Source organism: Aythya marila (assembly GCF_965140915.1).
Source record: "Aythya marila genome assembly, chromosome: 10".
NCBI classification, from domain to species: domain Eukaryota; kingdom Metazoa; phylum Chordata; class Aves; order Anseriformes; family Anatidae; genus Aythya; species Aythya marila.
In genome coordinates this window covers 10,540,830-10,601,777 of record NC_139051.1, presented here as the reverse complement: position 1 = coordinate 10,601,777, position 60,948 = coordinate 10,540,830, and the positions used below count along the sequence as shown (strand labels likewise).

Genomic DNA, 60,948 nt, shown 5'->3' with positions numbered 1-60,948 from the left:
GTGGGGCAAGTTGGGATTTACTGAAGGTCTTAAAATCAAGGATCCGGCACGTGTTTAAACCCCACATCACTAACGGGTGGGAAATGCTGTTACCTTTGCAGCCCTGGGTGCACAAGTGTGATCAAAGCACTCAAGGCTTCCTGCACCTCATTGCCCATCCCAGGGAAGGCTGGCGGTGCTGTCTGGGAGGAGCAGGCCCAGATGTAGTTTCGGGAACGCTGATCCAAGACTTGCTCCAGGGTTACATGTAGCCTTTGTTAGCAAGGGCCCTTTCTCATTTGCGCAGGGAAAGAAAGAAAAGGAGGAAGGAAAAAGAGTAAACAGGCTGAATAGCCAAAGAGCTAGCCTTTCGCTGCCCTTGAATTTAAAAAAAAAAAAAAAAAAATCCCTTTATTGAAACCATTTCCTTTGGTTATATCATTTCTCTTGAGCCTGGAAGCAATTTTCAGTCTTAAGCACTCCGCGCACTAAGTGCACAGGCAGGAGGCTGATGCTTGGCTGCCCACCAAGTGGCCCCCCGAGGACACCGAGTCTCACGGGGACCCTCGTGACACCCAGACATCACTTGCAGCCCCAGCACCTCCTGTAATGGGGGGCTCAAGCCCAGCCCAGGCAAGGTGCAGTGCAGGTCACTCCGTCCCAGCTGGGCAGCACAAGTAGGACACAGATGGCCTCTATTACGTGTTCCCATTCGTGTCCTCTGTCAACAGTTACAACCACAACAAGCCGAGCTCTGCCCAGAAATCCCCCGAAGAAGGGACGCACCCGTGCCAGGGCTTTGTTGGAGCTGTATGGCAGTGGAGCAGCTGAGTGCTGGGCTCTGGGAATTGATGCTGGAGGAGGTGACTGGGCCACCTCGCAGGAAAGCAGCTCTCTGAGGTAGCAGGGACATGCAGCAAGGTGGGGAAGAGAAAGGCTGGTGCTGGGGCAGGAGGAGTTATTTGCCAGGACTGCTCAAGCCAGTGCCAAATTGGCACTAATAAAAGTGCATGAAATAAAACGCTAAGCTGAAGTTATTAAAATATGTATGTATCTTTTAGTGCAGCTCCCTCAAACTGGGACTGGCAATCAGACACTTGCTTTGTTTTCCATGCAAGCCCCCACAGCCACCGCTGCTGCTGCAGTTATCGCAGGTGCTCAGGGCTGACCGTGCCTGGGCTGCAGCAGGAGATAAAACAGCAAGGCCCAAGGTGGTGGAGAGGGTGCCCCAAATGCTGTCACGTCCCCACCATGTCCCCACACATGCTCCCCAGCTCAGTTGGTGCGGGGTTATTTACCCTTCAAATCTAAAAAAGGAAGAGGAGGCTGGGAAAGGAGGGGAACAACAGCTTGGTTTTGTCCAGGGAGCGCTCTTCCCCACTCCTGGTCTCCCAGCAATGAAAAGCTTTTGCCATTAGGGACCCTCAGCCACCGTCAACCCTGTGCAGAACCCCAGCCCCACTGCAGTATCAGGAGCAAAGAAAAAGCCCAAGGCCAGCAGTCACTCAACACAGCTCAAATCCAGGTGTTGAAGGGCTAGTGGGTCCTCAAACAAGGCGACTGTCTCCTAGCAGGAAGAGCCATGGCAAGAAAAACATCCTCAAATCCACAGCATTCCATTTTTTTAAACCACTTTATTTGTGTGTGTTTCTATAAACGTTTTAACTACTGGACATTTCATAAACCGTAAAAACAAAACCAGCCCTCCTACCCCCAAAATGCACTCAAATCAGCTTGTTGGTCAGACAACAGCAACGCTGCTGGCTTAGGTAGGTGGTATCCCTAGATAACCTCGTGCTGGGCGCAAGCCAGTGAGACACTCACTGCGTCAGACCCTAAGCATCTGAGCGACAGAGAGGAGATGAGTTTAAAGACCTGGATGCTCTCCCTCCTCCAGGGAAAGGGGGCGAATACAATATTTTCCTGGATGGCAAGTCAGAGCTGGACAGAGATGTTGTGACACCTGCAGGATCAGATGCAGCAATCTCAGCAGGCTTTGGAGCAGCCTTGCAGGCTGTGTTGGTTTTAGGGACTGCAGCCGACCGAAATGTTCGTTCAGTACAATATAGCCCAGAAGCTCCTTAGGGCCACGTTGGCCGGGCGTGGGTGTGAGCAGCAGGTGCTGCCTAAACCCGGCTTACTCACGTGCGACGGCGCAAGTCTGTGGGTGCTGATTCCTCCGGGTGGGCGAGCCCAGCTGTAAGGCACGACGGGGAGGAGAGGCAGGGCAGTGGGGCAGCAGGGGAGGCCCAACCCAGCCGGGTGACCCAGCGCTCATCGCCAAGCACCCCACTGTCACGGAGGAAAGCACCGTGTTGAACGAGTGATGTGGAGCAGCGCACGTTGCCTCAGTTCCCCAGGGTCATGTCTGTGCCGTGGACTAGCCAAGCCAGGCGGAAACAGGCGGCGAGGAATCCAGTGCCCAGGAGATCCCCCAGGGCAGTGAGGTAGGGGATAGAGAAATTATCTGGATCCAGCGCCTTCCTCCACATCAGGCGCACAATTAGGTCGGCCACGTAGAGCAGGATTCCCACCTGGAGAGGCAAGACAGGCTCTGCTGTGATGCAGCAAGAAGGCAACACACAACCTCCCTCAGCTCCCATTCACTTCAGCAGAAACAGGGTTGCTGCGGATACGCAGGCAGCCCCAAAGCGTAAGTTTGCAACCCGATTTTTTTCTCCTCATCCTTCTTCTTTCCATTAGAAATTCAAATCTCGTCTACTTTGTTTTTCCTAAAAGTCTCAGTGGGCAACTAGAGTTTGAGGCAGTTTTTACATCAAAGTTATCCCAAGCAGCACTGACACATTAAAAAAATATAAAATAATTTTTTTCATCTCAACAATTTTAAAATCTTTGTTGTGATTTCTTTTAATTCCTATTTTGCTCCCGCTTCTGATAAACAGATGGAGGAGAAAATATTTCTCTTAAAGATTAAAGACCGTCTAGTTAATTGAATTAAGAAGGGAGAGTTTGCACTCCACATCTGCAGTCCCCCCATAGGGGACCACAGCACAACAGGAACCAAAGAGAGAGGCAGCATTTCTAAAGGTGCAAACAGCAAGCTGGGTGCAGGGAGAGGGAGATGGAGGGAGCAAATTAACAGCAGAATCACAGAAACTAAATCTGAATAGAAACTCAAGAGTTTTATGAAGTCCGTCCCTCTGCCTCAATGCAGGGTGAAACATGTCCCCATCTTTCCTGACAGTGTTTAAATGTATGCTAAACCACCCCCAAAGATGGAGATTACACACTGTAAGCAATCAGCCCCGCGGCTTAATTTTTTGACTTTTCTTCTTTTCTCCAAGGTCTAACATAAATCTGTCTTTTTCCATTTGAAACCCCTGATTTCTTGATTCATTCCTAGTGACCACAGAGAAAGCGTTATTCTGTCCCTCCCCACAGAAACTCGGTAGTTTAAAGGCTATTACCAGATTTTTCTCAAGCCTCTCTTCTTTAGACTAGCTAACCCCAGTCCATTCAATTGTTCCTCTGAGGTCATGTTTTCTAGGCCCCTAATCTTTCTCTTTGGGCTTCCTCCAGCTGAACCGAACTTCCCCCTCTCATTCTTTCTGGTTTTCTTTATAAATTGTAATAGATGGGAAGAAAGAACCAGGCTGAGCACATTCTCCTCTGCTGGGCTCCATGGGAGTCTTTTGGGGTCAGTGGCGTTGCTGGGATTCTGCTCTTTACACTGTCATTTATTCAGTGTATTTTCATGCTTGGCTCTGGTTGAGGAGTTACCTCGATGCATAAAGAGAAGAATAAATATTTTCCTTTACAACTATGGCTGTGGTGCGGGGCTTCGGGTTGTGCAAAGGTCAAGAAAAACTGATTGTTTACACACGCAAGGAATTCACCCGTGGACACAAGGCTGCTTGTAAGGCAAAGTGAGAAGCCAGCTGCCTCGCCCTACAACCTAATGAATTACTGATTTAAAAGGGCAAGTGAAGTCAGAGCCTCTGTGAGTTTGTGACAGATGCATGCATTTCTGAGTGAGACGACAAAGTTTACAGGGCAGTGAAAACACTGAAAGGGAACAGGCAGAACAAATTGGTTGAACTGCCCGTTGCTGACCCCAAACCTTTACTTTCCGTGACGAGCTTCCCAGGCCTGGGTTTTCCCTTCGCTCTTGACTCATACGGCCCCGTCCAAAGGGATCATGATATATGAAATTGGTTTCCAAAATGAGTGGGGAAACCTGCTGGCTGGGTTTCATAGTCTTTCATTTGCTCCTTACTAGGATGACCAGTAGGAATAACTGAGGCTTAACAACTCAAGGAGCAAATGTGGTAAAAAGGTACCACCTTACAGCAAGAGGTACCTAAGCTATGTGTGTCTGCCTACTGCAGCTCTGTGGATAACAGTAATTTCTTCCTCATCTCATTCTAATCCCTCCCTCGTCCTTAGTGGCAGTTGTGCTTCTGTGGGAAACTGCACAGTGGCAATTAGGGTGAAATATTACTGGACAAGTAGAAAATAGAGGTTGCTTGGTAGAAAGGACACCTGAAATGAATGGAAATGGGGGACACTGCTTGGAGCTTTAGCATGACTCCTGTCTAGCCTGGCCACTGTGTTGGTTTTGTGGTATCTATTTTGTAGTATTCCTTTTGGAAGAAAAGCTGGGGTTTACCTGCAGCAAAGCAGCAGTCAGATAAAACATCACAAAGGTGAAGGACAGAGAAGTGTGGCCTCCTTGCAGCAGGTGGATGGTGTAGAGGAACACGAGGTGCCCTGGGATAACCAGGAGGAACAGGACTCGGGCTGACTTGGAATTCACCTCTGCAGAGGACAGAGAAAAAGAGTGATCACAACGGCTGCAGACAGTGGGGAGAGAACAGAAGATGGTTGTGTATTTTAATGCTGGTACGTAGAGTTGGGTCTGTCCCCTCCCACCAAACACATTGGTAATGCCTTTTCTAGATCATGCAGCAATCTGGAGCATCTGTAGTATCAGCCCAGCAGCTTTGTCTGGCACTGAAAACTGTGCCAAAGACATGCTCCATGCTGATCCTCTCACTCTACATCTTCGAAACACTCCTTCTCAGCAGCTATCTCCCTCCCACTGCTTCTGCTCTGTCTTGCTGCAACCCACTTTCCCAGCTTTTAGTCTGCTCCAGCAGTAACTCCCAATCTAGCAGGGAAAATCTAGTGAGCCTGCAGTCTAAAAAGACAACAGACCCAAACTGAGTTTTAATGATGTTTAGGTTTGTCCACGGCTGAAGGTGGAGGAGTTACTGATTTTCAGTAAGGAGTTACTGATTTTCAGCTCTATTCAGCCCCCTGCCAACAGGTGATGGCTCTAGGCTGGCCACGCTTAAAATCACCTTCTATCAGATAAAATCTCAGATTCCTTTTCAATTACTTTCTTTAGCATTTCCTGAAGACCAGTTTCTTTACATGTTAGTGAGCAAAAACATACAAGCTTTTTTTCAAGCTGCCTGCTGCAGAGATGTTGCTTGCCTGTCTGAGGATCTTCCCCATTAGGGAGAAAGGGAGTTCTGCCTTTGAAACCCACCTAGTCCTTCGCGCCAACCAGGCTTGATAAAGGAGCTATCTGTGATGACGGGCCTTGAGACATGGACACCTAGAGTTCAAGGTCTACCTGATGAGAAGAATGTGGTGCATGGGTTGGGCCAATTCTGCCTCATCTTGTATGGCAAAACTCCAGGCATGCTCCAGAAATGCAGGAATGTGGAAATACGGCTGGCCTGGATGGCGACCAGATTCCCTCCAACACCTATGAGGACAAAACACAGTAAACCTGTACACCACCTTCACTGCAGCAGGAAATACCAGCCTCAAACCTAGCCCAAGACAGGTCAATCTGCATTCACTTACAAGCTCTCGAGGAGCAGCGGTGAGAAAATCTGATCCCACATGTCATGGTGAAGCTGTGCTATTCACCTGGTAGGAACAACTCTTAAAAATCTGGATGGCTCCAGTGATGGTTTCCTTCTGACTGCTTTTTTGGAAATGTTCTCCCTGCCTTGCCAGCACCAGCAGTAAATGCAACGTGCCTCGGAAGATGATGTAATTGAACCTGGTTTGGTGCAGTCTGTGAGCAATACCTGGGGAAAGCAGTGCAGGCAATGGCAGCTGCTGCTCTTGGCCACTTCTTGGATTTACTCAGTCAGAGAACAAGACAACAAACATCATGGAGACTGATTACGTCTGTCTGAAAGCATCTGACACACTTGTTAAAGAAGGAATCATATGAGAATGAATCAGAGCCCAAATATGTTAGGCAATTAAAAGGAAATTAATTCCTTCCAGACTGATTAATTCTAGTAAATATGAAAAAGCTGCTATATTTTCCAGTAGAAAATAGAGGGCTGATGATCTGTGGAGCAAACTTCCACCATCCTGAGTGTGTGCAGGGTAGAAATGACACAGAAAAGGTAATGTTGAGCTGGATTGCACAGGCTTCTCATGTTTTCATTGCCTTAAAGAAGGAAATTCTTTAAATGATTCTTCACATCGTTAAATGTGAGATTTGCCAGAGTGGAACCAAAATGAAAATACCCTGACAGAGCAGCATATCCAACATGGAAGTTTTCTGAAACACACACTGCTATTCTTTGCAGGATTCTCGTGCATATACAATATAGTTACCTGTGCAAAGTCACAGAGCACTGCCAAACAGTCACCCACCCCCAGAGACTGATGTCTGGGTCAGCCATTGTTCACCTAAATGGCTGTTGACACATGTACTTTCCTAATCGGGCTCTTTGGCTAACCATGCTGGAAAGAGTTTGTCACCAAGGCGGCTGTCTTTATGCAGATCCAGCAAGGTGACAGCTGGATGACACCCTCTGACATTTCAAGATGACACCACGCTTTGACAGTGGCATGAGGCCAAGCCTTCCCTAGGAACATGGGTTTCCCTTGGAATGGGCCTGGTCCGCAAGAAACATTAGAATGGCAGAAAAACAACCCAGTGGATTCTCAGTGATCCCCAGCAGTTTATACCGATACATTTATGTGTCTATAACAGAATATTGTGAGGCTTCTTACAAAAATAAATATACACACAAAAGATGTTTTTATGTATATATACAATCTATACACATAATCTTGTATACATATATATGTATACATAATATATTAGTCTTTATCATCAATCTGTTTAGGGGATGATTGCACAGCTCAAATTAGTGAGCGAAGAGAGATGGAAAATGGATTTATTGTGACATCCTTAGTAGGTCTGATGTTATGAAAGTGAAGGTATCAGCATAGCTATCAGAGATAATCATCAGACGTTGTTAACCTTTCCAACAGCTCTGTCAGTATGTTTCAGCCCTGCTTGCTATTTTGCACCAGAGATGCTTCAAAATACCAGTAAGCAGGGATGTAATGGGGACCAGTGACTTCACTTCCACTGCTGATGGGAGCAGGGACTTGAAAAGAGACTCCTATATAGGGACAACAGTGGATAGCGTAAGCCTTGAGAAGACAGAGGAGGAATAAATAAAAGCATGCATATAATCCCCCTGGCCAACCTACCATTAATCACAGGTGTGAAAACGGCCATGCCTTCAAACTTTGGGTCAGTTACAGTTTTGTCCAAGATGAGCCCACCGATGCTGTAAAAAAAAGGACAGGCAAAGAGGGTGGATCAATCTCTCTTACCCAGAACAACTCCTGTGCTGTGAAAACAGCACACAGAGATAAGTTATTATCTTCTTTCTTATAATAACTTATAAGTTATTATCTTGTTCCTCATTGAAAGTGCTGGACTGTTCCCTATAGCAGACGTTTACTCCTTTTACATCTGTTTTCACTGACAGCCTTGCATTTTTTGTTAATGGAATAAGGAGATCAGCAAGGACCCCCTCTGAGCAAAACAAATACTAGTCAGGAAAGCTTTACTATCCTTGCCAAAAGTTTTGCTAAACCTCTATTTTGGTTTTAGCAGTTTTCAAAACTCTGTCTCAGCTGGGTCTGAATGATGGAGCACAGAGGGGAACGAACTACCTGGCCCTACATTCACCAGAGTCGTTTACAGCCGAATAAAAATGAGGCTGAAGTCTGACTATTTGCGATGGTTATCATCTCCCTTTTTGGTTTCCTGGCTTGCACCCATGTGGTACGTGAATGTATGAGTGGGACTTAAAACAATGACTTGCTTTTTCCAGTCATTTGTGAGCTCCCTATCTGCTTTCTCACAGCCTGTTGAGATACCCTTCTGCTTTCCCTTCCAGTTTCCCTTTCTATGGCTTTCTAAATGAGCACAGGGTCTCCTTGTAACACGCAAACGTGTGTGGGCTAGCGGGAGTTGTTCCTTGGTTTACCTGCTGATGCTCATTGCAACAATAACCGGCTGCCATCCAGACTTCAGAACTTCAGCAAGGGAAGGACTTTGCTTGGCGATGGCAACCCAGAGTGGGATCATGACAATGAAGACAGCACAGATCAGAGGAGAAAGATATTTCACATCTGGCAAGGAAAAGAAATCTTGAATTAAATGCCCCTGGCTTCCCAGACTGCCAAAATTATATTGCATAAAGTCTGGAAGAAAGGCAGCAGGGATCTGGCTCAGACTGATATACGTTAACAGAAAAATCATATGAACCAAGATACTCCCCACATGACCACCTCACTCCACCACAGAAATTCATAATTAACCTCTGAAACTCACTGCTAGAGGATGCTATTTGAAAATCAGCAGGACTCAAAGCAAGTTATATCTGAAGATGTGCAAGTCTCCAACTTTGTCTCCAGCTAAGCAAGACAAAAAGTTACAAACTTTCCAGCTTCAGGGTACAAATAAAACAGCAGGGCAAGAGGGGGAACTCTCCTGTGTGCAAGCTGCATCAGTTTAAGACAGACACCTCATGCCTTCATCTAAAACAAGACGTAATAGGTACTTTTTGTGATAAGCTAGCAGGCTCAGTGAGCAGCTGGCCTGCTCTACAGGGACAAATGCTCTCTTGCATGTATTAGCCAGTTAAGATCCAGGGTTTCTTTCAAGCTAGCTAACATGTGTTTCCATTAGGTGCTTTTTCCGTTCAGTAGGGGCATAACCTTGAATTGACCTTTAGAAGCAAAGGTTTTAAAAAATAAGCGTATGTGCAAAACCAAAAGAAAATAAACATGACTCAGAACCATGAGAAACACCTTCAAGCGATGGGGATGATGCCAACCCTTCTGATATAAAAACACTTCTTCGACAAAGCTCTCCATCTGGTCGCTGTGCTGGGGCCATTGCCAGTGGTTTGTAACACAGGCTTTGCAGGTAATCTGGGAGACTGCAGGCTCCAAGTGCACATTTTTCAAAATGACATTGTCAGGGCCTCAGGCTACCTGGGTGAGATAGCACTGATTTGATGATATCTTCACAGAATCAAGAGCTCTTACACAAAGGGATGCACTCTTTACATGTGGCTTTAGTCAGCACTGAAATGCAACCACTTCTGGGGTGTAAATAGTCACTGTTTTGTCAGGGCATTTTAGGACAGATGGGTTGTATGACAGACTTTGCTGCTGTACTGGATTTCCTACCCCCACCCTCGTTGTTTTGGGCCATTAATTCCTTCTTAAACGATGCATACACGCAGCACTGGTATCTATCAAAAATTACAAAGCCTACAGAAAGACTCCTGCTGGAATGAATGGACTTAGGTCTCTGCATACCAACTCTGCCACACCATGAACAGCCCCTAAGCACATTGCAACCCCTTGACGCAGTTCATATCTTCGTTATGGACTGGGAAGGTCCAAGGTTAATCTTTAAAAAACTGGAAATCTTCATTGGCAAAAGGGTGCATTCACTGTAAAGAGAAGGTACTGTACCAGAAGGCACATGGTCCCCCAAACTTACAGACTCACTGGTATTTTTGAAGGATATATTTTGGTAGGATCCAGAAGCCACATCACCATCTATCCCTTACTACACACTGGGGAGAGAAGTAGATTTATTTAACCACCATCAATGGTGCCTTCCTTTTACCTGACTCACTTTCTGCTCTCAACAACCAGGTGTCTGTGCGGTGAGTATTATCCATATCAAGAGGCTGAAACTATTTAAACTACTCTGAAAGCATCACAGATGCTTCTCTAGTCACAACCACAGAGGCTATCATGTTGTTCTGCCATGTGTTCCCTGGGAGATATTATCAGAGGCACAGCAACTGAAAGGCAAATGAACTCTACAGAGGCAGAGGCAGGTGTGATGGCATCATGGAAAAAGCCTAATAAAAAAATGCACCTCCGAAGTCCAAGGAGAACTGGATGGAAGCAATTCATGGGCCTCTCCCTGCAACATGTGCTCCCTCACTTTCTGGCACATGGAGTGAGTTACGCAAACTGGGAACAGCTGCTGTCACTGCTGCTCACAGTCTGAAGCAACAGTTTAGGTTTCAAATGGCACTGAGCTTGCTGGATTTCTTTATTTTCCTGTTCCTATTCTAGGTTACACTCATGGTAAATAGATGAGTACTTTACAAGCAACAGTCAAGCACATATCACCAAGTTGCAACATGTTTTGTGCTTTTCAACATCAACAGGTGCCCAAGTCTTTGCCAACCAGCAGCACAGCTAACCTCACAGCCACAACGCCTACTCAGAGCCCCGTGAGCATTAAACAATGCAGCACTATCTCCCTAACTCCAAGAATACAATATCATCTTGTTCATCCACGACTCTCCACATGAGAAGACATGAGAATACTTTACAAATGCCAAAACCCTGAAATAGCTTTGTGAGGAGGGGCCTGCTACAAACCATGCGCAGAAAGTAGTTATGCTGGACTAGTGACAGATGCAGGAACAGTGTCACGTATGTCAACCTTTTTATCCAAAGCTATGTGATAAACGTTGGTCATTTCTTTGAGAAATACTAGTTGCATTTCTTAAGCTCTGCCTTCCAGTTTGCTACTGAAAGAGAGCCTGGAAAAAGCATTTGTGGTCATTTTCCCACCTCAGTGGTATGACAGCCTCCACTCTGAAGCATCCCAGAAATGTGCAAGTGCCCTGCAACAATTTAACAAGGATTCATCTCTTGCTGAGCTGCAAATCCCTGCTAAACACCTTACCTATGTATTTGAAGAGGGTACTGCTGATTCCTGCCAGCAGGGAAAGGGTTATCAAGTCTCCAAGGCTCGCTGCTATGGGTGTGGCGATGTTGTCTGGATTGATCCCAACTTTCCTTGCTCCAATGATCACGCCAATCATCACCAGACCTAGAGAAGACACAAAGCAGGCATCAGAGGAAGCATCTTGCTGTGTTTCACCCTGGAGCTGCTATTCTGGTTCCCAGAGGGACACAGGGTCTGGGGAAAGCAAGCAGCACATCGCCCATAGCGGAATCACACAGCTGAATACTGGACATCCCCAGGAATTTGTCCTCTCGCTTTCACCAATCTGAAGGGCATGCCTCTGCCCTTGTGAACTTCACCAAAGGCCCAGAGGCACACAGGCAGATTCCAGGGATCAAAGGAGATACCAGCAGGCAGCCCAAATGTAGAAGCTCCCCTCCTGAGCAGCCTAATCTTTGCTGCCTTGAAGCAGAACCAGGCACGAAGCACACTCATAGATAAGCACACAGCAGGCATGCAGCAGCCTCCCAGTGCCATCTCCTACTCTGGATTCTGCAGCACAAAGATATTTTCCATATTAGACCATAATTTCTGAGGAGTTTGAACCACCAAGGAGCAGCAAGCTTACTCGCAGTAAGCAAAAGCCTAAACTAGCTTTTCAGCTCGGCCATCAGACAGACCCCTCGCAGCCCACAGTCTTTGGGCTGCTTTAATTTGCACATGGGGAGGGATGGTTCAGGGAGCAGATCCAGAGCCGTGGGGTTATTATGGAAGTGGCTCACCCTGCCCACCCCTCTACCCCCACGCTCTGAGCTGCACCTGGAAAATTCAGCAGCTTTTCAAGACTGTCAGAAAGGAGAGAAGTTTGTCTTGCCCAAGTACGTTAATGAGCACTGATCCCAAAGCTTGATGAACAGGTGAGAATCAGCCACCAGATCTCTCACAGGTCTGTGGAAGGGCCACCTGGCATACACTCTGCCTGGCCAACCTTCACTGCTGTGTGCCTGGCAAGGGCAGCCTTGGGACAAGACACGACATCTCTTCAAAATCCTCCTGTAGCTGACAGGATGCACCAAAGGAAGCCTGGGAAAGGATTTGCTCCTGCTCATAACTTCTGTGTCTGTTTGCACAGGCCCGCAAAAGTTGAGCAAGCACAGGAGTGTAAGCTCTCCCCTAAAAAATACCACTTTCCTCAATACAACGTGCCTTATACAAAAGCACATCCTCGCACTGTAGCATTCTCCACCAAAGCCCTCCCTGACATCCACACTCCCCTCCCCACAGAACAGCTCCCACTGCTTCCCTCCCCGGTCACAGAAATACCAGTTTCCCTTCATGCACACCCACACACAGGCTGGCTGTGGCCATGTCCAGGGAAGAAACTAATGCCAGCTGAAAGCCTGCAATGGCGCAGCAGCAAAGCCTCTCTGTATCACACTGAGCAGAGAGATTGAAGGGAAGAGTTTAATGAAAGCTGGGCTGCTATTTTTCTCTTTTAACAACTGCCTCATGTAATGTTCTTCATCAAAGGCATCTACGATCACCCTTTGACTCCAGCTTCAGGATATGCACTTGCTTCGACTTGTCCCTTTTGCTTAGAAAACTTGCTATATCCAACTCTGCCAGCTCCCTCTATTCAGGGTATCATGCTGCCCTCACATGGCAGACCTACAAAATATTCATCCTCAGTTGTCACAGAGCAGCTCCTGCCTGTCCACTCCATCGTGTTTGCCTTGCAAACACGAAGAGCCAGGGCTCAGAGCAGGTAATGCACAGGGACAGCCACAATCCTCTGCTGTCCACCTTGAGCATGGCTTGGAGCTGTCTGCTAACAAACAGACTCTCAATACCCTGCTTTGTGCTGAGGCATCAGCTAATCCTCCCCTACGAAAGGGACAGAGTGGATGGCTAATACGTCACCCAAGCTGAACGGAGAAAAAGTGTGCGCATGTGCGTTTACACCCACCCAGAGCACGGGGCATTTTTTGTGCAAGTCAGGTACCATGGGACATTTTGATTGCTGCTGTAGATGCCAAGAGCCCAGCAAACAGCATATCCTGGGAGAAGAGAAGCAAGGACAGGGAGCAGAAGGATGAAGCTGTGGACATGGGACTAATGTTCCCTCCACTCCATATCCCTGTGCGAAACGAAAAGGATTTCAGCAGGGCCTCCCTGGCAGAAGGGACAAGTTTTTCTGCACCTGAGTACTGCGCATTTAATCTGAGAAGGAACTAAAACGACTCACCAAGAGAAAGTGCAGCTATGAAGGCCGTGGTCACGCTGCTGGCACACAGCACAGCAGCCTGGCTCAGCTCCACAGAGCCCTTGGAGATGGCTCCCAGGATCACAGCAGCAACGGCAGCCAGAAGTCCCACCACGGTGGCCTGGACCTAGGGGCCAAAAGACAGCTGGTGAGCAATCAGCCACATCTGCTCCCAGGCAGGCCTGGCTCCACGTGACTGCAGCATTTCTGCACAGCTAGGAGGGCAAAAAGCAAACCCTTGCAGAGATGCTGATTGCTTGTGCATTTAAGCAGCATCCCTGTAAGGCTTCGCTACATTAAAAAAAAAATAATCCTGACAAAGTTTGGAGAAAAACTCTGGAGGCCTGCAAAGGGCAGATAACACTTCAGCAAAGGACACTGAGTCCATCAGTGAAGGAATAGTCCCGGTCAACACAAAAATGGGCTTCCCATCAACACAGCACTTCTACCAAGCTGAAAGCTGTGGAAGGAGATAAGGGAAAGCACACAGACACATGTTGCAAGCCCTTTAGCCTTGCCATGTGCAACCTCCTAGGCTAGTTGCTGGATTTTAACAAGCAGAAAGAGCTTGTTTCTCCCATCTCTCCCCTCCTGCCCCAGGCTGATTCCCAAACTTTGCCTGTAAATGACAGGCTTTATCTGGAGGCTGTTGTGAAACAGCGACTGTGCTGCAGCTCCCCCTGCAAAAGGAGTTTCTTTCATTATTTCAGTTTGTCCACAAAGGCAATGTATGTCTAGATCTGTTTTGCTGATGAACAACAAGCTCCAGAGCTACACAGAGCTTTATCGGAGGTCAAGGCTTTGCTTGGCTCTGTTGAGAATATCTGCCCCGAATCAATAGCTCTGGACCCAGAAGTGCTGGGAACAGATGCTGTCAGACTACAGAATAACAAGAGAAAAGGGCTTTTTGCCTCTCCCAGCTGGAGTGACTCACCTGGATAAGGGCTAAATTGCAGGTAGCCATTTTCCACTGCTTCTGAGCATCATCCATCTGTCCAGTGTTAGCCTAGGAATCAAAAGAGACACCCTGAAAACCTGTCCCCGTTGCAAATGTGGCTGCTGAAGGCAATTTCATCTGGCCCCTGTGGGAAAGAGGCCGCTAAAAGCCAGAGAAACAAGGACACGTCAGCATCTCCTAGCCTTCCCTGCACTCCCCTCTTGAGACATCCCTACTGTGCTCCCAACCAGCACCCCAGGGGCACCAGAAGCTCACAAGGAAGTGCAGAGGCATTGTAGGGCACCCACATTAAGACAGAGTGAGCATATCCACCAAATCTCACACAGACCATATGTTGGACAAACTAAACTGTTTTTCCTCTTTCTGGCCCCCTAAATTGCTCTGTTAAGCTCTAATTTCCCCCAGACAGCTGAAAGCAAACAAAACTGCTTAGGGAGATAGGAAACCTTGCTGAGAGATCACATCCAGAGCAACAAAAGCTAATGCTGGTCCCAAGAAGCCTCAGGCTATTCCCCCCCAAATAGAATTGCTGGGCAGCCCTGGTTCTCTCAAGGGTCAATAGCCACAGAAAAGCAATCCAGTCCCAAAGCTGATAGCTCTGGATCCCTGGCTCTGTCTCCTTCCTGTGTCACCAGGCCCTAAATAGGAGCAACTGGCCTCACAGGGATTAATTCACGTTCAAAGAGCAGACAGAAATTCTCTGTTCCATTTATAAAATGAGGGCAAACACATTATTTTAACACTCACACACAGCTAATTTCTACTTAGAAGAAACTGGCTTGTCTCAAACACAGAGTGGTTACATAAAAGCAGAATCTCTTGATGCCTCCTGCTAACTCCTTCCCTCCCACTACCACCGCCTTGTTAACACTCACAGCAGTAGAGAGCCTGGATGCCAGCGTCATCTCGAGATTACCCTTCAGGCCAACCAAGGCAGGAACCAGGATAAAAACTTCTGTAATCGTCTGAAACACAGCCCAGTGCTAGAAGGGAGAAAACAAAAGAAGAAAACAACTCAATTTGTGATGCTGACCACTGCACTGCTGTTGCTTCAGAGCAGAGCGGGTTCCCATCTCAGCCCCTCTTCTACAGGTATTTGCTAGGCACATGGGGGCAGATTCTGCCCGAGGCTGGTTGCACTTTGGGAGTGAAGTAAACAATTTTTAGCTTGCAGGATACTTCCTGATCTCATGTACAACGAAACACTATCCTAACAGTGTAGAAACCTTCCTGAGGGCAGCAGCAGGTTTTGGAAAGTTACAACTTAAAATGTACCTTTAGCATTAGCCAACAACATCAGAAATTATTAAGGTTCACAAGCCAAATGAAATACAGCACACCCTCCATCCTCTATACTGACACTAGACACAGGAACTCCCGTTGCTATCCAGACTCATAAGAACAAACACAAAGATCTGGAAATAATCTAACAACAAAAAGTCACGTCTGTCTTTCTTTACCAAATCTCAAACTAAGCATCTAAGACTGGTGGTGGGACTGAAAGACTTTTTTGTATCTCTTCTCCACTGGCAGTTCCTAAATCTTCCTGTTACCAAGCACACTCCCAGCACAGCTGGAAAAAGGATTTTGAATTAAGATATCCCATAAGCCTGAACTGCTGGGCCAGTATCTTCATTATCATTGCTCCTCTGAAGCTGAGCTATACAAAGTTCTTGAATTAGCTGCAACACTGGAGATGATCTGAAACCTTAAACTCTGTTGATTAACACACATCTTCTCTAGTGTATCTACCATGCAGTGCCTTTCAATATAATTCATTTACCCCCTGTGCGTACAAGGATGTTGCAAAGTCACGCAGTAGCCAGAGAGGCTCGCATCAGAATGAAACTGCAGAACAGAGCAGCTCACTGTGAAGTAAAATCAACCAACCTAACATCTAAAAGCAGAATACAAGAAAAAACAGCAGCTGCAGTGACTGAAGGTCCATCTAATCTATTCTTACCTCTATCACTGGTGAAATTCAGATGTATAAAATGAGCACCTATAAACACGACAAGCATATAGGATAATTCTCCAGTGTATTTTCCAGCCTACAATTATCTGCCACAGGGTCCTGAGCTGGAGGAGCTGCTGTGCACTTAGCACTGCTGGAAGGATTTCTCTTTCAGGTACTCGTGCAATCTACCCCCTCCAGCCCATGTGCCATCCTGGGGCAAAAAATTCCACAGCTTAGCTACACATCACGAGAACTTTCATTAATTCTGAACGTGTCACTGCTGAGTTTCATATGATGGTCCTGAATTCTTGTGCTAGAGGACAAACATGAGCAACAGAGCTCTGCCTACCTTCTCCATATCCCTTGGGATTTTGTAAACCTGAATATCCAGAAGGTGAGACAGACTCAACAGATGTCAACACATTCACCATTCAGCCTGTTGGGAAACACACGCAGGGTGTAACGGCTCGGTGTTTTGCTCTGACTGTGCCCTGAGAAGCTGTGGGAAGCTGGTGGTGTGGCTGTCTGCTGGGAAGCCTTAACAGCTTCCTTCTGAGTCAATATGAATGAAAGAGGGGGTGAGCCAGCCCCGAGCACGTGGTGCAAGACACCCCTCAGGGGTGCAGATAATAGGCAAAACGTTATTATCAATACGAGGAGGCTTATTTCCTGGCACCGCTGATCTGGAACCTGGCACATTTCAAAATGTTAAAAGTTACCTACTGTGAGTAAATAACAGACAACACGAGCAGAGTCACCTTATTTGATACACTGCAATTCTCTTTGAATTTGTTAACGTGGAACTTAAATACCTGAGAAAAGGGACAGACATCTCTTAGAGACTCAAATTACCCTCTCTCCTATCTCTCTAATTAAGAATAAAAAAAGATCCAAACCCATCTCTGACACCTTCAAAAGAAAGAGGAGAAAAAATAGTTCATAGTCGCAATGTAACAAAGCCCAACCATTTAAAATACACAAATGTACAGGCATTTGTATGTAAGATCTTGCACATTTTGCACATAAAAAGATATAAAGAAAGAGACAAACTCAACTGCTCGTATTTTACATGTAGGTCACCTTTGGGAGATATGACTTTGTTGTATCAATGTAAGCTCCAATCCTTGTGTTAATGATGGATTTTACAGGTCTCAAGCCATCGTAACGGAAGGTTTAGTATGTGAGGTATGATTTTTTTGGGGCACTGGCTTATATATAATTACTCTGAAAAGCTTTGAACAACTAATAATAAAATCACACAACTGTACTAATAAAAACAAAGCTGATTTAATTGCTTCCATTTGAGTCTCATTAGTGACTCACCAAGAGCCTGAGGACAGATTCACACTAATTTATACCACAGCAGTCAGGATTCCACTGTGTTAGAGACTGCAGAAATGCAGAATAAATAAATGGTCCCTGTGCCACTGCTACGCAGGACTGCCAGCAGAAGGAGCAGGTGGATGTGGCAGGTTAAGGCTGTTCAGGCAAGGGGCTGGATGGAGTCAAGCAGGCATCTCTATCCTTTGAGGTGAAAACTGGCCTAGATCAAATCTACACAAGGAAACCAAGGGAGAAAATGACTTTTTCCCACTTCATGCACCCATAACGGAGTTACAGCCACAACTTGCAAAGCACAGCACTGAAGAAACTTGGTCACCCTACGATCCAGTGCAGCTGACTCACTTGATCCTGTGATCCCCATGGCAGCTGGATCTGCTCATGGGGTCCCAGAGGGGAAAAGAGGCTGTGATGTACTGACACCGACTCTCCAGCTCCAGCCTAACCCCACCATCCCACACTGCTGTCCTCACAGTCCCAGCCACGTCCTCTGCTACCTCTCCTGGTGTGTCCATCCTCCCACAGCAGCTAAGAAAATCTCAGAGGTTTTCCATTGCCCTGAACAAATCAACAGAAAGGTCAAAAGATCCTGGATTGTAAAGCCCAAGCCAATTCAAAATCCCTTTCAATGTTAATCATCCCATGAGCTTCTATCAACAAAGGATAGGAATATCTTATATCTGTGACTTCTGTTTGGACTGTGTCACGTTGCAGTGGTGTGGAAGGGGAGGATGAAAGGGCAGCTCTCCTCCTGAACTCTCTGGTTTGAAATCTGATCATCCAGTTTCAACCTGATTCTTCACCTTACTGTAAAACAGTGAACCAAACACTGATGGGGTCCCACAAGGTTTGTGCTTCCCCAGCAATGCCAGCCAGCCTGGAATCCAGACAGACCAATCAACCAGGGATCACTGGAGTGAAGGTAGAAGTGGGATTGTTCAGCAAGAAAAGACCCTTGCAGTGATCTTGGTCCTGTATAGAGGCTGCATCCATCACCTGTGCACCTAAGAAGAGAAAAAGGCAAATGGGTATTGCTTTGAGCATCCTTTTACAGTGAGAGAGACCCAAATTTGAGTTTGATGTCAACTGGGCTGGAGAGATCTCTCTTGATTTCATGGATCGGAAACTGCTGAAGTCCTGTAAAGACTGATGGACACAAATAAGCACTCTCCACTTGGCTCTACAGTTTCTAACAATATCAGCTCTACAAATTATAGAAACAGTTAGATTCCCAGCACAGCCACTGTATTTCTAAGTAACAAAACAGGACAGTGAGTTTCTAGTTCTCATGCTGCAGGAAGAAAAGCTGAAAATAAGCAGCTCACAGACAAAAAGGCACAAAAGAACAATCCGAACCCTTAAAGGCTAAAATCCCTGGATTTTTCCAGCTACTGGTTTTGTTTTTAAAAAGAGGGTTGTTGACATCATGTCAGCTTACCTCAATAACATCTCTCCGATGCTGGCTGTGATTCTCAATGCACTAGCTCCCTCCTCTGGGAGCTGAACCCACTGACTGATGGCTTCTATTTCAGTATAATTGGAAACACCTTCACCAAAAAATACACTTCCTATTACTGTGCTTCATGCATGACCCCGTTTCTTAGAGTCTAGAGAGCAAATACTGCAAAGTGAGCAAAGTAGGCTGTGCTCTGGTATTTTAAAGGACATGTGCAATGTTGGTACGCAAGGATTGTGTTTTCCATCAGTTTTGATACAGTCACATTCTTTAACAGAGCCCGCTTCTCAGCAAGTGCATTGGATTTGTTTTAAACAAAGACCTATTCACCTGCCAAGGCTACAGAATGGGTACGTACAATGTCTTTATACTTCTTGGAGATATCTGGCCAAAGATAACTGCTAAATATTAACATAACATCTTGGGTAGTTTGAGAACTTCTGTAATGCTGCAAGACAGGTCTGTGCCTAAGCGCTGCACAACAAGGTGGAGACAACAAACAGAGCATAGCAACAGCTGTGCACTCCAGTTAACCCTTCTTTGATATTCCTCATATTCCCTTTTATTCAACTTTGCTGCCTTCTTTGTTTCTTTCAGTGCAAGAAAAAAACAGCAAGGTATTGTCCTTCCAAACACTCAAGTGTCCATATTTAGATCCTGCTGTGGTACGAATGCCAGAGAATCTAATGTACTCCAGTGAGCTCAGACTGCAGGATATATCCCTGGGAAACTGTGCCAGCCTTTTGATTTGTAAATCCACTGGCATTAGATGCCCAAACTAGATCAAATTTTGCATTTCTATTTGTGCCTCTGGTACAAAGGAAAGACAGATGGGATAGATTCTGGCTGTGGGCACAAAGGTGTAAATCCAGCACGACTCCTTGGAAGTCGATGGAAGTTACTCCAAATTTACACCCACCTCAGAATCTGGCCAAGAAGCACTAAGTTTGTAGGCAATGCTTATCTTTTCATGCTGGCATGCGTTTCATCACAGTATCTAAATACCTTCTAGACCAAAGATTACATTAGGTTGTTTGCAAAGAACTGAAAACATATAAACTTGCCTCCAAGTGAAACGGGTAGTTAGTAACAACCCTGACCTAGATCTTTTTATCAGACATTTTTGAAGAAAGAGTATCATGCAACAGGGGAACACACCGCAGCCTGATCCCAGCTGCTTCTTAGCAGTCATCACCAGTGTTTAGCTGGATGCAGTGCAGTGAGCCCCCAGCCTAAAGCATCAAGAGGGGCGTCAGGCAGCCCCTCTGAAAGCCGCTATCCCACTTCACAAGGAGCCCATGCACTGATCACAAGACAGACAGCATCTCTCTAGCACAGGAAAAGCCCACAGACATTTGGCTGACCAGCTGCCAGGACCACACACATTAAAACCAGCAAAACACAAATACTCCAGGTCAGTGAAGCAGCCCACCCCCTCACTACTGAAGCTGCCTAACCACGTGTACCTACTTGAACAACATCCATCAAGAGGCCAGCAGCTACCATGCCCAAGCCAGCCAGAAGGAAGGGCACGAAAATCTGGGAAGCAATGGAGAAGGAGGTCTCTGGGAGAAATCCACTGGCTGACCTAGTCAACTTGCAGGTGAAACCACGCAGCTTCTGGCCATGAAAGCACAGCTCCAGTTCTAACTGGGTGACCACCATGGTCGAACACCGTTACCCCATGCTCAGCAGCACAAGTGGAGGGAGATCAGGTCATCACACAGATCCTCCTGGTAGCTCACTCTGAAGTCAAAAGAAATACGCTTTTCCTCAAACTACAACAATGATGCCAAATTGTTTTCTCTTCTTCTCCTCCTAGGAGCGCGTCCAGAGAGTTGCAGCAAGGGTATCCTCCAAAATTGGTTCAGCTGGGTTGAGCCCAGGTGGCAGCAAACCCGACGGACACTATTTCTCCGAGTTATATCCAGGGGGGAATTATAAAAGATAAAAGAAGATTGTAGAGATGTCCGTGGACGAATAGAAACGAGCCCACACCCCATTCAGCTCCCACCACCTCGGTAAAAACCAGTAAGACCTGCTCAGGCTACAGCACTGAAAGAGTGACAGGTCATGCAAGAATCCTTCAGCGTGCTCAAACGCACTAGTGTCCTTTCTCCTCAGGTTACATTTCTTGTCAGACCGCGGCTTGCCTTTGATACGATGGTTTAATATATAAGCCTGCTGTGAGCCGGCCCCACTTCCCTCACTCCCACCATAAGCAACGTTGAACTTTTCTCGCTGTCCCAAGGCCGAGGAGGTGGGGAGTTAACAGCCAGGATCCGTTTTGCTCTCCTCCAAGGTGAAGAAAGGTCAAGGAAAACATGAGTCGACGTTTCTGCCGGCTGACTATATTATGCAGCTTCCATCCCCGGGCAAGTGACAGTTAAGCCAGCTGGTGAGAGAAGATCTGCCCTTCTAGACCCTGGCCCCTCTCGTCCCCTCCACGGTCTCAACGGGATGTAACGATCGCTCTGTGCCAGCTATACCTCCGAATGACTGGCTTTCAGGGGGGGGAAAAAAAATCTAGAGAACCAGCCAATAAGCTTCAAAAGCGAACACCCTTATCTGCTGTCATCACTTCAACTTTCTGCTAGTTTGCAAAGGCCAAGATAAGAGTCATAGCCAGAGCTTATTTAAGGTAGCTCCGTAATCTCGCTACTCCACAGGCAAAGGAGAGAAAGGGCGAATATTTCCAAGGCAAGCTGTGAGCTGGTCTCCCTTCCTGTCCTAGAGCAAAACACTCTGCTTCTGCATACTCCCAGGAAGATATGGTCACTGAGAGGGAGGTCTCCCCTCAAAGTCTCCCCGGTCAAACAGCTGACACAAGCCCAAGAACCAGAGCTGCATCACAGCCACGGACGGACAAAGAATTTATATCCTGCTCGGTAAAGACTGCAGTGAACTCTTCAGCTCAAAGTCAAGCATGAGGGGAGGGAAGACTGGGTATTCTGCTGGGGCTCCTTTCCAATAATTAATTTGGGCAAAACTTAACTAGAACAGAGAGTGAAAAGGCTTTAAAAACATAATTTAGGATGAAGGAGTATAGGATTGGTTTAGTAGGTTGGCCACTGGGCTTCTTCACTCTCCAGCCATAGGTTCAAACCTAGCTATGCCCTACTGAAAGAAATGAGTGAAAAAAATATTCAGTGGTAGGCATGAAAGATTCAAGTTTCTCAGTCCAGTTCAAATTCAATGTTTGAATTGCACTGACTTACTAATACCTGTTGTTCTAATCAACCTCCCTGACACTCTCTGCAAAGAGATGTAAAGATTAATGGCTTGTGGACTCTGCCCCTGTGACTTGGTTCCCAGCTTGCAGCTAAGTGCATTAGCAAGGTTGGACAGAACAAGGCATACTTTTGCCTTGTAGATAAACAGAGAACTAAGGACACTCGCAGGATGGTGCGCTTCTTTTGGTCTGGTATCACACACAGCAAAATACCAAGCCTGGTGGGCTGAGGTGGTACAACACATCTCTCTGCAAGCACAGCAGGGTGAAAAACGAGCCCTAACTACAAATGGGAAACTGTCCTTTCTAGGTTAGTATTTTGGGACAGCCCCTAGAGCCTCCTCCACTCCCAGCTAGCTTGGTGTGTACATGTCCACCTCTTCCACCTAACAATAGTCCGATTAGCTGAAAGCTAAAAAGGGAATATATTTCAGCTAATCTAACTGGGGAAAAAAAAGTCCACAATAGCTGGAAGAGGGAGGTTAATAAAAATCCTGTAATAACCACACATCATCCGACCTCTTTATACCAGCCAGGAACTGGGCAGCAAAGGCATGAAGGCGCAGTTCTGGTTAGAAACTCAGAGGCTTCAAGCAAAAAAAGAATAAAGGACAAGCTCTGGGCAGCAACTACACGCTTTTTAAGGTCTGATAACATGCATACCTTATGTCATCACATCCGTCAGCAGGACTGCTGACAGGCAGCAACATTAATGTAAAGGAAATATCAATGAGCTTGAATGACTCAAATGACATTAAAAACACAGCAGCCACACATCCTGTTCTAAAGCTTCAACCTGGCAGGGGTTACAAGTTTATCATGCTTCAGCTCTCTCTGTTTCTAAGCAAGCACCATAAAAAGCCTTCGACCGATGAATCGGTGTACAGAAAGGTAATTGGTTCAGGTGACCTGTGCGTGTACACTGGGTCATTTTATTATGCATTTAAGGAGTCTCTGATAAGGTCTCATGCCATTATTGCCAGCAAAGAGATGTGTCACATTTTCCTAGCAAAGAGATATATCGTATTTGTTGGCAAAGAGACATACCACATCTGAGAAGAAGAAGAGCATTGCCAAGCAGCCAAAAACAGATTATAGCTGGGGGAAAAAATGCACCTCATGGCTGTAGCACTCTTCGTGACAAAACCTGGGGAGTGCTCTGCTGCCCTTCTCTGCACACAAATACACCAATACCCCTATTCTCACACATTAGCCAACAGGTAGTCTTGCCGTAGAGCAGCCAAAGCAGAAACAGCCTCTTTGCTGGAGCCCTCATCCTGATCTGGGGACTCCATCCACTGCTGCAGTTCAAAAAATGGAAAGACAGCAAGTGCCAAGGAATGCAGTTTCAAACGTACCTTATCATCCCTGCAAAGAAGGGACAGGGATACAACAAGCACTCTTGCAACACAGCACCAGTAGCAGCAGACAGTGGTAGTCTAACATCTCAGAGCCCTCAAAGGACACTGGCTTTTGGGGACCCCACGTCCTGGTTGTTGGAGCACCAGCACTCATGACTCTGCTAGCTCTCCGTCAGATCAGGCTGCGTATTCTTCCTGTTTCCCACCTTGCTCCTCTGTTTCCCACTTTAGGAAAGGAAAGGGAAGGGGACTGAGAGTAAGTGGTGAGCTAAAAGCAAGCAAGCTGCACGTGCCTGGGGCCCAAAGCCTTGCAGAATCTCCTGTTGCCCCACAGAAACAGCAGCAGGTCTGAGGGCAGGACTGCCTAGCTAAGGGAAGGGCAGTTCCCAGCAGCAGTGATTTCATGATGAAACACATTCAAGTGGTCCACGCTTACCCGTGAAAAGTCATTTTGCTAATTGCCAACGGCCTATTTTTCTTATGTGATGTTGCATGGCTTCACTTCCCAAGCTCTATGCACTAACGTGAATGTTCTTTGTGAGCTCTTTATTTGCATAAAGCAGAAACCAGACTTCTGTGGTTTCAGAAGAGTAAGAGGTTTGTTTCACATGCTGTTTAAATTAGTGGCCCAATACTTCCTAGAAAAAAAAAAAAAGAAGAAAAAAAAGCGCTCTAAAGGAAAAACATTGAAAGAAAAACGGTCTTCCAAGATCATAAATCTATCTGCAACCTATTTCTCACTTTAATATCTCACTATGGGAAGCAACATGTCTTAGACTCATAGGAATGAGCAGGTCTGAGCACTCTGAAAAATAAAAATGAAAACCACAGACTTGTGCATGTCAAGTGGCTGCTTAGGACTCTCAGAACAATGTCTAAGGAGACTAAAGTAGTCTGCCGTGGGGTTCTGGATTTGATGTGGTATTTTCTGGAGCATTCTGCTGGGTATTGAGCACATGCTAAGGTCAATTAAGGATACTCTGTTCCTACAGTGAAGCCTCTATAGCTCTTATAGCTTAGGGAGATCTGCCTGGGGCTAATAGCAAAAGTACACACCTCCAGATTTGTAAAAGTTATATCAATAGAAGCACAGTAGTTTCAGTGTCACTGTATCTGATAACTCAGGGCAGTCTGACCCAACAGCTAGCTAGTTAAATAACACAGGTTAACTAAAAGGCACACAGCAATAAGAGTCACTTAGAGTACAAAGGCATAGCAATTTGTAATCTCTAAATTAACTACAGCTTTAAAGTATCTGAAAGTAGGCGTTCATTGCTGCTTTAAAGCGCTGTATTGCTATGCCATTGGAGGCAAGGTCTGGTCCTGGCTGTTACTAAAACATCAGTCAGACTGAAAGACTGAACACTCAAGGATTTATGTTACTTGCTACAAGGCCCTTGAGAAGGATGTGGGGCGCAGCCTGGGCTGGATATATGAAGTGTTAACAGTGCTGGGTTGGCTCCTCGCAGGGGACGCACTGCTTTTCAGAGCCACATCCAGAGCCAGAAGCAATACAGCTGTACCCATTTCAGAAAAGCACTATGCCATCACAGCCCTTGGGGCTGCAATTCAGCCATCCTCCTCCTGGGACCAAGCTAAAAGACTGCTGCACAGGACTGCACCTTACTACTTAGATGGCTCAGCTTCTTTGCAAACTCTTCAGCACCATGGTCTCTATTACGTCCAAAAGACAAAAACGGGCCAGAAAAACACCACATGCCGTCTACTGAGAGCTGCACAAAATACATATACCTGCCTTGGAAGGACATGTTAGTATGCAAAACTACTGCACATTTTCCTTTACTTGCTAACCCCAGAGCAAATCCCTGCTTCTGAAGAGAAGTTTCCCACCTATCCCATACCAGGTACATCAGAATAGTTCCTTTCCCTTACCTGAACATAATCCAAAACCATGCCTGCCAAGACCATGCCAAACCCAGCTAGGAGGTACGGCAGGAGCACCTGCAGGCAAATCGCAATGGCTGACTCTTCCCGTGACTTTGCCATGGACGCCTTCTCCTCAGCCAACAGCTTCTGCTGTGCGGGCAGAGAGACATCCTCTGCCTCCTGGCTGCCAAGTCTGCTCTCTCTGTGTTTACCCTTGCTCTTTGCTTTGTGCCTGGATCGCTCTCCATTTCTAGTTCTGCCCTCTTTTCTCCTCTGCCGAGCCTCCTCACCTTTCATGGTGGCTTTCTTGAATCAAGGAGTTTCTCTGAAAAACAAAGTCAGAACCAATGAGATGATGAAAGGAGGTGCTGGGTGGGTCAGCGACTGACGACCCTGGCAACTCCGCTCCATTTACCTGAAGGCAAACCACCACCTACCCCCAAAACCCTAGATGCTCTGCTTGACCCAGATGCTGGTGCTTAGTTTACCTTCAGTTTTGCATTGTGTCAAACCAATCTCTCCTTCCATTACTGCATCTCTCCTCCCAGGCCTGTGTTCACACTGGAGCGCTCCTTGTGCATCCTGACTCCTACTCTGGGGATTCCTGAAAGGATGCGGAGGGTGCTGCAGGCAGCCTGCATGCTGGACCCACCAGTTCTCATAAGGGGGTCACGAGAACTGAGGAGCCCAACAAAATCCAACCCTTTTTAGGATCTGACCAGGAGCAGTCCACACCCCGGCATCCTGCAGTCCAGCAAAAGGTGTAACTCACACCTAGCTTAGCAGAGCCAGCTGCCAAATGTTCCCCAATATGAGGGCAATTCTTTAATCTGCCCTCTGATCTGAACACTTTCACTTCCCCTCGCACCTCCTTTGACACACACGAACACGGTATGTGACTCACCTACCTACACAGAACCTGCCGTGACCCCTGCAGCATCCTCTGAGAAAAAAATAAACACGCAAAATTGTTACCAGTTTCTCTCTCCTCTCGTCTCACCCCTCCTGCCTGGATCCTTCCCCATCGCCTCCCCCACCGAGGCTGACTCGTTCCCCAGGACGGGTCCCCGCTGCTCCAACCTCACCCAACATCTGGGCAGCGGAAGGAAACCGCTGGGAGGCCCCAACCGCAGCTGGGCGGCGGAGGAGGGAAGAAGGAAGGATGGACGACCCCAAAACCCCTCTGTGTGTGTGTGTGTGTGTGTCCCCGTCCCCTTTCCCGTCGCTTACCGGCTCCTCGCCCTGCCCGGGGCTCTGCCCTCAGAGGGCCGCGGGAGGCGCCCGCCACGGCCGGGCCGAGCCCGCCCTGCGCGGCGGCCGCGGGTTCGAGTCCGGCCCCCGGCGGCTCGGAGGCGGCGCGGCGCCCTGAGTGGCAGCCGCCGGGCCTGCCCCGGCGCCGTGCGTGAGGCGAGGGGGGGGCCGCGTTGGTGCAGCCCCTGGCCCGCGGTGTTGGCGGCTGTCCCGCGGCCCTGCCTGGCCCACGGAGGGCAGAAGGGGACGGGGTTGACGGGGAAGGGGGTCGGAGGGCTTCCGGAGCCCGCTCGGGACGTGAGCCCCACAGGGAAGCGCTCCCCAGGAGGAGCGGCTGTCCCCCAAGCCTGCAGGCTGCCCCAACCCCCGGCTGATCTTATCAGCAAGGGTGAAAGCTGAGCGCAGGAGGAGAAAACCTCAGGCTGCGATTAGGAGTTGAAGAAAGACTTTTCCTCTATTTTTATTTTTCTTTCCTGACCCCTACCCCCTTAGTTCAGCATTACAACATCTCTCGCTTCAAGCTTCCTGTGCAAACGCCTCCACTGCAATCAACAGCAAAACTCCTAGTGACTTGATTTCATCCCCCCCCCCGCCAATGAACCAACATTAGAAATGTGATTGCACCATCCATCACATCTGAGCACATAAATCCCATTACGCACTGAAGTAACCGTACTTGTGCACGGCTCCTGAATCACACAGCTCAAATTGCCAGAACAATCAAGGATATTAAATCATACCTCAGTACCAGAGCAATGTTATATCCTGCTGAAGTCTCTCAGGTGTCACGCTACGCTAAAGGGCTCCTACTGACAAAATGGTGCCTCTGGGCCTGCAAGCCCTGGGCTCAAAGCAGGGTACACTGAAGGGAGCTGAAGGTTTTTGTAAGTGACAGTAACGAAACGCTGCAGCTGCTGCGTGTTGAGGGTGCGCATTTAACTGTTGAATGTCACTGCTGTAACAGCGAGGCTTAAATTTCAGCTCACTTGGTGTAATTTTATGTCTTCCCTTTGCAACTGGTGCTTCCCTGAGAATGGTCAGAACACAGCGTTTTCCTATGGGAAATAAGAAGAGAAGGGACATCTATCAAAAACCTGCAACCTTGCCAAGACATTTTTAGACCTGTTAAATGTATTCTGCTATCACTTTACCCCTGAGCTTCAAAGAAAAATATCTACAGAGCAAGCAGAAATCCTCCTGGGGAAACTGATTGACAAGGGCCTTTTGGTAACAGCTCCAGCTCAGGGATCTCCCTCCTGGGTCCAACCATCAGCTTGCACAGGAGCTCCCAGCACCCTGCCACACCTCATCCTATGTACAAAAGGGGATGTAGCTGTTTGGCATATGCACCGTATCCTCGTGTACCAACCTCAAATCTCCAGTGCATCACCACTGTGTACGTATTTGAGGAGGCTGTCTTTCAGCAGCAGCACAGAACTGCATTTCTCGGAAGCACAGCAGCAGTGTTTAGATACACCCTGGCTTTGACGCAAGGGAACGGCTGCTGGACCTTGACTGCAAACAGAGCTCCTGTGACCTAGGAGCCCCTGAGCTCCCAGATAGGAATAGTTCAGCCACTCAGTGCAGCCTGCGAAGTGCTTGGTGACATGAAGCTGAGCAACTTCACGCTAAAATGATTTTCTTCCTCACTCAGCTAGAATTCATGTGTGCTACTTCTCTCTGCTCTCACAGAGGTACAAGTAACATCGGCAGTGTCAAAGGCATTAGGGGACTCATTGCACTTGTTCTTATTTCTCCGTAGTGCTTACAAAGACTTTCCTGCAATAAGAAAATAAGTTTCCTTCCTGTCTTCCATGTTGCTTTGCTCCTGGACTTTATTTCCAACAACTATTCCTTCAGCCAAGCAGAGGGGAATTTTACAGCTCTTTCCACTCTTCTGTCCAGAGACAACATTTGTTTTTTACCCAGTTTCCTGTTATACAATGACATTTCTTTGATGACTAGGGACTACTGAAGACATTTCTCAACCATAAAGCTTGATTTATGACTTCAATGCAGTTGGCCCCAGTGACACTGTGACTGCCAGGCTGTGTATTGTCCATTGTCACCACTGCATTAAGGCTGCTGGTGACTGCTCCATGGCACATTGGGCTGCAGTCCCATCAGTCCCATCATGGGACATGCTTCTGGACACCCAACAGCTGAGATGCATGAAGAAATGCTCAGTCTAACCTTCTGCTTTGTGAAACACTGTTAGCTATTATGGGTTAAAAGTATCATCTGGAGGTTTGTGTGCAGACAGAAACAGGCAGTACAAAACTGATACGTGACAAATGCTTAATACCTTATAAATCCAGAGTTTGAGAGACATAAAACACAGCAGGAACTTCCTGGAGTTGGGTGGGTAGGAGAAGGAGACATCTCTTATTTGCTTTTTCCTTTGTGTATGTTTTGATGTTAGTTTTATGGTATGCTAGCCTTCACACACAGTAATTTACAGGTAGCTCAATTAATTTTGTTTCAGTCTCCATCTTTTTTTTTTTTTTTTTTTTTTTTAATCAAAGCTATTTAAAGCACGGATGTTTTGAGCAGCAGTAATACTCAGAGAAATTAAGAGAGCCACCTCCTACCTGCTATCTCTCCTCACCTTCACTTGTGCAAGCATCCACCATGCAGCTACTGCTGTTCTTGGCACACTTGTTAAGCCAGTTTACAACCCCAGATTCAGGCTTCATATACAGAAACCACCCAGTGTAGGAGAGTGAATGTAGTACAAAGAGCTGCTTTTTGTGACCTGGGACAGCTCTTGGCTTGCAGTGCTACAGGCCCCTGTTGAACTACTCTGCAGAAGAATAAAGCCAGGCTAAGCTACCATGCTTGCCTGGCACTCTCAGGAGTTGATGAGAGCTATTTGCACGTGTTCTCCTACGTACCAAGGACAAGGTATTTATAATGCATGATGCCCTTCTACTCCCAGTCTGCCATTAGATGGCAGCAACTGAACGTGGAATGGGGGCGTGCAGCTCTGCAAATCCTACTTACCACACGGCTTGTGCAGGGATTTCAAGCTTTTCACTTCTAGGTCAATGGTTCAAATCTGGCCCAGGTCAGGAGGGGCCAGAGATCTTCACAGTCCGACAGCTGCTCAGCCTCCTCTGTGAGAGCAGTTTGCAGGTTTCTGTTTCTAATCTTGTGGATGAGTGCCTGTCTCATCACTGGTTCTAATTGGCACCCCCACTTGACACAGAAAGGCGGAAGATGCTCCAAAAAAACTGAATTCTCCCGTGCTCTAGACAATTTGACAAAGGGATCTTGCGCATCTTGGAGCACAAGCCTACCCTCAGTAACAAAGCCAGAAGAATGCATTGGCTCTGTTTCCTCTGCGAGTAAATAACTGCCCAAAATGATCTCATTCCGGACAGGAGTGTGACAGTTGGGGTCTTTCAGCAGATAAAATTAATTTGTTATTAATTTAGGATCTGATATTCAGATAGACTAATGATGGCGCAATGAAATCCTGTCAAACATGTTGTAACACTCGTTATTTACAGCCTCTATAACTGCAGGGACAAACTCCATCCAGAATTGCCTTACAAGGTGACCTAATTTGGAAAAGAAAACCTAGAGAATTTTCTCACATTAGAAGATACCTCACTGTGACTCCTTCCCTTACAATTCTAAAACTCTGTGAGGGACTGGAGCAACTGATACTCTCCAGAGAAATCCGTGAGATAAGAAATGAGCCTAGCAAGCATGTGATTGTGATATAGTTCAAGCCTGCGTGTGTATCACTCAGCTCGTTCTGTTAAGATTTGAGAAGCATGTCACTACGTAAATCCCTTTGGGCAGCTGGGCACCCCTCCAATGCACAGATTTCCCTTGCTGCTAATGAATCAGCCTCTTTTGCTAACTTACCTCCAAAGCTCGTTTACTTGGAAACCAAGGGAGCTTAGGGAACAGGGCCCTCTCCGTGCATAACAATGACCTATTTTAGATACTTCTCCTCACGCGGTCACGGAGAAGGGGCAGCAAGAGAGTGCTTCTATCCAAGAGGCATTTCCTGGAATAGATCCTAAACAATGTCAGGCCATTTCCATTTTGAGACCTGACATTTCGCGGTGCCAATGCCTCCACACAACAGAAAATGCCAGTGAGAGTCAGGGATGGGATCCAGCTGCCTCATTCCAAGAACGCACACCCAGGCCCTCAGCACACGTGGCTGTTATTCTCACAAACAGCCCCTTTCCATGGAAGCTGATAACACAAAATGGGAATGCTCCCAGTGCAGAATGTCAGAGGAGACCAAGGGTATGTTTTCTACCTCCAGGCATGTTTACATTGCTAGGCTTTCTCAGTCAACATGGGCAATACAGCATGGGAAACAGATGCATGCATCATGGAATCTGTCCTTTCCCAAGCCCTGTGCTGCTAGACTGTTTCCCGTGGCTGAATTAGCTGGTATAGCTCTGCATGACACTTCAGGAAAGACATACCTTGTGCCTCAGGAGGGAATGCTTGACCAGAGGAAATGTTTCATGTGTCATCTCCTCTCTAAGATGTGGGCAATTGCATACACCTGGGAAGAAGCAAAATCTTTTGTGTTTTTTCCACAGATAGCTTCCTGAGGGAAAATCAAAAGAAAAAGCACACTGTAATGCATTCGTTGTTTAGTACATTTAACCCAAATCTCACCAGCCTGCGCATAAGGCTCAGATCCCAGGCTAGAACCCACTGGTTTCAGTGCATCTTTGGCTGATTCCTTGGAAGGCCAGATGGGACTGGCCTGATCCTGTGTGACTCAGTGGACACGGTACAACTTTAGAACTGCAGCATTTCTGTTACAAAAGTACCTGACCTACATAAAAACAGCCAGCAATGGAGGAGAATCAGCCACAAGGGTTAAGAACTCACCCAGTGTGCATTGCTTTATGAGGCTGAATTTGTCTGGCTTCAGCTTTTAGCCCCTGGATGCGCTCATACCTTTATCCCTACGTTCTTTTCCAAATTACCCTTTCTCTTCTTGTGGTTTCCTCAAGTCCTTCACCTTTAGGCAGGCAGATAAGCTCCCAAAAGTTTCCAAACAGCATACTACTGAATGGGGCTCAATATTGGGCAATAGCACTGAAAGTGGATAAAACTGAACCCTTCTGTGCCAGCAGAAGACTCCATCAATCCAGTGAGCACTGTAGCCCTTCTGGACCTCTAGAGACCAGCACATTGTTCTGTGAGGTTTCATAACTGAAATGTGGTGTGGTTGCACGTTTCACAGGAGACCAATGTATCATAGTGCCACTGTCAGCCACTCAATAGATTACTGCCTGTAAGCTGTCAACCCTACTGGATACTAGGCTAATTTAAAGGGATTTGTGGTTCTTAAATAAACCTTCACTGCTACTAGTCGCCCTATTATTTTCATTCATGAGTCACCTGTACGCTCTTCCATTATTTTGACTAATGATACTTCATCAGCTCTCTTAAATGCTGGCACATAGCACGGCTTTCTTCCCATTCTCCTGGAACTTCCCAGTTATTTGCTGCTCCCACAGGGTCCATTTCTTACCACCACTGACAGTTAAGGCTACTGAGTAAGTGAGAGAGAAAAAGAAAAAACAGAGCTTTCCTAGCTACCACAGGGTAGCTACTCAGGCTGCATCACCTCCCAGACATTAATGGTGCTAACCAAATATGCTCGGTTTTCTTAATGCAATATTAACTATTAAAAAGGAGCATTGTTCCTGACCCCTGAAAATTAGTAGGATATCATGAAGAATGATTACTTGTAGCCATCTCAGCATGCTATCTTAACATAACTGCACCTATGCCAAGAAACAAGATGGCTGTATTTATCCAGAGCACTCGTATTAGTTCCCTGTAGTGCACATCAGAATACTAGGCAAAAGCTGGCACTGCTCAGTCTTTCTGTAGTTCTTGGTTTGTAGTGACCATGTCAAGATAATTTGCAGAACCATTCAAGAATGTGTGACACCCAAAATGTCTTGACATAGGACACAACCCTGTGAGTGGTAAATCTCATCTCTGATTTTCTGAATACTCTGAGTATGAAGGAGATGACAATTTCCTAGGTGCTTTGAGTATGAGGAAGTCTTTCTGTTGGGACGGAGCAGCTCCAAAAGTAGGTAATGGGAGCATCATCTCTACCTTTCAGTTCTGCCTGGGAGCAATTTCTTAAAGTAAGGTAGTGATCCTTTTACTATATTTTTTATTTTTTGTTACTGTTAAAATAAACCACCTTTCAAAAACACTCAGTCCTGCAGAGAATGTTTGGCACTGCTAAATATATTTGGAGACACGTCAGTGCTCCCAAGGAAAAGGAACAAAGCTCTCATCCAGCATCGTTTCCCCACAGATAAATGCCTCTTACTTAAGAGGAATTAAATCTAGATGGTTATTCCTTAGGGCACAGCTGTGCTGAAGTGATTTTATTAAGTGACTCAGAAATGATCGTTCTGAAACATCTTTCTGGTTTGTTAGAATATTTCCTCAGGCAGCCATTTCATTCTCGGATGTTGTTGATCTGTGTTCTAAATCTTTGCATTTGACTTCTCAGCTATTTGCTGCCGCAAAGAGCAGCTAACATTCCTGTCTGAACTCTTTCCAGAAAAGCTGCATCTTGGTGAAGAAAGGGTCTGGGGACTCCAAACAATATTGTTTGGCAAAACAGGGTATGCACACAAAGTGATTTGGCAGGTCTGAATGGCAGAGGAAATTAGTCAAGGGATGAAGAAACCCCTCCACTGCAAAGTTACAATTATAGTTGTATTCAGAGCATTAATGGCTAGGAGTCATTAGAAGCTAAGGATTGCTTGGTTGCATCTGGAATGAATTGCTGGTCTCAGTCCAGCTCCTGCCTGACAGGTGTTCCAGAGATCACCATGAGAAATGGCCTCAGGCTTGGCCCAAGACTTAACAGAAAACCCAGGACTTGAATGGGATTACGAAGACTGAGCACAGACACATTTGTTACCAAAAAGCAGCATTTAAAAAGGACGGTTATAGCCATAGGCTTTCAGGGTCACCTTTACAAGGTCATTGTCTAACAAAGCAGATGAAATTTTGCGTACCCTGTCTCAAGACTTACCAAATATGTGTGCAAACGACACGGTTATTGCACAAATGCATTTTAACCCCCCAAACTCCCATAAAATAGCATTTAGGCCTTTTGGAAGCCATGGGAGGCACCAAGCTCAACCCAATCCCATGGATTTTGAGATTGACTTAATAGCATGCTTGTACTTCTCAGGTGGGGATGGATCAGAGCACAAACTCAAGCAGAAGCCTTCTTGGAAAGGAATGTGACTACAGCCTCCCTAACCACAGGCCCCCTGGTGCGGCTTGTGAGAGAGCCACTTGTCCCCAGCACACCCCTGTGCAAGAAGATGTGTCCTTGCTTGTGCCCTGCAAGAAGGCAATGATGATGGAAACAGAGCGAGGAGGATTTTGCCGTTTGCCTACATCCATATTACTGGAGCCAGAAGCTGTTCTGGTTTCCACCCTCACACACATGGCCTTTCTCCTCTCCACTCCATGTCTTAACATGACCAAGGCCACACACCTGTACACCTCTGCCACCACCCCAAAATACTACACTCTTTGCTCAGCCAGCCCCCAGTCACCTGGGGAGCAATGTGTTGCTATTGCTGAGCGCAGAATTGTTGTAACTTACTACTTACAGGCAGAATCCATTTGTGGGCTGGTAGCAGGGAAGACGTATTAGTAGAATATAAATAATAGATCAATACTGTAATGTCTTCCATCTAACTTATGGGCTTCCTCAAGCAGATTATTTGGTAAGTAGAATTCTGGAGAAAAAAAAGAAAAGAAAAGAAATTATATAAACGTCCCAATTCTGCTGGTATTAGACCCAAAAAAGCAGGTTTGGATCCAAACTCAATCACCTTCAAACTACGGGATGCTTCAAACCCTGAGTTTTTATTTGTCTGCATTATTTACCAAGTGCTCCTTCTCTGGCTTACCCAGGCAAAGGTCTACACACCTCTAAACTCTTGCTCGCAGTACCATTTATCTGTGCAAGCCCAACTCTGACAACCTCTCCTCACTGTGAAAATTGCAAGTAACAACTTATTCCAGCACTTTCAGTTCTATTTCAGTCCCGACTTTTCTCCCACACACCAAGCACCAATTTCCTGCTGTGTTGTTGTTTTTTTTTTCCCCATCAGTGCTATTTTCCTCCATGGGCAGAAGAGGACAAACACAACAGTCCCAGCAGAGCTCATCCTTAGCCCCTGCAGCCCTGCTCAGAGCTTGGCACATCACCCACAGGAAGAGAGAAGCAAGGGGAAAAACCTGCGTCCCTGCTCCGTGGCTGAGCTGCAGCTTGTTAGCTTTTTCACAATGTGGTTAGGAGGCTTACAGCTCTCTGTGACAGCTCTGCAATACAGGCTGATCAGGTTCACTTGGGGCCATGCCAGGCTCTCCTCAAATATATATATATATATGTATTATTTATTTATAACCAACTTGTGAGATGGAAAACTGGTTTCTATATTTAATAGAAAGTGCTCCTGGCAGATTAACCCTGGCAGTGTTGGGCTTTGGGACTTGGTGGGTTCTTTCTGAGTATGTGCTACTACACTTACTTTCCTCCTAGGTCTAATCCAACACAGAGCTAGTGTCAGATAGCACGATTTACTCTTTAGAGGGGAGCTGATTTATTTTCAACCTCTCAAAAGAACCAGGCTAAGAACCATATAGTCTGGAGGAAAGAAAGGCAAGAACTTGCAATGTTTTTCTGAGTCTATTTTAATCTTGAAAAATAAAAGCAGGTTTGGATATAAACCTGAAACTGTGCCTTAGATACCACAGGATACTTAGCCTTAGATATAGATACCACAGGAACCCCTATTCTGTGATACTTTAGAAAGATCACTTCTGCCTTTTGAAGCCAAACTAAAGGGCAGGTTCCCATCCAAACAGCAAGGATCGAAATGCTGCATCAGCTGTGCTGGGGGATGCACCCTTCAAAGCACATTTGCCTGAGTGCTTCCCATGGCTGGAAAGCCACTATACACATTGAGCCAGGCGACCCAGTAGCTGTGATGTCCACGTGCACAAACAGCTGGATGCAGGCAGACACTTCATCTACAGCTGCTTGTAGAACGGCCCTACAAGCACAAGGCAGCATGTCTGGAATCAGTCTTCTGCCACTAGTGCACAAAGGACAATACACAATGATAGGAAGGCTGTCAAACATGGGTGCAGAATTAAGGAGTAAAGAGCTGTATGCTGCTATCCCCTAGCTCCAGCCTGCGTAAACGACATTCTTCAAATCTGCATTTCCACTCCTCCTTCAAAGATATGCTGTGCCTGATCTCCCTACCCTGTTCTGAACTGCTGTGCCAGGCTGTGAGAAAGCACTGCGGTAACATTCAGTCCCAGACACGAGTACATTCCCGGAGCAGGGGGCACTATTTCTGTGCATTTCCTTCAACCCGGACCAGCTGAGCTTGTTTTGAACCCGACTTGCTATTTGTGAAAGACTTTGGGGATCCTTGGCTAAAAAAAAAAAAAAAAAAAGACAGCCCTCCCTTTACAACGCGGGTTGCATTTCCCTTGCGGTACATTGAAGGAAACTGAGACACAAGGCACTTTAACTAGCTTATGCAAAGCTCCAGAGATATCAGCAGGAGACTCCAAGCAGAAAAGCAGCTGACCTTAATGCTCTAACCACTAGATTGTATCACCTTCCATTATGCCCTGATCTCTTCTTGTCCAGACCTTTCTCCTTCTTCACGAGAAGCATCTTTCCAGGTGCAAACTCTAACTTAAAGCATTTGTATTCACCACCATGCAAGGAGATCTTGTCCTGACATAGCAACCACAGCAAAGTAGTTTAAAAATCTGACTGCATGCAAGTGTGTGTATATGTGTACATGCATAAATATACATCTATATATATATATTACATATACATACATAAATATATATAAAACATTACAACAGAGACAAGTATCATACTAGGAAATCCTGATTTTTCACTGGCAGGCTGGGCAAGGGGAAAACAGCCCATTTTTCTTTGCATGCCACTGTTCCTTTTGTGCATGGAAACACTCAGTTCCTGAATGCAAGAAGTGTATGTGTTGGTTTTTCAAGAGCTGGTCCAGAGCCTGCCCATGGGTATACAGCCCACGTGCTGCCTGTGAGTCTCATACCAACATGCTGAGAGTAGCCATCACACGCTTTGGCTTTTCAGGAATCCATACACTCAGTATTATCCAACCCTCTCTGTGCCTCTGGCCATAAGCAGAGCTATTGCTTCCCTCTATTAGCAGTGAGTGGTTTATATTAGATTCAAAGCCCCGTGGATTCAGAAAGAATAAGATGTTGTAGCACATGACGCATGCTAAATAGGTATTTCATCTGTTTACCAAAACCTTTGATATGACCCAGAAGGATATTGGCAGTCCTGCCTTTGAGAAAGAGAGCTTGGAGAAGGCAAGCCAAAGCTTACATCTAGCTTTATGCCATGCACTGCTAGTTTGAGCAGCAATTTAGTCTCTTTTGTCTCCGTCTCATTTATACTATGGAGATAATTACAATTAACAATTAAGCATGGTCTGGGGTAAAGCTTTCTGAAACACTTGGGTGAAAAAAGCTGCAGACACATGAGACATTGCACTTATGGATTTTTAGTCCATTAGTAGCTAGCTTCTGCCACAAATAGGACCCAAAACAGCTTGGATATCTTAAGGCAAGATCTATTTATGTATCTGCATGCTAAGCAGAAAACAGAGTCCTTGAAATTACGAGCAAACAAGTTTCTCTGTTCGGAGGTCTGGGCTAATAATGAGTGCCAACCCGCTGAGCACCTGGGCATTTAATGCACCCATAAGAGAGGGACCTCAGGAACAGACCCTGCTCTGCCCTGCACTGCCTGGAAACACAGAGCTGGCAGCAAAGTAGTTCAGAGTAATGAGAACCATAATAGGTATGGGGGCCCTGTGCTTTCCATATTTGTGGTGGTCTGCTTGGAGCCCGCAGCAGCAGCGCTAGCAGTGCATTACATCTTTGAGCTGCTCTGTACTAATAAGCCTGAACAGACGGTGACATTAAGACTGGGGGAAATGTTTTTGCAGCGTGCAGTCGAGGATGAAGGTAATAATTTAATGAGCTTTTGAGGAATTTGCACACTCAGAAAATTCTGGCTACGAATGGGAATTAAAACAACTTCCTTTCTATAATACCAGGGGACTATCACTAACTGAACAAATACCAGGTCACAAAGCTAAACAAAAAAACAGTCTTCTGCAGGTGTACAGAAGATCTTGCTGAAGTTTTCCCTATTCTCCCTTATTTTCTCCTTTCAAATCATTCTGATTGAATACATTTCATTAACTTGAATCTGGTGAGCCCTTCAAAAGTCTTCTGCAGTTTTTTCAAGCAGACCAACCTAAAAAAAAACCTAAATGCTTCAACCCTACTTCCCCAGACAGAGCACACTCCAAAGCACCTCTTCATTATTGGAGACAGCCATTAACTTGCTGCTGCCAAAATCCAGCTATGTGGTCAAATGTACTACAAGCCTTCCTTCTCCTCTCTCACCCCCTTCAACGTGTTTTGGAAATTTTTGGTTTATTTTGTTGCTCATTAATTCACTAATTGTCTACGTTGAAATGCTAACAGGCACCCAGAAAGACACAGGAAATTGGGCTTCAGCTTAAGAAGAGCTTTCAAACTACAGAACAACGAAGCTTTGGGCAGCATGCCTCCAATAACGGGGATCTGTAAAAGCATGAACATCTACATGCATGTAGCTACAACAGAGGATGGATGAAATGTCTTTCAGACTTCCGTTCCCACTCAACAATTTACTAACTGGGATAAATACTCACTAGTTACCTTCTGAAAGTAACAAATTACCTATGTTTGTAGATACCTTCTCAGGTGCTTTATAAATTGCAGTTAGCTGCAATTCTCATTCTCAGGCACTCAACTGAGCTGCTCTGGTTTTCTGAGCTACTGCACATCAGCTCAGCTACGTAAGCCTTTGCTTTTCACAGATAAGAGGGAAAACGTGAGCAGTGAGCACTATTAAACCAGCATAACTTGACTAATGTCTAAAGCCCCTCTCTGAATATGTCAAAATTGAAACAGGCTGCATCCAACCCATTAAACATTAGGCAGGTAAGAGTCAGGCACCTTCAGGGGACAATTCATTCTGTGCATCTTAAACACTTCTCTTCAGATGGGACCCAGCTGAAGGGCTTATCTTTCTCCACTGACTACAGAGGGAATCTACCTTAAACTGGATTTTAAAGGACAGTAAACAGACAACACAAATCCCACTTTAACTGTCTCTTAGCAAAAAATCTTCAGCAGTAAACAAAGCCTAAAATCACTGCCCCTATCTGACTGCAGACATCCCCACTCGTACATTTTTTTTAGGGTTTTACCACAGAGTGCAGCGACCACAACAGCCGTATGCCTTTGGGGTTCAGCAAAGCCTGTGCCTGTGGATGGAGCTGAGTTTCTTCCCATCTGGTTAACAATTAATTTTGGCACAACCACTCATCTCAGCACCACAGCTGTGCAGGGAGCTTTCCATTTCAGAGCAACACTGGGAGGGCTGGCAGAATCACAGAACGGCTGAGGTGGGAAGGGACCTCTGGAGATCATCTGGTCCTACCCCTTGCCAAGCAGGGTCACCTACAGCACGATGCACAGGATGGCATCCAGGTGGGTTTTAATGTATCTGGAGTAGGAGACTCCACAGCCTCTCTGGGCAGCCTGTTCCAGTGCTGTCACCCCCACAGCAAAGAGCTGCTCAGGGGAAATCTGTCCGGGCCGAGTTAAAACCTTAATCCTTAAGCTTCGCATGGTGAGTGCCTCTGGCTCACTGGGTCTAGTGCGTATGCCGATGGATATTGTGCATGGAGACACTGAAATCCGAGGGGTAAGCATTTGTTTCCTCACACTCACAATGTTAAATCCAAAACCCCCTTCAGAGCAAGGGAAAGTAAAGCATGCAATGAGATATACTGACACTGCTTAGAAGAGTTTGCCACAGTAAAACGTAGATCACTTACTCTTCCTTGCTGTTTTGGTTGCCAGAATCTGCCCAACACCCTGCCCCGAGCCAGGCAGGAGCAAGCTCTCCATCTACCTGTAACTACTGGCAGCCCAGCCTCTCCAGAAGTTCAACCACTTTCTTAAAATACTCTTTTTTCAGTGCATTCATTCTTCTCTTATGGCCACAGAAACTAATCCTCAAGCTCTGAATTCATCAGAAGCTACGAACACTGGGAACAGCATACAGAGTTGGAAAGGGATTAATGAGTTTCAGCACAGCAGAAGGCAAGCTGGATGTCAAAAGCCAGAGTTGCAGTCCCGGCGAGCATCGTGGCACCGCAGTGGGATGCAGTGCTCAGCAGCTCGAGCACAAAGTGCCTCTGGGCAGCAGCTGCTCTGCAGCTGGCGCAGGGCTGGCTCCCAGCTCCAGCTCTCAGCTCCCAGCCTTCCCAAACGGGCAGCAGCTGTGTGTGTTTTTGGCAGGTCTGCGTGGCTGACAGGGGACACGCTATGTTTGGCCGCAGCACAGGTGCAAGCAAAACAGTGGTGGAGGCAAGAAGCAGCCCTTTTCTTTCTGCCTGCAACCTCCGTGTATCAGCATGAAGAAACATTGCTTTAATTCAAGACCTTAATTCAAATCCTCCTTGAGGACAAATTCTGCCGGATAAGGCTGGCTGCAGCCAGAGAGAGCAGAGAGTGGCTCTGAGGTCTTCACGTAGCCCCATTAAAGGGCTCCCACCCTCATCTGATCTCACACTTTTCCCAAAACAGGGAAAAGCTGCCCTCAGAGGTGTATTTTTGTCTACAGAGATAAACATCTTTCAGAGAATAAAATTAATCCCAAGTTTCTAGATATGCTGGGCTAGCACGCTAAACCACTTGCAGTGGAAACATCCCATACAGATGACATATATGCCACAAGGGGAGGAGATGGGGCAGATCAACAAATTTTCCCCATTGCCTGGGAACAAACCCTGGGCTAAGGGAATCTGAAGAAAACATTTTTATTTAGCTGCTTCTATTCAAAAATCCTTAGGAAAGGGTAGAAACTTGAGAACACTCTCACCTCCTGCCCAACCTTAAGTAAGGAGGTAGGATCGAGTTGTAAATACGATCCTATCTCGAACCTCAAGTATGCACTCCTGGCTCGAACTCCAGCCTCTGGCAGAAGTCCAACTGATTCCAGTGAGGCCAGGGATTTGCCCCCAGGATGGTCACACCTGGGGTTTTATTCACTCCATGATAAAAATTTGCTAAACTTGGAACCCGATTGTAGATCAGCTTCCAAACAACACCCATGTTTAGGGTGGTTGGAGCTGGAGCTTCATTGCTGGCCCTTCTCCATGGAACTGAAAGCCAGAAGTATGATGATGACAATAAATATTCAGCACTTCATCTTCAAAGCACTGGGTGGATGTTTCAGTCAGCAGCTAGCTAATCAATGGCACAATATGAACCATGGCGTCAATTATTTATGTGATGATCTTGCAAGCTACATACGAAGATAGTCACTGGGGTTGACAGGTATAATCATATTTATTTTACCCTAAAGACGCCATTATTGGTAGATCCCCAAACCACAATAGTGGCAACAGTATAAAACTTCTTATAAAGAGTGTTATGACCTAGAGGCAAGTTGGCGGAGAGGTGCAAATGGATACTCCTTAAGAGATGACTCGTTTGCCTGTGACTTTCTGAGAAACTCCATCCAGTGTTTCTTTTTCCTTCTGCTAAGGGGTTTGGCTGGAAACATCCTCATCAGCTGTACTGCCTTCTCAGCTGTTGGAGATCTTTGCTCTGTGACCAGAAAGTGGCACAGGGGCAATTGAACATGAACCCCTTAAAGGTCAGGTTACACTCCCAGTAAATGAGCTATCAGAAAAAAACACACTTCCGAGCAGTCTGCAGGAGGAATGAGCACTTTGCAAAGCAAGCAGCTATGAACAGAGGCACTGCGGGACCTTATGCTCTGGTTGTTTCAAGTCTGAAGCTTCTTGTCCAGAGCATCAAACTAGGTGGAGAGAGAAATGCAGAATCAAGATCAAGAATGCAGAATCCTCAAGATCAAGAGGAAGCTATTCTACCTATATCAGAGCCTGGTTTAGAAGACTTAAAACATCCTCAGTAAATTCTGGTTTAATTTATCTTCTTTCCCTCCTTTCAATAGGCAGTTTTCACTGATTTCTTGAGCTACAGTCAATTCATAGCCATCTCTTTGAAACACTTCTGTTTATTTTCTGCTTTGACCTCCGCCTCCCAAAACTGTTTGTAGTGTAAAAATGATCATATTATAGTTGAACCCTGCATACTTTGGCTGGGGACAGCCGGTTGTCATGGCTTCAAGGCAATTACTATTATCAGAAAGACTTCTCCATCATTTGTGGTATTTAAATTAAGATTCTTATAAAAAATATCCTCATAGCTCCCATACAAGTGGAGGACTTGCTCCAGGAATTTTTGGATGTGATTCTCTGGCCTGTGTTATGCAGGTCAGAGGATTTAATCATAATGGTCCCTCCTGGCTTCAACACTTAACAATCTATGGTTCATTTTATTTAGTCCCATGATCTAGTCTCTCTTTTCAAAACAAAGGGGCCCATATGCTCTTGCAGAATGGAAAGAAGAGAAAATAAAGGCAAGATGACCATGAAGTAATGAAGAGGCAGTCACAAGGCGGTTATCAGGTACACCTCATCAAGAAAAGATAACTGGTGACATTTTTTTTTTTTTTACAGCATTGAATGAAGTGAATTTATTCAGCATAAGTGCCAGTTTGTAGTTAACATAGCTTCCTGAAGAGCTGTGACCTTGCAGCAATGTTGCGTTGATCTAAGTGATAGACTCGGAGGAAGCCTGCTGTACACATTTAGGCCTGCAGCTGTGCTTTTTAATAAGATGTCAAATATATCATAATTAACTCTGTGGACAGAGTCATGATATCTGTTGAGAAATTACAAGGAACAAGAGTTCCCAGGCACACACAGAACTGCTGGAAACTGAAGAAAGAGTTCTATGGGGCTCCTCACCCTGAATGTAAAGTACATCTTGTATGTATACATATGCATTGAGTCTCTTCCTCTAGCACCATTTAATAAGATTCTTCCATGCAGTCCAACACGACTTTTTACCCTTTTAACAGGGTAATTTAAGAAGGCAAAGCCACTCCTTGTGGGCAATTAAACTGGTCATTGCTCCACGATACAAAGCATGTCCTCCCTTCGAGTTCCTCGGGGGCAAGAAAGTTAGGATTTGAAGCTCAAGTCATACCTCATTCCTGTCTAACACCTTCCTTTTGAGATCCCAACCAGAAAATATTAAGAAATTAAGCTTTAGGACACTACTTTAAGGTAGGTCATAATTATCCACAGCTTAAAGGGAAACAGAAGTTCTCACTTTGGACAACAACTAATTTGCTGGTGCTTTCACACACCAAACCTGCAACCCTGCAGTAAAAACACAGAGTGGAGGTGGTTCTGGGCAGACTCCTGGGCTGCCCACACTCCTGGACATCCCTTCTTTGTCTGTTCTGTGCCTCACAAAGGGGTTAGGTGTGTCTGCGTCTATGAGCACAGAGCTGCTTTCGCTCCTCACCCACCTGTGCCACAGGGCAGGGAGTATTAGGTCTGGCTCCACATTCTGCTAATGCACCTCCACGGCATCTGGACCAGAACCAGCTTGTGTCTGGCCAGCTCGTAAAGAGAGAAGCAGGACTTGGTTCTGCCTGTTCCCATCTGCACAGGTACACCCTGGAAAGATAAGGGAGGAAGCCAAGGATTACAACAGAGACCTTGCGATGTGCACATCACCCCATGTGAAACACCTCAGCCCTCCGCTGTGTGGAGTGCCAACCTCTCCCTCCCTGAGCCAGGGAGCAGAAAGAAACATCCACCAGCAAAAGCTCCTAAAGCTGCTCAGCTGCAGGTAATGTCAAAAATCCTGAACAAAAGTCCTAAATCTTGATTGCTCAGGTTGGCTCACAGCTCCAGTGCAGCTCTAGGAAGGTCATGCTTTGCTTACTCCACAGTTATTTCAGAGATGCTCTGCTGTAGGCCGAGGCACTAAAAAGCATGAAATAAGGCTCTTACAAGTGGTAACTCAATTCCATTTTCATCAGTAACAGAGAATTAATGGCTAATGGTATTCCACCTAACTGTAATTACATATTAAGTATAGTAATGAATGAAGCTGAGAAGCATGAGGGGCTCCTTATTTAAATTATCCAAATTACTCGGTCCTCTTGGCCTGCTAAACACTTTATCAGCAACCTCGAGAAAAACGCTTGTAGCACAAGGGATTTCTGCATTTTACTGCGTATGCAGATATCCCAAGAAAGGCAACATGTTTTCCCCAGAAGTTCAGGAGTGCATTTGAAGCCAAATTTATCTTTTGCAACTGAACCAGCAGCCTGGGCCAACAGTCAGTATATTCTGTGGTATCAGAGGGTAAGAAACCTGAAGTCTGTCCCTAAGATCGACTGACAAAAAAGAAATTTCATGTTCTACTCACATTGTCAAGGTAAGTTGAGGTTTAAAGAGGGTGTATATTTTAAGCTCATATTATACTTCATTAGGATTTAAATAAACAGTGGTTAACACAAACAAAATTCTTAGGATGAGCTGTCTGGCCAGATAATGAGAACCATATAAAACTGGAAGTGTATTAAGTTTGTAGAACATTAAGTAGGTGTAGCAGTCCTCCTTCTGCTATCCCCATGAAGTCACCGAGAGCAGCCAACCTGTTTTCCTCCTAACCTATTCACCACATTCTCCTGAAGGTCATACTGGCAAGATGTTATTTCTCTGTGGCCACAGTTAATGGGTCTGGGAGCATAACAGGGATATATCCCTTTTCTTGAGAGATTCAGAGGTTTGACATTTACCAGCAAATAAGAGTGTGGCTTCCACCAAGTGCCACAGTGCAATTTGGGAATCCCTCCTTTGTAGAGACAGCAAATAAGCCCTTGTTAACTCTTCCACTACCACTTTTCTAATAACAAAACATAGCTTTCATCAAAACACAGCTTACTTTCCAGGACCAGCATTGTGGCCCTGAGCACAGCTTTACCCACTATCTCCAGGACCCAGGAAGCGCCTTGGAGCTTATACAAGCTGCTTCTTGTGGACATGACTTTCCTGTACCACAAGCTCCCCTGCTTGCTTCAGGGGCCACTTTACATCATTCCTCCCAGACCTGCTCGTGCCTGCGTCACTCATCCGCCCTCTCTCCCCGTCCTCGTTTCACACCCACTCCTCCATTTCCTTCCATGACACCTCGCTGCCACCCTTTTTTTGCAGCACCATCTGTCTAGGACAGCCTCGCGTGTGTTCTTCTCATCAAAATTATTCCCAGGAAGCAAGTGCAGGATTTTAGCAAATCTAAAAGCCAAAAATCAAGCTAAGGATAAAAAGAAATGATTCTTCCTTTCTGGCTGCCCCCTATTCAAGGGTTCCACCTGACATCCACTTCTAATGCGCTGCCAGAGGACCCTTTCCTCTCATCCGCTGGATATATTTCACTCCCCGAGCCTGTTACTCCTCAGGTGTCTTTCACACAGGGCCTTCCACGCCAGATCCCAACCTGCTGCCTTTGTGCTACAGAGCGGCACCAGTTCAGGAAGAACAAGCTCGGAAGCTGCAGGATAGGAGGAAAGCAGCAGGGAGGGCTTTGATATTGGAGGCAACTCGTTTGAATTCCTGCCAGCATGCTCCAAATGTTTCCAATGATGAGGGAGAAAAAGGAAAAAAAGAAAAAAAAAAAAAAGGAAAAAAAAAAAAAGATAAATATTCTGCATGCCAGATCCATAGCCAGTGCAAGTCAGCACAGCTCTGCTGCCATCTGGCTGGCTTCACCCACAAATCCCCGTCCCCTTCCATGGGGAAAGTCCTTCAAAGGACAGACCCCCAGGACACCTATCCTAAATGGCTAACAAAAAAGATCCAAGTCACATAAAAAAAAATCAATCTTTGGTTATAGTACTGCAAAGCCGACTTGCACCGGCTGAGGATTTGCTAACGCAAGCTTAAAGATACAAAGACAAGCCTCAAGAAAGGGAATTTCAGAAGTAAAAAAAAATGAAGCTGAGTTACAGCCAGCTTCTGAATTCCCTCAGAGCCCTTTACTTAGGCAGCTTTCCAGTTAGTGTCAATGGAAGTTTTGCCTGAGTAGCAACCAAGTAAAAATAGACTCAGAATATCAGGATTTGACCCAGAGCCTTTAATATACAGAAATAGAAAGACACACACACAAACGCGCAAAGAGGGTAAACCTCAGGAGTGATAATGAGCTTTGATTTTTCATCAGCCACAAAAATGTCAACTATGCTCCCAGTACATTCCACAACAGAACAATATTTATATTTGATCTCTGCAATGGTTTCATGCTGCACGTTACATAAGCCGCTGATTCCCCATACAGTAATGGAAACAGACGGCACTTGCCACGGTTTATTTTTTGCATCAGGCATTCTTTGGCAGATACTCATGGGAAACAATATGGCAGGGGAATGGCATTAGACTTCCCCTGTGCAAACGCCAGGAAGGCTGTGAACAAGCAGTACAGGACTTTTGCTCTTTTTTTGGAACTGTTGCAAGAGCTAATGGGTCGTTTTGTCCCCTTTGCATACCTAGAAGGACTCATGTTATGAGAGCAGATCCACTAACAGAACAAATTTGGCCCCAGTGCCCAGGAAACAACAGTCCCAACAGTGAGCTCCCCTGCTTTTCCAAGGCAGGAGGCCACCAAAGCCTGTCACTACTCCTGCTACCTGTGCGATGGGATTCAAACAATCTGCAGGGAAAAGTCACCCTTCCCACCAGCACCGCTATTTCGCCAGGATCTGTGCCAGAAAAGCACTATGCTGCACAGCAAGAGCTCAAAGCTGGGGTTCAGTCCTTAGCTGAGCCTAGGCCCTGAAATAAATTAACTCTCATATTAGTCTGCCTAGTAATGTTATTAAAGAGGACCAAACAGTTAGTATCAACAGCAGCACTAACTACTCAGTGACATATTGCTGCACAGCCTGCCTGAGTCCATCTACCAGCACACTGTGGTCATATATATGCAAGACTATAGAAGAAAACTTGGATCTGGAGTTGAAATGCCATTACCGGCCTGGTGTCAGCCTTGGTTTTTGACCCATGACAGCGGAATGGGATGTGGAATTATAGAGCAGCTTTGCTCGGGCTTAGCTTTGTTTGTATGTGTGCTTCAGGTTGAGGTTTGGACAGGTTCTTTTTTTCCTACTGGTAGATATCCTTAGGGGGAGAAAGCTCAACTATAAAGGACTTGGTGGAAGCTGTAGCATTGTGCTGTCCGTAGGTTCTTCAAACCCTTTGGAAACAGGCTGAAAGAAAAGAAGCCACCTAGGTCCTCCCTCCCACACCAAAGCAGTACCACCTCAGCCAGTTTAAAAGCATCCTGCCAGATCTGCACAGTGGGTACTGGATGTCCTGAGTACCACTGGCAGCACCATGGGCCTGGGAGCACTCAGAGTTTGACAGGCTGGGCCCAAAGCTCGTGATAACACAGACCAGCACCGCTCCCTGCATCCCACCCCACACCTGCACAGCGCTGAGAGCCCTGCAGAGGGCTTGGCATCCAGGGGACCCTGTGCTCCGGAATTCTCAAGTCCTGTCCAACACTGCCAGTTCAGCTGATTCTGCAAGAGGGTCAGTGGAAAAAACGTGACAGAACAGCTAGGAGCATGCCCCTTGATGAGCTAGCAAGAGCTGGAAGTAGTCCTTGCATGTTTTATTGCCAGGGATCAGAAGACAGCAATGGGCTTTAAATCTGCCTCTTCTCTCCAAGCCATGGTAAGCTGTTTTTCTTGCTGCATAATTGCCTACGAACTCTGATGGAATGTAATGGCTGGAGTACTAGCATATCTTCTGCTCCCAGCAACCATGCACGATTATTTTTTGCATCCTTGCTGGAAAGAACAGAGCAGACTGTACTCCAGGACTTTGTCACCTTAGGACATATGATAAACATTCGCATGTGTCACACTCAGACTTACGCCAGCCTATTAGCAGTGCAGGAATAGTAAAGGCACCAAGAGATGAGCTGCATTTCCACAACCCTCCAGCTGTCAGAAGCACAGACTGACAGAAATAAAGCTGCACAGGGGAGACAGGCCAAACCAGAAATAATCCATCATGTGCCACAGTTCCCAGATTCCTCAGGATCTTTTCCGAGGAATCTGATGTCAGGCGTTGAACATGTCAGTACGACTTGCACTTTGGTGATTTTCCATCTGCGGCTGCTGTTTCTGATATTACACGCAGGGTTACCACTGACACGTATCACTTCACGAACAGCTGGAGGAGCAGTGGCCAGCCTTCTTTTGCATACTGAAGATCCTGGGCAGCCAAAGCCCACAAGACACACCATGAATTCTGCAAGCCTGGGAATATGCCACACAGGCAAGGAAAGCAGCTCCACTGGGGTCTCACTGCTCTAACACGTATTGGCAGTGGGCTGTGCATGCAGTGACAGCAAATTCAGCCCCCTCCTGGTTTACTTCCAGGTAGATCTAAAGTCCCCAGACTCCCACAGGCCCCACTGCTGGTTATGGGGCATAGCAAGTACATGAGGAGTTATACTCAAGAGGCAGCTCTGGTCCACAGCCACACAACTACCTTATGAAATAGCAAGGGATTAGTGAGGACAGTGAAGAAAGCAGCCAGAAAGGCAGCTCTGTAGCTCCATAGACCAACTGCAACAACCGGGCCATTTGTGTAGGGGAGAGTCGCTCAGAGTTTTCAATACCTAGTTTGGCCAGCAAAATTATAACCCTTGGAGAAAGAATTAGCAGAATGTACAAAGGATAAGGGCATCCATCACACTAGCCACATTTAATAGCATGGCAACCAGAGTCTTGCATGGACTGACCCTACTCCTGCTCTCTCTCTCTGTCCCCAGTCTCGCTGCACAGTAGCAAATTCTCCTGGAGGATTCTCCTTCAGTAGCAATTTTTGGAAGCAACAAAAACTGGAAACTAATGCAGGTTCCTCCATCAGTAAACAGTAGAGACAACACTTCTCTTCTGCCCCAAACTTGGTAATTGGTCTTGTCCTGCTGATTCATTTTAAGGCAGATGCCAGATTCATACAGATTTACCATGGCACTACTGCTGCCAGACAGTCCTGGCCAGGTGTAGAAAATGGGAAGGAACCTGGAGCACACTCCTGCTCTGCAGACACAAGTCAACAAAATAGTGCCACAGAAATTGAACTCTGGATCACTCTTAATCCAAGCATGTGCATTTCTCCATCGCTCTCACACTCACTCTTCATCACCATTTTTATCTATTCATAACCATGTTAGACATTTATACTAGTTACAAGGAGAAAAGGATTCACGTGAAGGAGTTGGTTAAAAGTTAACCGAGTTGCTACAGATAAGATTATTTTGGAAAGCAGCATGTCATCAGGAAATAATAGTGCTAATGAGGAGCCAGCTTCATCTTGTTTCTGTTTGCTGTATCGCTGGAGCTGCAAAACCACAAGAATTAAAGATGCAAAGATGCAACTGTTCCATGTTCAGAAGTAAAATACGCAAAGTCAGCTGAGTAGCCACTGAACAATGCTCTAAACAAGAAGTTAAAAGGTATCCAACAAATGCCAACTGACTGAGGAAAACACAGTCACATTTCTTGGCCACGTGTCCCAGCTGAACTTTCTGTTCCCTCCTGTCATTTAATCCCAGCTTTTCCAAAGGAATCAAAGGGTGCTTCAAAGGAGACTGCCCACCAGAGTGCCCAGAAGCTGCACAGCGCTCCTGTTCCGAATTCAATACCTCCCGAGCTACTGCCTTTCATACCATCAAAAGGGTCTTATGGGCATATTTTAGGTGCTAAGCAATCCTTTGCAACATTCACAGCAGCAGCAAAGTTCTCTGCTTCTCCACTTCTTGCCTTTATCCAGGGAACTTTTTTTTTTTTTTTTTTTAAAAATGTTCTCTGATTTCAGTGGTTTTCCTTCCCCTGTCCACTCTGTTGCTGATGTTTAGCGATCTTCTGCAAAGTCATGCTGCCCTTCTCTGTTGATTTTTCCCATTTTCAGGTCAAGCTACTTTCCTACCATCCTCCTCCCTCCTCCCCCCAAACTTTATATGCTTCTTTTCTGTGTTCTCATTCACTTGTTGCAATCAACTTCCTCTAATCCACCAGATTCAATGGGCAGATTCCTGCATGGGGCTGTCCTCAGATCTCTCCCTGCTCAAGTGTGCTGCTTGTTCTCACAAAGAGAATTAGGTCATCTGATAGCCAGGGTACAGAACAAATACTGCAGCAACAGCTCTTACAGCAGCACAGAACCACGGGCTGCTCAGCGATCCAGTTTAGCATGACCCGGTTTTGAGTCACTAACTATAACACCAGCATTCTGAAAAGTAGGGGCTGGGCTTAAAAAAGGAAAAAAAAAAAAAGCCTGCATATATACAAAGCTCCATGCAAGGCTATATGGCTGAAGTGCTCACGCAGCCAAAGAGTAGGGAAAAAAGGGCATTTGTGAAGAATAACATGCAAAATTGCAACTGCTGGCACTGACTTCAAGTCATAATGCTGCTGTGCGCCACCTGAGATCAGGCACACCTTGCAATATGACAACAAAAATACAACTGCTCTAGACTGGGGTAGCCAAGTCACGGTGTGTGGATCACCAGTGGCTTGTGCGGCCCAGTTCCATCACTGTCAGCTACTTGCTGCGATCACTGGTGTCAAAAGGAAAATGTTTGTGGAAGCCTGAACCAGACTGGTATAAATTGGTGTGGACTAGCCATAGGTGCCACACTCCTCAGCAAGCAGGAGGAGGTTTCTGCAAGATAAAACAGCGTCCTGTATTTGAGAGAGTTATCTCATCAGTGCCTCACCTGCTAGCAGAATGAAGGTGACAGCAGGGCCATGACTACAGCAGGACCATTGTTATAGATGTTATCCAGCTTTTTCTGAAACAGTTCTCACACTTCCAACCATAAGAACTGCAGTTTTCTCTGGGCCCTGCAGCAGAAAGCTGCCTCTCTCCCTGCCTCGATACCTCTCCCCTAGCAGTGCCATGTGAGAGCAGGACAGGTCCATTTATTGTCCCCTGTGCCACAAGCCAACAGAGATGGTCACAGAAACACAGCCTCCCAGTAAAAGTAAATAGTAGCAGGCTACTCTGTCTGGAGGTGGTTTGGGAAACAATTCTTTTACCTCACAGGAAACCCAAACACCCTCTGAATCAGCCCAACTTACTACTGCTAATTCCCAGCTTTGACAAAGGAGCTGAGGTTCACGTTTCTGATCAAGTCAAACAACAATTTGATTTTTCATAGTGACTCACTTGGACCTAGCAGGGGATCCCAGAGGAGAATCCAGGCATGGAGATCCCATAACACCAACATCCTTCCTTTTTTTTTTTTTTTCTTCCTTTTTTTAAATAAAGCAACTTTATTTAACTTTCTCCTGCCCAAACCTTTCTCCTTTTAAATAAAACTTTTCAGCAGCCTAATTCCAAAACCAACTCCTTTCTCCGTCTCTTACAGGGCCCTTTTGAAAATCTTGGACTTGCCAACATTAGGGATTAGACTGTACATGGCTGTCCTAGCACAGAACAGAGAGAACATCATGTAATTTCCATTTTTCTCCCGGTTGTGCTCTTTCAAAGCCTCACACTACTTACGGTTTCCACGCCACATATTCTTCTGTCCGTTGCCATGGCACAGCCACTGGTTTGTCATTAATATTGTGGGTAACTTCAGATCCTTGACCTCAGGGCTTTCAGAGCTTTTCATGGTGTATTTTCCTCTTGATTGAATTGCTCTGCATTCCCAAGCACAGCTAAAACAAAAATAAAACACTGCTGCTTTTGAATGGGGAAAATTCATTTCACGAAGACAGGCTAGAAAAGGCTGGAGACCCATTGAAGAACAGCAGATTAAAAGGAAAACAGCCATTCTCTGCAGACGTAGTGACCATGGCATGGATTTAGATTTACCTACAGCATCTGAATCGAACCATGGTCCATGCATGAACTCAATATCTAGTGCAGTTCTGACTAATTTAAATATGTCACTCTGCTACCAGAGGACCTCAAATTATTTTATAAATTCCTATCCGTGATTTTTCCCAACAGTTTTGAGAAGCGTGGTGTTACTGTTCACAGACTGCAGATGGGAAGACTGAGGTACAGAGTTGGTAAGTTACCCCACACCTAAACCACGGATGTAGCTCACAGCTTTCCACGCGATTGTCCTACCTTGATTTGGGTTCTTGCCTTAGAGGGCTCCAGCTGTATTTCCACATCTAGGGGTACGTTATTTGTACAACACATCTGTGCAAATGCTTTTATGCCTATGATTTTTACTCAGGGGGATTATTACCAAGATGTCAATTGGTAAATGAAATGCTGTCATTCTTTATGTTCAAACCTTGGATTTACTGAGAGCAGAAATTTATCTTCACTAATTTTAATGCTAGTGATAATTCTTATTTCAGAAAGCAGTCCATTTCTGAAGTCTGTTAGAAATCAATTAGTTCACATGTACCAGACTGACTCTGTGGTATCCCTGCTCAACAGAACTACAGTTTTGGTGGTAGTTGTTGTGTTTTGTGCTTTTTTTTTTTTTTTGTGGTCTGAAGAAAAGTAACAGCCATTACCATGGAAAACATGGTAATTGTCACACCAGCGGTCAATTGCCAAAGCTAAACTACCCTTCAAAACCTCAAAAACAGGTTTTAAGAACTGCATATACTTAAAGATGCTGCTTTCATATGAGTTTTTCCTGCTAAATGAACTTCCAGAAACATGAATTTGACAACTTTTTCACATTTCTGAGGATCAAACCTTGCTGCCCAGTCTGGTAGTATTATTTTTGGTGAGAGGTCCTTCTGGATAAAAAAACCCCAAGGGAACAGCATCAGTCATTTTCCTTCTTTTTACAAATAATACCTTACAGAAAAAGAGATCTATCAAAAGGGAAAAATGCATCTACCACCTACGTCAGGAGGATGCTTCAGAAGCTGCAAACAAAACTCCTGAATCTACACGTGACAGTCACTGCACACATCAGGCGGGCAGTTCTGTCCGCATACACACACTTAAAATGCCTAATAGCAGGACTGAAGATGACAAGAACCACTTGATTATTTCTGAATCAATACAAACACCTGTCTGGAAAAACAAAGAGCATCAAACAGACGCTAAGATGCAAAGCCTGAGGGCTTTTCAGCTGACGCTGGCAGATAAAAGAATAAAAGTGGCATGAATGTACATCCTTCCTCCGCAGATCTGGGGCCTGTTTGAGCTCCTGGTGCTACTGAAGTGATTGTAGGATCACTCTCAATTCAATTGTGCCTTCCCTAGCCCCCCCAACCAGAGCCAAGAAAGCCCTGTGCTGAGGAAGGAGCGTAGCCATACCATGCAGACTTTCAGGACAAAACCCTCTCCCTGCTGCGGACATGTCCCTCTTGCCAAACGCTGAAAGTAAAGCCAATCCCAGAACTTCTTCCCAGCAGAATAAGGACCCCCTTTACGATTTGCTCAGTCAAGAGGACACTCCAGCTGGCTTTGCTCCCTCGAGAGGCCTTTGCTTCTGTAAATCTGCTTTGCTAGGCCAGCTACATCAGAGCCGCTCTTTTACTACTGCAGAGAGGGCAAGTTTGCTGTACTATCCCCCAGGCAGCCCGTTTGAAAGCCCTTCATTGGGAAGGCCAGTCACATCCCACTTCAGACAAAAACGCTGCCTTACAAACAGCCTTTTTCCTCAGATCCCCAGCTGGAAAAAGGGGGAAGAAAAAAAAAAAAAAGTGCTGTGAAATCCCATAGCTCCTCAGGGAAAAGCATCTCTCTGTATGTCAGCACACTATAGGCTTGTAGAAAGGTTGTACCTGATGTGTATTGTCATAAAAACCATATAGGAGCACAACAGAAATAAGGGGAAATGCCGGAGGTCCCTTCCTGGGCTAAATCCTTTGAGATGCTGAATGCTACCAGCTCCTTACGGATAAGGCACTGAGAAACCTATGATCACAGTTTAGTTTTCCTCACATTATCAGCCCCACACAGCCATTCACAATGTTCTCCATGGATCTGGGTACTGTCCTACTGCTTCCCAAACCTGAGTTCCTTTCCAACCCATTTATGAAGAGAATAATTCTGCTAGTAGGATCTCTGTCTGTGTATAGCAAAAAGCCATATCCATTCCTGTACAGTGTATCATGCCAGATTAGCCTGATATGTTCTGCTCTAACTCAGACTCAAAGGATCTGCACTATGCTTAAAAAAAGGAAATTGCAGTATACCTATTGAAACCAGGCTGCCTGGTCTTTTCCAGGCCCAAATCCACCCCAGCGTACAGCCTGAGTGATCACGAAGCACACGGGGGCTTTCTGCAGTACTCAAGCTGTGTCAGCGTGCAGAACAGAGACCTGATACCCCTGAGTCCAACTGAGAACAGGCCTGGACCCAAACCTTCTTTTACTGTACTGACATACCTCAGCAGCCTCATCGTTTGCCTTTTCAACGTACTGACTCGATTATAAGGGATGAATGGAACTGATAGCATCACACGGAACAGTCACTGCAGTAGCCACTTCATGCCTTCAGGAAGCTGTTTTTCTATCCAAGGTTATGTGCGGCCCTTAAATATAAACAAATATGAACCTAACGTATTTCATTTCCATATTGCTCACAATTCTGCTACCACCTCTGCACCAGAGGGGTCAGGATTCAGCACGGACATAGAACTGCATCTCCTTATCACAGAGGAAAGAGATTAATGAGCTTTGGAACACAATTTTTCACTTGGAAGCATTTCATTAGGCAAGCTTTCTCCCACATGGAGAACATGATGCTAGAATGGAAATAGCTTAACCCATTTTATAAATTGGCATGAGTCAAGGTAAACAGCAGGCACGGAACAGATTCCAGTCACAGTGTTTCATGCTTCACTTACTGGATGATGATATAATTTTACCACTGTTGATTAACTAATTTTGTTAGCATCTACAGTAGTCATCTATCAGTGCCTTGAGATCTACAATTATTTCTCTACCAAAGTTATGACCTATTTATACATCATCCAATTATCTAAAATAGTGACAATAAAAACAACACCTGGTAGTTACGCTGCAACACTGAAAGCCAAGAAATAGGAGTTCTGTCCCAGCTCTGTTACTCACTTGCTGTTTGACTGTGGACAATTCACTCAGAACATAGTTTCCTCATATCCGCTACCTGAGGGAGTCCTGTTTCAGACATCTGACATTAAAAAAAATGCACAGAAAAGCCTTCAGTTCCTCCAAATGATACCTTAAATGCAACAGTCCTAACATTCAAACACATAACAAGTCTTTAAATATTTAATCAGATAGCACAAACCTCACGCACCAGCTGACTCCTGCTGGATGTTTCCCCAAAAAGAGGCTCCAAACACATGCATTCCAGATCCCTCTCTCCCAATCCATCATCCTGTGCATGAAAAGCACTCTGATAACCACCCTGCCATATTGGCTATGTGGAGTCAATAGCAGAGGCCACAGCTTTGCAATGCTTGGGGTTGGGGCCACATAACAGCCCCCCAAAACCCATGCTCAGATGCATCTGTATGGTGAAGAATGCCACGACGTGCTGCTACGTCACAGCATGGGGGAAAAAGAGCTCTGCAAAATGAGGACAACCAGTACGTGTGGCCACCTACCCCAGATTCAGTGAGATCTTATGAATATAGATTTTTTTTTCCTTTACAGAAAGAGCTGCACAACTCTCTATTCTTACACTGTTCCCTAACATAACAGAGCAAGACGCAATGCTTTCACAAGTTCTTTTTATTCCTGCAGCCTGGTTAAAAGGATACAGCGTTCCACTAACAGCTATGTACCCTGGACAGCTGGTTAAAAGCACAACTTTGTGCTGCAGCAGCAACAAGGTGGATCCTTTATACAGTGGCACCTACCCATGGTATAACATTCAAGCATGCAAAATGAAACCAGCTGAGTTCTGCACAAAGCTTTTGTGTGTGTCTGATGGGCTCTGAGAATCTTTTGTCACAACTCAGAGTGCTGTCCCCAGAGAGGGACAATTTTTTCCTTTCCCTCAACTCTGTTTTATGGTTTTCTTCTAATTTTACAACACAGCCTGTGACAGCTGGTCACACGGTGTGTCTGGGTTGAATAAAGCCCAGGGACCCTTTGCCAAGCCTCTACGCAATGTGCTGAGCTTAATGAAATGTGTCAGCTCTACTGTGAATCGTGCATTCATGGAACTGAATGAATCTGAATTTTCAAGGAAAACTTAAGGGATACAAAACTGCACACAGCGAACCCCAGGGACAGGGGTGGGAAGGGGGGGGGCGAATATCAGTGAAACACACAGCAGCTCTCCTAACAGCAAAATAGATCCATATAGATGGAATTCAATCAATCACTTTGAGTAATAATTTAAAATGATCAGTCACCTCTGAGGCTCAGGGGAGAATGAGTTCAATGGCTGAGTTAAATGCCAGGTGCCAGCAGACTAGGTTATAGTGCAGCCTCACCACCTACATCCAACAATTCCAAGCAAAATCACATCATTTTTGTACCTTTCTCTCCCAGTCATATAACAGGAACTAAACGTTTCCTTCTGGCTCAGTTTGCTTCTCTTCTCTTGTCTATAGAGGTTACCTGCCCAGAAGAGCACTGATTATTCCTGAGTAGAGTGGCCTATCAGTACAGGAGTGTCCCCATCCTACCTGGTACTCGAAGCTTTTATCACACGTGGGACAGGTTAGCCAATCTGTATGGCTCCTCCACATGGTGAACGTCCTAAGGTACACAAAGCAAAGTGCACATTAAAAAGGCCAGACCTTGTTTTTTTCCTCCCTCCCACACTGCAGAGCAAAGAGAACCCTGATGAACGTGAAAAATGCAATTTTAACAACAAAAAAGATTTTCTAGATGTTTTTTTTTCCTGGATCATATCAATCTGTGAAACTCAGTCTCATTGCACTTCCCCTCCTTGTAGTTTCTTGCTAGTAGTCAGTCAATCAGTAAATAAATTAACATTATGCTTCCACTGGACACAAGGAAATGTAAGTGTTCATCATCCTTGAAAATCATGCAGCACATGTCCCAGGAATTTTTGTGACATATGAGAGCCACAGGAGGAATGGGTATATTTTTACCCAAATTGCTGTAAAGAAATTTCTCTGTTTTCTTTTTCCTAGTGTTCCCAGTTACCTGTCAGCTGAACTGCACTGAATCTAGACCTGGCTGTATCACCCCTGAGCAATCTGCTACAAAATAGGGAAAATCACAGCAGGCCACCTGATGCTGATGGTTGGGCCCCACTGCAGTTTGCTGTCAAAGTCAGTTTGACATCTCTGTATCAGACAAGAAGCTATTTGACCTCGCCACGTGAGTTTAACTGGGAAAACAGCAAACAACACCTGCTCAAACATTGTAAAACAGGAGAACGGATGCCAAAACATAGATGTCCTATGGGGTAAGGGTTAACAGTCAAATACTTTTAACAAAGTCCCAGATGTGTGAGCATTGCTGTCAGTTTTCTACCTCTCACCAGCAATTTTTACTTCAGATGTGCTTCACTAGGGAATTAAGCCTTAAAATGTCCTTACAAGATAAAAAGAGGTTATTATTCTCTTCTATATTAAGGAAAAGGGGAGGTTAAATGACTCCTGCAAACCTTACACCTGCGTTGGGACCAGAAATAAAACCCCAGCTATCCTTCCTTCACTCCTTGGCTTTAGCCCAAGATGACATTTTCCCACCTCCTAACACCAGCCCTGCAGAAATATGCTGGAGAAGAAAATCTTCCCCTGCAACCAAGAGCCCCAGCAGCTGGAAACATGGCTCTGAGCTGTGCCAACCTGCCACATGCACTAACTGCTGAAAAGAGTGACAGCCATTTGAGAAGCCCACTTCTGAACATGGCCCAGCACCCACCACCCCATCTCCAGCTGCCTCCTTTTTGCCCCTGAACCAGCAGCACCATCCTCCTTGACCCTGAACTCTCCTTCTTCTCCACATCTGTTGCTTGCAAATCTTCCTGTCACCACCTCCTTTTTTAAACACTAAGTCCTTGACCGCATCTCCATTCCATCAGGCCACGACTGCTTCTTGCCACAGAGGATGGTGAAGTCTCCTATTCATGGATCTTCCCCAGCTGCCCACAGCACCGACCTCTCCAGTGCAATTCCCCAGCTTTTCACCCCACGTAGTATGTGTGGAGATGAGGGCCAGCCCCATCCTTGTTGGAGCAGGCATGCACCTTCAGCTGCATCAGCAACTGGAGATCCCAGAAGCTGTAGGATGGAGTCTAGTGCAGTGCTGGTGGGATCCAGGTTTCCCAGCCCCCTGATTTCTCTCCAAGACAGGCCTTGCCTGCAAAACCGTATCTCCACCCCATTATATCCAGGATCCAGTTCAAAAGAACCTTTTGGATTTTCTACTCATTTCTCTCTTCCCTTCCCCTGTTTCCAGTTCCTCTGTCATGATTGTAAACATACTCCTTGTGCAAGACCCTTCCATTGTCTCGAAATCCACAAGGTCTTCCTCTCACCTCCTGCTAATGAGTTTGTGAATATCCAAACATATTCTATGTAGTTTTAATCAAAGTTTTATGTAATTACCAAAATCCATTCTCGACCATGCCATACAGTGCTTTGGAAATGGTATGGGGTCAAGATTTATTGCAGGCCACCACAGTGTACTCTTTGTTGAGCCTAATGAAAGCAGGGTTTACCCAAGAGAAGGAATCCATCTCAGTGTCCTGCATCTCAGCTATAGCAATACTTTTAACTCATGTGCTTGTAGACAAACCAACATGTTACGTTCTAATAACCTGTGCAAGAAATACATTTTTCAAAGTCTCAACTCACCTTTCTTCAGCATTTTTGGCTGGAAGGGGCTAAGTGAGGTGACAGAGCTCTGAATCCCACATCTTGTTCTGGAAGTGCCCATAGCGATGGTTGAGTTCTGAACATGTAGAAGTGTTTTTAATTACTAAGGGGAAAAAAATGAAGTCAAAGCAGAGACAGCTGCCAGAGCTTCCACAGGACTGACTACATTCACAAATCTTGTAATCTTTTTATGTTCATTATGAGAATGCTACAAAAAAAAAAAAAAGGGCAATCACATCTTGGCCAACAAATTAAATGCTTATTCAGAGATTAATTCACATCATCTGTACTCCATTAGATGTTCTCTTTTGCCAGGGAATATAATGCAATATTTTCAGGGGGAATAGTTGCTGCTGTTGCCAAGAGCTTGCAATTTACTGGCTTTTGCAGCATTGACATGGGAGTCACAGAGCTATGGGCACAGCTAGAGCACATAATGGAGCAACATACAGTATGAGACATACGGAGCAAATCTGCTCCATTCTGGTGTTAAAAGGTAATGATTATGACTGCAATGCAGCCAAGTGACAGGGGGAAACAAATTCATAAACTGATAAAAGCATATCCTTGTATCAGAAAGGGAACAATTTGTTGCTGCTGGGTTTGGGTCTTTCTTTGTCCCCAGTCTACAAATACATTGAGATTTCATTTCAAGATCAGAAGATAAAGGTGAGGGAAGTATAACTTTTAACTTTGGTGTGTCTAACCTAAAACATCATAACAGGGCAACCTTTCCAAGAATAAATGCATAACATTGCGTAAGGCAGATCCCCAGAATAATTTTTTTAAAAAGCTTCCCTAATCAATTTGTGATTCTTCTTGGAATACACAGTGCCAGAAAACAGTTCTACTATCCTGCCTATTCTTACATTTGCTAAATATTAAGATATTACCTTCTGTTTTTTGAGCAGAACCTCAAAATGGAAGATCACTTTGGGATAATATGCTATGTATAGATAATAAGCTAGAACACATTATTTATAGTAAGTATCCAAGTACACCATCAAATATGAGGGACTAAATTCTCATGCTTCCCTGAATAGACCTGTTTATGTGGAAGTTAGCACTACTTTGAGAAGAAAACTGGACCAGAAACCTCCAGAGGTCTCCTCTACCCATAGTTATCTATGAGTCTATGAAAATGGTACACAACTGCTCCTTTCTCCGTCTGTGTCAGACACAAAGTACTGTAAGATAGGAACCCCTGTGGTATCAGTAACACATTAACCAGGTGCAGAGCGTTTTGTTGATAGTGAAGGACAATGCTATTGGGGTTGCATTGTTTGAATGAAGTCCCAGGGCTTTTGGGACAGGCTATCCACTGATCTGTTCTGCAGCTCTGGCTCCTCATGGACCTAGTACCAAAAGCTGTGGCTACAATAAAAGTACCTGGTAAAAATACCTCTTGACCTACTCTACACTCCTGCAAATTATTTAGGAAAAATGGGGTTGCATCCCCCAGGTTTTCCAGCCTAGAGATGAAGACAGAAAGAGCAAGGTGACCATTATAGGTATCCTTTGCTGATGTGGAAGAAGTTCCCTTTCCTATTTTACCATCTTCAGGGTCATCCAATAGGCAAGGTGGACCTGAGGAGCCTGCGGATGTAGTATCTTCCTTCATTTGCCTGCTACTCTTTTCCCACAGCCCCAAAGGCCAGCAGTGTACTATCCAGATTTAGGGACTTCATGGGTCCTTATATATTGCATTAGATGAGTGCATATACAAAAGAGTGAGATTCATGAAAACCACCATACTCGGTGCAGAATTCCTTACATTAGCTCATAGGAAATGATAATTATTTAGTTTTTGCCCCTTTGGGGCTGTTAATGCTGAATTTAAATAGCTACAAGGAAAAATTACACAACACATAGGTATTTGCATCTTTTACTGGATTTAGCTCCCAATCCCTTTTCTGTGCCAAACACTACAGGAGACAACATCACAACAAATACCATAAAATAGTGGTTAATTATCCAAAACCCATCTTTTTTTTTTTTTCCACCCAAAAAGCTCAGAGAGGTAAGTCTAAACACTGACTGCATCGAACTGACAAAAAAAAATAAAGGCAAAAAAGCAAACAGGGCACAACTGAGAGAAAGGGCAGAAAATTCCAGCTTACTGACGAGAGGTATACAGGTTGGTACACTGTACCGCAGATCTAGGTAGATGGTCTTGTTAGCGGAACATGCAGACCCTTCCAGATGTTCTCAGCTATTTCCAATGCTGTATCCACAGTCATTTTAAACCACTGAAGTGCAGAACTAATGGAAAGTTTGTTTGTTTCCTGTAGGATGGTGGTTGGCTATACGTGATCTGGGCTACCTAGTCAGCCTTTTAAAT

General features: G+C 45.6%; 1 protein-coding gene across 4 annotated transcripts; it reads right to left on the bottom strand.

Moving 5' to 3' along the window:
• Positions 1–1,593: 1,593 nt before the first annotated feature.
• SLC41A3 (solute carrier family 41 member 3) lies at positions 1,594–31,229 on the bottom strand. 4 transcript variants are annotated; one of them, XM_082768131.1, is made up of 12 exons: positions 26,700–26,778; positions 25,958–26,073; positions 25,476–25,794; positions 15,111–15,218; positions 14,212–14,283; positions 13,260–13,404; positions 11,012–11,158; positions 8,271–8,415; positions 7,483–7,562; positions 5,582–5,716; positions 4,610–4,758; positions 1,594–2,513 (listed from the first exon to the last, which is right to left on the bottom strand). In XM_082768131.1, exons 3-12 carry the CDS (start codon positions 25,764–25,766, stop codon positions 2,328–2,330), a joined length of 1,458 nt encoding a protein of 485 aa, XP_082624257.1. In that variant the 5' UTR covers positions 25,767–25,794; positions 25,958–26,073; positions 26,700–26,778; the 3' UTR covers positions 1,594–2,327. The 4 variants fall into 4 exon arrangements, with proteins under 4 accessions (XP_082624257.1, XP_082624256.1, XP_082624259.1 ...); XM_082768130.1 differs by lacking the exon at positions 25,958–26,073 and having other exon boundaries at positions 26,700–26,802; XM_082768133.1 differs by lacking the exons at positions 25,476–25,794; positions 25,958–26,073; positions 26,700–26,778 and adding an exon at positions 31,175–31,229.
• Positions 31,230–60,948: the final 29,719 nt, after the last annotated feature.

What these genes read in the sequence shown, in the direction of transcription:
- SLC41A3 (XM_082768130.1), bottom strand. Translation starts at nt 25,766, where the DNA reads ATGAAAGGTGAGGAGGCTCGGCAGAGGAGAAAAGAGGGCAGAACTAGA. An exon ending in GCAATTTAGCCCTTATCCAG is followed by an intron (nt 13,405 to 14,211) that starts GTGAGTCACTCC and finishes TTTGGCCCCTAG; the next exon opens with GTCCAGGCCACCGTGGTGGG. An exon ending in CACCACATTCTTCTCATCAG is followed by an intron (nt 4,759 to 5,581) that starts GTAGACCTTGAA and finishes TGTCCTCTGCAG; the next exon opens with AGGTGAATTCCAAGTCAGCC.